The sequence below is a fragment of the Somniosus microcephalus genome, chromosome 6 (assembly GCF_052327205.1).
Source record: "Somniosus microcephalus isolate GS21.2 chromosome 6, FLI_Smic_1.0, whole genome shotgun sequence".
NCBI classification, from domain to species: domain Eukaryota; kingdom Metazoa; phylum Chordata; class Chondrichthyes; order Squaliformes; family Somniosidae; genus Somniosus; species Somniosus microcephalus.
In genome coordinates this window covers 172,618,098-172,689,812 of record NC_140992.1, presented here as the reverse complement: position 1 = coordinate 172,689,812, position 71,715 = coordinate 172,618,098, and the positions used below count along the sequence as shown (strand labels likewise).

General features: G+C 48.6%; 2 pseudogenes; both read left to right on the top strand.

Annotated features, from left to right (window-relative positions):
* Window positions 1-40,054: 40,054 nt before the first annotated feature.
* LOC147116206 (uncharacterized) lies at window positions 40,055-50,647 on the top strand (annotated as a pseudogene).
* A 4,221-nt stretch (window positions 50,648-54,868) lies between these two features.
* LOC147116205 (uncharacterized) lies at window positions 54,869-56,923 on the top strand (annotated as a pseudogene).
* The last annotated feature ends 14,792 nt before the right edge of the window (window positions 56,924-71,715 follow it).

Below are 71,715 nucleotides of genomic sequence, written 5' to 3'. Positions count from 1 at the left end.
CCCTTAAGGTATCTGCCAGTCCCGCTCCAAACTGGCAGTGTTTCGATAGTTTGCGCAGTTCTGTTAAATATTCGGCATTGCTTTCATCCTTATGCTGGTTCCGTTTGTGAAACTTGAATCTTTCTGCTATCAGCAACGGTGTGGGGTTTAAATGTTCCTGTAGTATCGTCACTATGTCTCCAAAACTCTTTTCCACTGGCTTCGCTGGGGTTACTAGATTTCGTAATAAGCCATACGTCTTTGCACCCATTAAATTTAACAATACCGGCGCTTTCTTGTCATCTGACACCTCATTTGCCTTGCAGTATACCTCTATTCGTTCGACATATGTAGTCCAATCTTCGACTTCATTGTCAAATGCGGTGATACTGCCACTCTTCGGCATTTTGGGTGCGGTTTAAAATGGCTTAAAATCGCATCTCCTGCGCTTTCCTTCCTCCACTGCTGCTGCCAACGCCGCTCTCGGCGGTCCTCGTGGCAATGGCGGCGCCCTGTAGGTTTCGCGCACTTCTTCTGCGCTGCTGCCAACGCTGCTCTCGGCAGTCCTCGTGGCAATGGCGGTGCCTCGTGGGTTTCTGCGCCTCTCTCTCCCTCTCCTCGACGCTGCTCAGCCCCTGAACACCGGCTGCGCCCTGTGCGCTCTGCCCTCTCTCTCTCTCTCCCGTCGACACTGCTCGGCCCTTTGCTGTGCCGCTCGGTCGGGCTCTAGCCCGCCGCTGTCTGGGAAGGGACTGCGCACTACCTGTTGCCAGCCTGTTTCGCTGGACCACCATGACTGGAAAGCCAAGCCTGGCTCTCAACAGCCTCCCCCGCGATTCTCGAGTCTCTGCTGGATGACTGGGCGGTTGCCCGTGGTCGACGCCCGTGTCTCTGGCCTTGACCTCCAATCTACTGGTCTCCAGGAATGAATCCCTGGGAGGTGATGCACAGTTGCAGGTAGGATCGAATTTGCCTCATCGCCAATGTTGTGTCCGTCAGTAGTAAGACACAAGACTGCACGAGAGCGGTACAACAGGTGTTTACTCAACGTGGCTCACTCTGGAACTGAACTGTACAGATTACTACTCAGTGCTATATACAGGTGTGGTCACTGCCGGTACTACAGTATACATGAGCTGTAAAAAATAGTTCCCTCCTTAAAGGTATATACATTACACCATGAACCAGAGCGAGTGAGAGAGACAGACCCTGGACCGGAGAGAGGGAGAGACAGACAGACAGACCCTGGACCAGAGAGAGAGAGAGACAGACCCTGGACCAGAGAGTGAGAGTGAGAGAGAGAGACAGACAGACACAGACCCTGAACTGGAGAAAGAGATAGATGCAGACCCTGGTCTGCAGAGAGAGACACAGACCCTGGATCAGGGAAAGAGAGACACAAACCCTGGACTGGAGAGAGAGAGAGAGAGAGAGGGAGACACAGCCTGGACTGGAGAGAGAGAGAGAGAGAGATTCAGACTCTGGAGTGGAGAGAGGGAGACAGACAGACAGACAGACTCTGGACCTGAGAGAGAGAGAGAGCGAGAGAGACAAAAAAACAGACCCTGGACTGGAGAGAGAGACACATACCCTGGATCAGAGAGAGAAAGACAGACACAAACCCTGGATTGGAGAGAGAGACACAGACCCTAGACTGGAGATAGAGAGAGAGTGAGAGAGAGAGATACAGACCCAGGATAGGAGAGAGAAAGACAGACACAAACCCTGGATTGGAGAGAGAGACACAGACCCTAGACTGGAGAGAAAGAGAGAGAGACAGACCCTGGACCAGAGAGAGAGAGAGAGAGAGTTCCCCGCACCAGATAGAGAGAGATAGACAGACAGACACAGACCCTGGACTGGAGAAAGAGACAAACGCAGACCCTTGACTGTGTCTGAGAGACACAGACCCTGGATTGGACAGAGAGAGAGAGACAGACCCTGGACCGGAGAGAGAGAGAGACAAATCCTTGACCAGAGAGAGAGAGAGAGAGACAGACCCTGGACCGGAGAGAGAGAGAGAGAGAGCGAGAGACAGGCCCTGGACTGGAGAGAGAGAGACAGACCCTGGACCAGAGAGAGAGAGAGTAGACAGTCAGACCCTGGACCAGAGAGAGAGACAGGCAGACAGACCGACACAGACCCTGAACTGGAGAAAGAGATAGACGCAGACCCTGGACTGCAGAGAGAGACACAGACGCTGGATCGGAAAGAGAGAGACACAGACCCTGGACTGGAGAGAGAGAGAGAGAGGGAGACACAGCCTAGACTGGAGAGAGAGAGAGAGAGAGAGAGATTCAGACTCTGGAGTGGAGAGAGAGAGTGAGAGACAAACAGACAGACCCTGGACCGGAGAGAGAGAGAGAGAGAGACAAACAAACAGACCCTGGACTGGAGAGAGAGACACATACCCTGGATCAGAGAGAGAAAGACAGACACAAACCCTGGATTGGAGAGAGAGACACAGACCCTAGACTGGAGATAGAGAGAGAGTGAGAGAGAGAGATACAGACCCAGGACAGGAGAGAGAAAGACAGACAAACCCTGTAATGATCAATAACATGTCATTCTATAGTGGACACTAGGTGGAGCCGTAGAGCTGTGTAGAGTTGTATATAGCTGTATGTGTAAGACTACACTACCCAGCTGTATATATATTAAGAGTACATTACCCATGAGGCACTAGGCTACCCACAAGGCAACAGTCAAGATGGAAGCCTCTACAGATACTGTACCTAGTCCACATGTGCTCAATAAAAGTGTCTAGCAAAAGCTAGCTGTGTTCATAATAAGAATGTCTATTTATTAATAAACATAAGATGGTACCAGGATACCAAGAGTTGTAAATATCTGCTAAAAAATTGTGAAAAGCGACTTGGAGAATTTGAAGCCACCAGAGCGTTTGAATCTCAAGGGAAATGTCGGCTACAATTGGCGGATTTTTAAACAACAATTCGAACTCTACATTGCTGCCATCGGATTCGGTACGAAGCCAGATGCAAGAAAAATAGCGTTGCTGCTTATGGTTGCAGGCCCACAGGCGATAGAGGTATTTAATACATTTGTATTTAATCCAGAGGAGAACAGAGAAAAATTAGAAGATGTGCTAAAAAAAATTGATGCACATTGCTCTCCCAAAAAGAATGAGACATATGAAAGATACATCTTCTGTTCTCAGACACAGCAACAAAATGAGACTTTTGATAGCTTTATAACTGATCTGAAACTGAAAGCACAGACATGTAATTTCTCTGAGCTGAAATCATCCATGATTCGTGACCAGATTGTATTTGGTATTCATGATAAAAAAAGTCAGGGAACGTCTGTTGAGAGAAACCAAACTAAATTTGGAAAATGCAGTGAAAATATGCCAAGCCAGTGAGCTAGCTCGAAAGCACATGAAGACTTTCAGTGAAATCAATAATGATGTGATTGTAATGAGTGATAATGCTGCTGTCGGTGCTGTGTCCTATAAGGGGAAGAAACATGGGCAGAACAGAAATGAAAAGCAATCGGAGGATGAAATTTTTTATTGTAAACGCTGTGGTTACAAACACCAGTTAAGACAATGCCCAGCATTTGAAAAAATGTGCACAAAGTGTAATGGAAAGAATCACTTTGCCAAACAATGCTTTTCAAAAGTAAAAACAATGAAAAGGCAACAAGTTAATGTGATTGAGGACACTGATATGTGAGACATTTTTTGTAGGAATGGTGTCATGTGACGATATCAAAAAGGATACAGAAAATGTGCAGCCCTCAGAAATGGACAATGCTGAACATAAAGTCAATGCAGTAAAAGTGGACAAATGGATGATCCCACTGCAGATAAATGGAGCATTAGTTACATTGAAACTGGACACTGGGGCAAAAGCAAACTTAATCAGTATGAGTGACATAAAAAATATGAAAGAAAAGCCCAAAATACAGAAAAAGTCAGTACTACTGAAGGACTATAATGGACAGAAAATAGATAGCTTAGGTGTATGCAGACTTAAAGTGACAGTCAAAGACAAAGTGCATCATCTCATGTTTTCTGTTGTGGCTGAAAGACTTCATTCGATACTAGGTGACAAAGCTTGTGAAGACTTAGAACTGGTCAAGAGAGTCTACCATATAAACTGTGCCATAAGCAGACCAGATGACTCAGGTGATGAAGCAGAGAGCCCATCAAGGATGAAAAGGCCAAAGGGTATCCATGTCTTCAAAAAGCCTAGTTTCTCCAAGAAGAAAGAAAAAGACTTTAAGGTCAAAGAGAAGCCAAAGGAAGAAAAGCACAAAGAGGAAAAACACAAGGAGAAAAAGTCCAAAGATATAACTGCAGCAGATGTTGTTAAGCAGTGGAAAGAGAAAAAGAAAAAGAAGAAGCCTGCACCAGAGCAGGAAGCAGTTCCGGTGGATACTCCTTCTTCCCTCAAGCCAATCATTGGTGTTCCATTAGCCGAGGCTGCTGAGAGGACTATGCTGTATGATGGGATCCAGCTGCCAGCAGTTTTTCGAGAGTGCATTGACTACATTGAGAGTTATGGCATGAAGAGTGAAGGAAACACTGAAACCCTCTCCAAGCAAAGATCGCAAGGAGACCTCGATCTATACAAGAGCAGATTGATGACAATGCTGCAACTGCATCTTGTCATTCACCACCAGAACAATCTCATGAAGATGCATCAGACTTACCCGTGTTGAGAAGATCCACACGTGAAGTAAAAGAGCCTGATAGACTTAATCTTTGAGTACAATGTAAAGCTTTGAAAATGTGTTGACTGTTTTGAAAATGTTTATGTTTATAGAGCACTAACAAAAGTGTTACTGATATTATCTTTATTGTTTTCTTGAAAGTTGATTGATATTGATTTTGTTAAACCTCAAAGAAAGGGGGATGTAATGATCAATAACATGTCATACTATAGTGGACACTAGGTGGAGCCGTAGAGCTGTGTAGAGCTGTATATAGCTGTATGTATAAGACTACACTACCCAGCTGTATATGTATTAAGACTACATTACCCATGAGGCACCAGGCTACCCACAAGGCAACAGTCAAGATGGAAGCCTCTACAGATACTGTACCTAGTCCACATGTGCTCAATAAAAGTGTCTAGCAAAAGCTAGCTGTGTTCATAATAAGAATGTCTATTTATTAATGAACATAAGAAACCCTGGATTGGAGAGAGAGACACAGACCCTGGAGCGAAGAGAGAGAGAATGACCCTGGACCAGAGAGAGAGAGTAGACAGACAGACCCTGGACCAGAGAGAGAGGCAGACAGACAGACTGACACAGACCCTGAACTGGAGAAAGAGATAGACGCAGACCCTGGACTGCAGAAAGAGACACAGACGCTGGATCGGAGAGAGAGAGACACAGACCCTGGACTGGAGAGAGAGAGAGAGAGAGAGAGGGAGACACAGCCTAGACTGGAGAGAGAGAGAGAGAGAGATTCAGACTCTGGAGTGGAGAGAGAGAGAGAGACAGACAGACAGACCCTGGACCGAAGAGAGAGAGAGAGAGAGAGAGAGACAAACAAACAGACCCTGGACTGGAGAGAGAGACACATACCCTGGATCAGAGAGAGAAAGACAGACACAAACCCTGGATTGGAGAGAGAGGCACAGACCCTAGACTGGAGATAGAGAGAGAGTGAGAGAGAGAGATACAGACCCAGGACAGGAGAGAGAAAGACAGACACAAACCCTGGATTGGAGAGAGAGACACAGACCCTAGACTGGAGAGATGGAGAGAGTGAGAGAGAGAGATACAGACCCTGGGCAGGAGAGAGAGAGAGAGAGACAGACCCTGGACCAGAGAGAGAGAGAGACACCCTGGACTGGAGAGAGAGAGAGAGTGAGAGAGAGAGATAAAGACCCAGGACAGGAGAGAGAAAGACAGGCTCAAACCCTGGATTGGAGAGAGAGAGAGAGGGAGACACAGCCTGGACTGGAGAGAGAGAGAGAGAGATTCAGACTCTGGTGTGGAGAGAGAGGGAGAGACAGACAGACAGACCCTGAACTGAAGAGAGAGAGAGAGAGAGACAAACAAACAGACCCTGGACTGGAGAGAGAGACACATACCCTGGATCAGAGAGAGAAAGACAGACACAAACCCTGGATTGGAGAGAGAGAGACACAGACCCTAGACTGGAGATAGTGAGAGAGTGAGAGAGAGAGATACAGAGTCAGGACAGGAGAGAGAAAGACAGACACAAACCCTGGATTGGAGAGAGAGACACAGACACTGGACTGGAGATAGAGAGAGAGTGAGAGAGATACAGACCCTGGGCTGGAGAGAGAGAGAGAGACAAACCCTGGACCAGAGCGAGAGAAAGAGACCCTGGACTGCAGAGAGAGAGAGAGACAGACTATAGTAATCTGGGATGTAATGTTTAAGTTATCCACCAGATGGAGTCAAAGATTAAGGGATCACATTCACCAGTGTTTAAGGTAATGGGTCATGTATTCAATGTCCTGGTACACCAGTTATTAAGGTAATGTGGCATTGCATTATGGGTATGACTCAGAGGTGAATCCTCCATTTTGCCATCGTGCAGTAAAAAATTGTGTGCTTTGCCTGCAGCCTGTAAGAGATATGTTTCTCTGCTACACCATGTAATAAACAGTTGGGTTTTGTTCCTTATATCTCGCTTCTCTCAGTTTCTGACCTTACTACTCGGATATCACATATTGGCGACGAGGATCAACAGATCACATTGTGACGGAGAAAAAATAAATAAAAGAGCACTGAATAGAGGATCATGGCTGCTACGGTAGGAAAGATCTCTGCTTTTGATGCTCAGACACAGACCTGGGATGAGTACTGTGAGTTGCTGACGCATTTCTTTGAAGCAAATTATATAAATGATGTAGGAAAAAGGAGAGCTATTTTGCTCACTTCCGTGGGAAGTCAGACGTATAGTTTAATGAGAAACTTATGCAGTCCTGAAAAGGCTGGAGTCTTTACATTTGCTAACTTAGTGGCCTTGCTGAAGAACCATTTCAATCCCAGACCGAGTGAGATTGTACAGCATTTCAAATTTAATTAATGGAACAGGAAACCGGGAGAGACTGTATTGGATTATGTAGCAGTGTTGCGGAAATTGGCACACGATTGCAATTACGGGAACAACCTGAAAGACATGCTGAGAGATAGGCTAGTTTGCGGGATAATGGATGATCGAATGCAGAGGAGATTATTGTCCGAGACTGGGCTTACATATGAAAAAGCGTTGGAACTTGCTCTAGCCATAGAGACAGTGAACCGAGATGTAAAAGAAATACAACGTTCGGACTGGGCTACTACAAAGCCAGTTGCAGGCCAAGTTAAATATGCGTCAGAAACCACAACGTGAGCATGTAAAGGCATGTTATAGATGCAATGGCAGTCACCTGGTGAGGGAATGCAGGTTTCTGGAGGAAAAGTGCCACAAGTGTGGGAAAAAAGGACATATAAAACGTGCATGCAGGGCAAAAGCAACTGTGGCGGAATATAAACCAAAAGGGGGAGGAAAGCAAAACCTAGGAAGAGAAGTGAAAAAACAGGGAGCACATCACATCAGTGGAGAAGCTGAGAAAGAAGACGACATGTTCATAATGCATAGTATGGTAGAGAACATTCCAAAAGTGGATCCTATCACTTTGCAACTGACAATAAATGACTCTAAGGTCAACTTTGAAGTGGATACAGGATGCAGCGTAACCATAATGAACAGGGAGGAGTACTCAAAATTGTGGAACCGTGCAAAAGTTACAGAGTTAAAGTCTTGCTCTATGCAGCTTAAAACATATACTGGTGAACGAGTGGTGACATAGGGTACAGCTACTGTAACTGTGCAACACAGGGACACCGTGGAACAGCTACCTGTAGTTGTAGTAGCGGGTTGTGGACCAAACTTGTTAGGTCGGGGCTGGATACAAGAACTTAAAGTAAATTGGGGAGCAATTAATCAAATAGAGGGAGGCAAACAGTTGTCTTTGCAAGAAGTGTTGACTGAACATGAGAACGTGTTCAAGGAAGAACTTGGCACATTTAATGGCCCCCCAGCTAAGATTTATGTAGACAAGGAGGCACTGCCAAGGTTTTTTAAACAACGACTTGTGCCGTATGCCATGAAACCAAAGGTACAGGTTGAGCTTGAGCATCTTTTGAGAGAGAACATTTTGGAACCCGTGAAATGTTCAGAATGGCCAGCTCCCATTGTACCTGTTTTAAAACCGGACAATTCGGTAAGACTCAGTGGAGGTTATAAATTGACAGTAAATAGGGTGTCTAAACTAGCACAGTATCCTATTCCCAAAACAAAGGATCTCTTTGCAAACCTGGCTGGAGGGAGGAAATTCACCATATGCACCGATCATAAACCTCTTCTATCTCTTTTTAATGAAATGAAAGCAGTACCACAGATGGTGTCACCCCGGATCCAGAGGTGGGCAGTGATGTTGAGGGCATATGAGTATGTCATCGTTTACAAGGCGGGCAAGTACCATGGGAACGCAGATGCCTTGAGCCGTCTTCCACTGCCAGGTACACCTATCCATGCAGCTCCAGAGGACAGAGTTTTGATGTTGGAGGACACGGACACGGCAATTGTGACCGCTGAACAAGTAAGGACTTGGACCGGTAAAGATCCAGTACTGTCTAGAGTCCGAGAATATGTGATGAGGGGTTGGCCATAGCATCCGGAAGGGACAGATTTCACACCTTACAGTGTCAGGAAGACAGAGCTGGGTGTGCAGGATGGTTGCATGTTGTGGGGAGCACGAGTGATTATTCCACAGCCAGCACGACAGTCTATCCTAGGGCAACTACATCAGTGTCATCCTGGAGTTTCGCGTATGAAAGCCTTGACAAGGAGTTACTTGTGGTGGCCAAAGCTAGATGAGGAGATAGAAAATCTAGCCAAGACATGCAGCACTTGTCAAGTACACAGGAAGGCACCAGCAGCGGCTCCTCTCCACCCCTGGGAGTGGCTGGATAAACCATGGAGAAGATTACATGTAGATTATGCGGGTCCATGCATGGGAAAGATGTTCCTCATAATCATTGATGCACATTCCAAATGGATGGATGTGTATCCTGTAAATTCTGCTTCAGCTACTGTTACTATAGACTGCCTGCATAGGAGTTTTAGTAATCAAGGGCTACCGGAGATCGTAGTAAGTGACAATGCCACGTGTTTTGTGAGTACAGAAACAAAAGAGTTCATGAGAAACAATGGCATAGTGCACGTGACCTCAGCTCCATATCATCCGACTTCAAATGGACTTGCGGAGAGAGCCGTACAAACATTTAAGGAGATGATGAAAAAAAGTGTGGAAGGGAGTTTGGCAGCCAAGGTGTCACGATTTCTGTTCAGCTACAGAATAACACCTCAATCTACCACAGGACTCTCTCCTGCTGAGCTGTTGTTAGGACGTCGACTATGCTCCACTCTTGACCTGGTTCACCCAGATCTAAAAAGGAAGGTGGAAAACCGACAAATCAAACAAAAGGAGAACCATGACAGAAGGACAAAGAGCCGCAGTTTTGGGGAAGGAGATGCGGTCCTTACCAGGAATTTCAGTTATGGTCCAAAATGGATTCCTGGTGTCATAGACTCAATGACCGGTCCAGTATCATATACGGTCATGGTGGGAACTGGTCAGGTAGTACGCAGACATTTAGATCAGATACTGACCAGACCAGGGGAAATCGAAATGGAGGTTCCAGAGGAGATGTCGGAGGACAAGTTGGCCCCCAGTTATCCAAATGCATTGGTGGTACCACCATCACGAACAGAGCCAGTTCCACCTGGACCCCTTCGTCAAGAGGAAACCATCATAGCAGAGTCAGATACTCTGAGTACTGCTCAGGAGCAGCAGGTGGCTCTACCACAACCAAGCAGGGACTTGACTGTACGACGTTCACCAAGGGCTCACAAGCCACCAGAGAGATTGATAACGACCTGCTAGATTCGTTCATTATGGACTATCATTAAAGGAGTTTCCTTATGGGACTTTTTAAGAATGTTGTTAAGAAATTGATGTTCAACTTAAGAGGGGAGGGATATAGTAATCTGGGATGTAATGTTTAAGTTATCCACCAGATGGAGCCAAAGATTAAGGGATCACATTCACCAGTGTTTAAGGTAATGGGTCATGTACTCAATGTCCTGGTACACCAGTTATTAAGGTAAGGGAGACACAGCCTCGACTGGAGAGAGAGAGGGAGAGAGAGAGATTCAGACTCTGGAGTGGAGAGAGAGAGAGACAGAGAGACAGACAGACCCTGGACTAGAGAGAGAGAGGGAGACACACACACACAGACCCTTGACTGGAGAGAGAGAGACACAGACCCTGACTGGAGAGAGAGAGAGAGAAAGACAGAGACTCTGGGCTGGAGAGAGAGAGAGAGACAAACAGGCCCTGGAATGCAGAGAGAGAGAGAGACTCAGACCCTGGACTGGAGAGAGAGAGAGAGAGAGTGGGAGAGAGGGAGACAGAAAGACAGACAGACAGAGACCCTGGACTGGAGCGAGAGACACACAGACCCGGAACTGGAGAGAGAGACACAGACCCTGGACTGGAGAGAGACAGACCCTGGATTGAAGAGAGAGAGACAGACCCTGGAATGCAGAGAGAGACACAGACCCTGGATCGGGGAGAGAGGGACAGACCCTGGATTGAAGAGAGAGAGACAGACCCTGGACTGGAGAGAGAGACACAGGCCCTGGACTGGAGAGAGAGAGAGAGACAGACCCTGGATTGAAGAGAGAGAAAGACAGATCCTGGATCGGAGAGAAAGAGACACAGACACTGGACTGGAGAGAGAGACAGACCCTGGACTGGAGAGAGAGAGAGACAGTCCCTGGACTGGAGAAAGAGACAGACGTAGACCCTGGACTGCAGAGAAAGGGACACAGACCCTGGACCGGAGAGAGAAAGACAGACACAAACCCTGGATTGGAGAGAGAAACACAGACCCTGGACTGGAGAGAGAAAGAGACAGACTCTGGACCAGAGAGAGAGAGAGAGAGAGAGAGAGAGAGAGAGACCCTGGACTGGAGAGAGAGAGAGAGAGAGAGACAGACCCTGAACCAGAGAGAGAGAGAGACACACAGACAGACCCTGGACAGGAGAGAGACAGACAGACAGACCTTGGACAGGAGAGAGAGAGAGAGAGAGAGAGACAGACAGACAGACCCTGGACCAGAGGGAGAGAGAGAGAGAGAGACAGACAGACCCTGGACCGGAGAGAGAGAGAGAGAGAGAGAGAGAGAGAGAGACAGACCCTGGACCAGAGAGAGAGAGAGAGAGACCCTGCACCAGATAGAGAGAGATAGACAGACAGACACAGACCCTGGACTGGAGAAAGAGACAGACGCAGACCCTGGACTGCATCTGAGAGACACAGACCCTGGATTGGACAGAGAGAGAGAGACAGGCCCTGGACCGGAGAGAGAGAGAGAGACAGACCCTGGACCGGAGAGAGAGAGAGACAGATCCTGGACCAGAGAGAGAGAGAGAGACAGACCCTGGACCGGAGAGAGAGAGAGACAGATCCTGGACCAGAGAGAGAGAGAGAGACAGACCCTGGACCGGAGAGAGAGACAGAGAGAGACAGACCCTGGACCGGAGAGAGAGAGACAGACCCTGGACCAGAGAGAGAGAATACCTGACCATGGTAAAAGATAGCAAATTGAGAAAAATCTTGACTATGTACAGATTAGTGAGCATAGCCTGGCCATCGAAAAAGGCAGACACAGGCAGACCTGGCTGCCAAGAGAGGACAGGATATGCTCTCACTGCAGTCAGGGAGTGGTGGAGACAGAGATGCACTTCATCACAACTTGTGGAAACTATCAGGACATAAGGGGGAATTTCTACCTAAAATTCATAAAAATATGACCTGAATTCAAAAATTTGAATGACGACCAAAAACTCCCATACCTATTAGGGGGACAGAGAAATTGCGTAACTTTAGCGGCAAACTATGTTACAGCTTGCCATAAGCAGAGGGACAACCATTAAACCTAAGAAAAGATTATATGCATATTATATGGGTGTATATTTATACATACAGGGATATATCTGTTTATACACTGCATGGCTAGATCTGCATTTATGTGTTCAACCATACATGTTTTTCGGTGCTTTGGCAACATAAGATGTACCTTGTCATCATGCCAATAAAGCAATTTGAATTGAATTGAATTGAGTAGACAGACAGACCCTGGACCAGAGAGAGAGACAGACAAACACTGGACCGGAGAGAGAGAGAGAGGGACAGGCAGACCCTAGACCAGAGAGAGACACAGACCCTGGATCGGAGAGAGAGAGACAGACCCTGGACTGGAGAGAGAGACACAGACCCTGGATCGGAGAGAGAGAGACAGACCCTGAACTGGAGAGAGACAAAGACAAAGACCCTGAACCAGACAGAGAGAGAGACAGACCCTGGACCGGAGAGAGAGAGACAGACAGACAGACCATGGACCCGAGAGAGAGGGAGACAGACCCTGGGCCGGAGAGAGAGAGAGACAGACCCTGGACCAGAGAGAGAGAGAGACAGACAGACCCTGGACCAGAGAGAGAGAGCGAGACAGACCCTGGACTGGAGAGAGAGAGAGAAAGAGAGAGACAGACAGACCCTGGACTGGAGAGAGAGAGAGAGAGAGAGAGAGACATACAGACAGACACAGACCCTGAACTGGAGAAAGAGATAGACGCAGACTCTGGACTGCAGAGAAAGACACAGACCCTGGATCGGAGAGAGAGACATAGACCCTGGACTGGAGAGAGAGGGAGACACAGCCTGGACTGGAGAGAAAGAGTGTGAGAGATTCAGACTCTGGAGTGGAGAGAGGGAGGAAGACAGAAAGACAGACAGGCAGACAGAGAGGGAGTGACACAGCCTGGACTGGAGAGAGAGAGATTCAGACTCTGGAGTAGAGAGAGAGACAGACAGACAGACAGACAGATATATATAAAAGGATCATGGTGCCTGTCTGTCTGTCTGTCTGTCTGTCCGGGGCATCACTCAAACATAACTACACATATGTTATATCAAAAGAAAGCTTATGATTAGGGGAGTCTCCTAGGCATATTTACTTTTTGGTCAGACAAAAATTGTTCGGACAGTATACAAAAAAACGTTAAAAAAACGGACAAAATCCGCTCATTAGTGGTTGACCAATCCTACCGTTCGTTAGTGTTGAGTGACATGATGGTTGACCAATTGGGAGGCATTTCATGTTTTTGTGGGTGGGGCCTAATCCTTCAAACTGCCAAGCGGGAGCTGAGCTGAGGTGAGTGGCGGCCATTAAAGACCGGCCGGGCCTGAAGCTAAAAAAATGGTAATGGAGGTGAGGAAATTGTTGATTCATTAGTATTGATTCAGGAATTTCTCTCTCTCTCTCTCTCCTTCCCCCCCTCTCTCTCTCTCTCTCTCCTTCCCCCCCTCTCTCTCTCTCGCTCTCTCTCTCCCGAAGCGGGAGCTCAGCTGAGGTGAGTCGCGGCCTGAGAGCCCGGCCGGGCCTGAAGCGCTAGGCCGCGCACGGTCACCGCGGCCTGCCACTATGTCCTTCCCCCCTCTCTCCCTCTCCTTCCCCCCTCTCTCTCTCTCTCTCTCTCCTTCCCCCCCCTCTCTCTCTCTCTCTCTCTCGCTCCTTCCCCCCCTCTGTCTCTCTCTCTCTCTCTCCCGAAGCGGGAGCTCAGCTGAGGTAAGTCGCGGCCCGAGAGCCCGGCCGGGCCTGAAGCGCTAGGCCGCGCACGGCCACCATGGCCGGGCTCAATTTTCCAAGCCCTTCCCCGGGTGGGAAATTAAATGGTGGCCGCCCTTCTTCACCCGCAAAATCTCCCTCCGGCTCTCACCTTTTAGCGGGGGAGAGGCTGCTTTAAATTAGGTCGTTCACTCAGTCGCGTCTCTCTTCATCTCTTTTGTTTTTCTTCTCACTGGCCGGCTGTGCGGGAAAACAGAGAGCCAGGTGGCCCGAGAGACAGCGAGCAGGGGAGCAGCGGCAAGGGCTCCGGCTCAGCGGATCGGGCGCTCATCAGGGGTCGGCCGCAACTCATCGACCGGCGGAGCGGGGGCTATCTCTCTCCTTCCCCCCCTCTCTCTCTCTCTCCTTCCCCCCCTCTCTCTCTCTCTCTCTCTCTCTCCCGACATGGGAGTACACCCTCGTGGCCATTAGGCGCCATTCCCTCCTTCCTCCCCACCCAGCGAAAAGCAAGCTGCGGCTAATCGTGACAGGTGAGGACGGTGTTTGTTGTTGACATTGGGTGGCGGTCCGGTGCGAGAGCTCAGCTCGGGTGACTCGGGCTGGCCCTCAAGCGCGAGCTCAGCTGGGGTGACTCAGGCCGGGCCTCAGGCACTATGCCACGCACGGGGACTCCGGGCCTCTCTCTCTCTCTGCTTCCCTCTCTCTCTCTCTCTCTCCTTCCCTCTCTCTCTCTCTCCTTCCCTCTCTCTCTCTCTCTCCTTCCCTCTGTCTCTCTCTCCTTCCCTCTCTCTCTCTGTCTCTCTCTCCTTCCCTCTCTCTCTCTCTCCTTCCCTCTCTCTCTCCTTCCCTCTCTCTCTCTCTCCTTCCCTCTCTCTCTGTCTCTCTCTCCTTCTCTCTCTCTCTCTCTTTCTCCTTCCCTCTCTCTCTCTCCTTCCCTCTCTGTCTCTCGCTCTCCTTCCCTCTCTGTCTCTGTCTCTCTCTCCTTCCCTCTCTCTCTGTCTCTCTCTCCTTCCCTCCCTCTCTGTCTCTCTCTCCTTCCCCCCCTCTTTCTCTCGCCTTCCCTCTCTCTCTCTGTCTCTCTCTCCTTCCCTCTCTCTCTCTCTCTCTCCTTCCCTCTCCCTCCCCTTCCCTCTCTCCTTCTCTCCCTCCCTCTCTCCTTCCCACTCTCTCTCTCTCCTTCCCACTCTGTCTCTCTCCTTCCCACCCTCTCTCTCTCCTTCCCTCTCTCTCTCCTTCCCCCCTCTCTCTCTCTCTCCTTCCCCCTCTCTCTTTCTCTCTCTCTCCTTCCCCCCTCTCTTTTTTTCTCTCTCTCTCTCCTTCCCTCTCTCTCTCTCCTTCCCTCTCTCTCCTTCCCTCTCTCTCTCTCCTTCCCTCTCTCTCTCTCCTTCCCCCCTCACTCTCTCCTTCCCCTTTCTCTCTCTCTCCCTCCCCCTCTCTCTTTCCCTCTCTTTCTCTTTCCCTCTCTCTCTCTCTCTCCTTCCCACACAGACAGACAGACAGACAAACTCATTTATATATATCCTTCCCCCCAGTCTCTGTCTCTCTCTTCCCCCCCAGTTTCACTCTCCCCCCCAGTCTCTCTCTCTCTCTCTCCCCCCGTCCCTCTCTCCCCCCAGTCTCTCTCTCCCCGTCTCTCTCTTCTCCCCCCAGTCTCTCTCTCTCTCCTTCCCCCTTTCTCTCTCTCTCCTTCCCCCTTTCTCTCTCTCTCCTTCCCCCTCTCTCTTTCCCTCTCGCTCTCTCTTTCCCCCTCTCTCTCTCTATCCTTCCCACACAGACAGGCAAACTCATTTATATATATAAAAATTATTTCTACCTTTTTCATAACAACATGCCCTCAAAAAACCCTCGGCACCGCTGGGCACTCCAGCTAGTAAAACAATAAAACACAGATAAAGGATAAGCCTCTGAACTGTAAGGTTTGCAAAATTTCGGCAGTCCCCCACCCAAAGATTATTTGATTAAAGAAAACCTGGTTGGAATGTACCTTAAAAACACAGGACATCAAAGATGGCTGTCCGGCCTCGTGGCAAAAGAGAAAAGACAGCCTGTCTGAATATCTCCCATCACTGGCTGACAATGGATTGAAAAAATACCAGCCTCTGAGTACTTGAAGCTGTCAATCAACTGCGGTTTAGGAAGTTTTCAATACGGAACAAAGGACTTTTTTTACAAGCCCTCAACAGTGTTGACTCAAGGGCTTAAGCACTTGAAGCTGTCAATCAATTGTGGTTGGAATGTAACCACAGGACAAAGGATTGTTTACACGAACACTTGAGTACTGTTTACCGAACACTTAAGGTTTGTTTGCGCAGCACTCGAGAAATCAGTGGGACATTTCAAACTGGTCAGCTCCATTCACAGACCAGTTAAATGAATGGGAAACACATTATAGCCACATTCAAACCCATTACGATCAATGGGGACAGATCAGTCCCTTTTGTGTAACCCGGATACGTCCAGATTTGGGCGCAAAGATAAGGGCTCCCAAATGGGGTATAAAGATAGCCCCTCAGGAAGCCATTCTCTCTGTCTCTACCGCCTCACCTCTGGTGCCCTGCCTACAAGAGGAACAGCTCAGCAGTCCACCCAAAGAAGTGGAATACCAGCAGTTACTTTTGAATTACTGGGGTGTCTCTACTTCGGGTGGTGAAGAATCCAAGGCAGACCGCAGGGGCACGGAGCAGGCGTTTACTGGTGAGCATAAACTTTCTGGCCCATTACAAGGCAACCTAGATAGGTATAAGGGGCGGGAACTAAAGGGGAATTTTGTTAAATTGTTATTTTGTTCAATTTTCCCTCGATGTGTCCGTCTTCTCTCCTCCCCGCTAAGTAAAAGTGTGCTGTATTCATCATTATTTTCACTGTATAGCAATTTATTCATTATTTCAATAAAACATTGGTTTTCTTTGCACCCAACCACTGGTCTCATTTTGTCTATATCGCTACTGAAATAAGTCCAGCGGTCAGAACAAAAGGGAAAGCGATTCGAAACCGCACGGGGATGGAGCAGCTCAGATACGCCTGACTGGCCAGACAATAAAACCAAAAACAAAACCCCTTACAGAACTATAAGTTCAAACGTATAGGGGGCCGCCGCTCTCTGGTAGGATACTGGCGGTCAACCTGGCTCTCCAGTTCATTGTCTCTCACAGGTGACATCAACACAGGTGTAGGTGGCTGAGGTGCCTGTGTACAGGTCTCCCTTGCTGATGAGATAGGGGCTGAAGCGGCTGCTTCCTCAGAAGGTGAGCCTCTCGGTGTAGAAGGCGGATGACCCACAGCGTCACCCAATGGCAGATAAACTGCTGTTGGTGGTTCAGTGGGTGTTGCTGCACTTCGTAGAAGCTGATCGGTGTGTCTCTTCCAGACAATGTCCTCGGGTGTCTGTACAGTGTAGGATACTGGACCAGTCTGTGCAATGACAGTAGCAGGAACCCACTTAGGTCCACCACTGTAGTTCCGTGCCAACACATGTTCACCTGGACTGAAGACTCTGTCTTTGGAGCGTTGTTCAAGTCGCTTGATCTGCTTGTCCTGCTGATACTGTACCACGTCTTTCACCTTTGGCGGTTTCAGCAGGTCAAAGTTGGTTCATAGCTCTCTTTTGAGCAGTAGAGTGGCAGATGATGCTTTTGTGGTCGCATGTGGTGTGTTCCTGTAACTCAACAGGAAACTATTTAGGTGCTGATGAAGAGTTCCCTGGCCTTGCGATGCCTTTAGAGAGTGTTTCATGGTCTGAACAAACCTCTCAGCTAGACCATTGGTCGCAGGGTGGTATGGTGCAGCCCTGATATGTTGTACGCCATTCACCTGCAGGAATGTAGCCATTTCTTGTGACACCCACTGTGGACCGTTGTCTGAGACAAGTTGCATCAGAGATCCAAATCAGCTGAACACCTCACCTAACTTCTCAATGGTCTTCTCAGCGGTAGTGGATCTCATTATAACAACCTCTGGCCACTTACTGTGCACATCAACAGCCACCAGGAACATTCTCCCCTCGAATGGACCTGCAAAGTCTACATGAATACGGTGCCATGCTTCCTCCGGAAAGTCCCAGGGGTGAAGAGGTGCAAACTGTGGCACATTATGAACTCTCTGACATGAGGAACAGGTTTTAGCTTTGTCCTCAATCTGCCCATCCATACCCGGCCACCAGAAGTAGCTCCTCGCTATTTCTTTCATACGAACCATTCCGCAGTGTCCCGAGTGTAGTTACTGTAACACTGGTTTCTGTAGCGATGGTGGAATAACCACTCTCCTCCCCCACAGCAAACATCCAGACTGCACCAACAGTTCGTTTCTCCTTAAGAGATATGGTTTCAGGTTTGGGTTATCGCTGTCAAGCTTGCCCCTGATGATAATGTTCAGCACTGCAGACAACACTGGGTCATTTCTGGTGTTTCGTCGGACCTATGTCGAAGTAACAGGCGCGTTCTCCACCTGCCTAAAATAGCAGATGTCCATGCTACGCGTCATAGGCTTGGTGACAGGCAGCGGCAACCTGGAAAGACCGTCGGTGTTGCCGTGCAGGTCAGACTTACGATATCTAATGTCAAATGTGTGTGCAGACAACAGCAGCGCCCACCTTTGCATTCTGCTCGCAGCAAGTGACGGAATCCCTGTATGTGGCCCGAAGATGGTCGTGAGAGGGTGGTGATCTGTTAGTAGGGTGAACTGTCTCCCGTACAAATATTGGTGAAACTTGCGAACGCCAAAAACGATGCTCAGTGCTTCTCGTTCTATTTGGGCATAGTTAGTTTCAACTCTGTTCAAAGTCCTAGATGCGAATGCTATCGGCTTCCCTTCTCCGTTTGGCATGATATGAGAAATGACTGCTCCCATACCATATGATGATGCATCACAAGCTAACTGTATTGGTAATGAAGGGTTAAAATGCGTCAAAGCCTCTGACTTCAGGAGCATGTCCTTTGCTGTCATGAACGCCTCCTGGCACTTGTTAGTCCATTCCCACTTCTTGTCATAACATAGCAACCAATGCAGTGGCCTTAGCATCAAGGCTAGGTTCGGTATGAACCGTCCATAGTAGTTCAGTAACCCTAAAAAAGAATGCAGCTGGCTGATATTGTCAGGTGCTGGGGCATCCACGATTGCCTTGGTCTTGGACGGTGCCTTGTGAAGGCCTGTGGCATCGATCACATGACCGAGGTACTCAACTGATGCATGAAAGAAATCGCATTTATCCCTGCGAACTCTGAGTCCGTAATCCCTCAGTCTCTGTAGCGTTGCGTCCAAGTTACGCAGATGGTCTTGGTCATCACACCCAGTAACTAAGATATCATCTAAGTAGCACTGGACTCCAGGCAATCCACTAAGGATCTGGTCCATAGCACATTGGAAAAGCGCTGGAGCTGATGTAATTCCGAAAGGAAGTCGACGATACCTAAATAGATCCTTGTGCATCACAATAGTCAGCATTTCTCGTGACTGTTCATCCACATGCATTTGCAGGTAGGCTTGACAGAGGTCGATTGTGCTAAACTTCAGGACCCCAGCAAGTCCCGCAAACAAATCATCAATATGGGGAAGCGGATATTGCTCCACTGACACTGACATTAACAGTTACTTTAAAATCTCCACATATTCTAACTCCACCCCTTTTCTTGAGCACTGGTACGATGGGCATTGCCCATTCACTCACGCGGACTGGTTCTAGTACTCCGCTTTCAACTAGGGCTTCTAAGTCAGCCTCGACTTTTGGTCTGATGGCATAAGGTACGGGTCGTGCCTTCATGAACTTGGGTTTGCTATCCTGCTTAATACGAAGCTTCACAGTAATATCTTTCATGCTACCCAGTTCTCCATTAAAGACTTCTGCATGTTTCTTTAAGATGGCGGGTAAGCCTGGATCATTGTGTGACATCATGTAGACTGATAACCAGTCTAATTTTATTCTCTCCATCCACGAACGTCCCAGCAGGGAGGGGTAGTCTCCTTTAACTACGTAGAGTGGTAACTTCCTAGTTTGTCCATTCAACTGAATTGTGACCTCAGTGATACCTCTCACAGTTACTCTTTCACTGGTATATGTCTTCAACGCTATGTTAGCTGGCTGAAGTGGAAGGTGCTTTAATGTCTTTTTGTAGACTGTCTCTGACATAAGAGATACTGCTGCCCCGGTATCGATCTGCATTCGCACAGGCTGCCCCTCTAGCAAGGGTGAGGCCCAGTAGCCATGCGAATCCCCAACTACAGTCAGCACGTTCTGTAATAGTTCCTCCTCTAAAGTGTCACTTGCCTCTGTTTTGTCCTGTTCTACAGGGCAGACGTGCTTCTTTGTCTTTTGTCTGAATGTTTTTTTTCTTCCTTCCGTCTTTGACGTTTTCTCTGTGTCCTTTTTATTTCTGCATGCACGCTGAATATGTCCCTTTTTACCACAGCTGTGGCAATCCATGTCCACACACCAGCATGCAGACGCAAGATGCCCCGTTTTGCCACAACGGAAGCATGGCCCTTGGCTCTCTGTTCTTACTTTGTGCACTTTTTCTGTTGCACCCAACTGTTGAGCTTCCTTAGCTGCCAATTCCATGGAAATACTGATTTCAATGGCCTTTTGTAGAGTCAGATTACTCTCCGTTAATAGTCTCTTCTGTATGGCTTCAGTTCTCATACCACAAACTAGCCTGTCTCTTATAATATCATTTAGCACGTCATTAAACTCACAGTGCTCTGATAGTCTTTTTAGTGCAGCTACAAACATGGTCACTGTTTCTCCTTCTTCCTGGTTACGCCTGTGGAACCTAAACCTCTCAGCTGTGACTAGGGGTTTGGGTGAAAAATGCCCTTTTAGTATCTCCACAATTTCGCTATATTGTTTAGTCCCTGGTTTATCTGGATGCACTAAAGTACGCAAAAGATTGAAAGTCTTTGGTCCCATCACACTTAACAATGTAGGTACTACTTTGTTCCCTCCAATGTCATTTGCTTGTGTGAAGTATTCAAATCGTTCTATGTATGAGCTCCATTGTTCAACATTCTCATCAAACGGTCCAATGTTACCGATAATTCCAGCCATTTTCCTTCTCTCAGGCTCCTAATTATCATTCAATAAGGATCCTTCCAATGTTGAACTCAACTAAAATCACTATCAGTTAAGTGCTTCAATTCACAGATTGTTTCACAGTTGAATAAACGTCCTTCCCGATTTACTCACTGCTTTTCCTCCCCTTCCTCAAGTCGTTAGTACCTTATACACCGTCTCGTCTTCCCGCCATTTCAAACTCCTTTATCCTCGAGCCAGCCTCACTTTAATTAACTGTCCACGGCAAAAATAACAGTTTTAAACACGTAAAACCCGACTATCTTCCGCACAGCAGAGCCACGTAAGTTCAGACGTCCTCGTCGCCACTTTTGTTAAATCTCAAGAGTTTAATAACCTTGCTTGTATAACAATTCAAAGAGTACGCAGGAGACAGAGTTCAGTTAACAGCCATCTTTCCAGAGAGTCTTCTCCACTTCATACACTCTATTTCCCATAGTGCATTGCACATCACAACTGCGGTAAGCTATGTGAGACAATTCAAATACAACATTCAAAATACACAACAGAGAGGGAGACACACACACAGACCCTTGACTGGAGAGAGAGACACACAGTCCCTTGACTGGAGAGAAAGACACACAGACCCTGACTGGAGAGAGCGAGAGAAAGACAGACAGAGACCCTGGACTGGAGAGAGAGAGAGAGAGAGAGACCCTGCACCAGAGAGAGAGACAGACAGACAGACACAGATCCTGGACTGGAGCAAGACGCAGACCCTGGACTTCAGAGACACAGACCCTGGATTGGAGAGAGAGAGAGACAGACCCTGGACCAGAGAGAGAGAGAGAGAGAGAGAGAGAGAGACAGACAGACACAGACCCTGGACTGGAGAAAGAGACAGATGCAGGCCCTGGACTGCAGAGAGAGACACAGACCCTGTATCTGTAGAAAGGGGGTTTTTGGTGTGGGGTTTATGTCTGGCCAGTCAGGCGTATCTGAGCTGCTCCAGGCCCCGTGCGGTTTTGAATCACTTCCCTTTCTGGTTCTGACCGCCGGACATATTTCAGTAGCGATATAGACAAAACAAGACTCGTGGTTGGGTGCAAAGAAGACCAACATTTATTGAAAATAAAGAATAAATTGCTATACAGTGAAAATAATGAATACAGCACACTTTCTTAGTACAGCACACCTTTACTTAACGGGGAGGAGAGAAGACGGGCACATTGAGAGAAAATTGACTAAAATAACAATTTAACAAAATTCCCCTTAATTCCCACCCCTTATACCTATCTAGGTTGCCTTGTAATGGGCCAGAAAGTTTATGCTCACCAGTGAATGCCTGCTCCATGCCCCTGTGGCCTGCCTTGGATTCTTCATCACCCCAAAGTAGAGATACCCCAGTAATTCAAAAGTAACTGCTGGTATTTCACTTCTTTGGGCGGGCTGCTGAGCTGTTCCTCTTGTAGGCAGGGCATCGGAGGCAAGGCAGTAGAGAGAGAGAATGGCTTCCTGAAGGGCTATCTTTATACCCCATTTGGGAGCCCTTATCTTCGCGCCCAAATCTGGACGTATTTGAGTTACACAAAAGGGACCAATCTGTCCCCATTGACTGTAATGGGTTTGAATGTGATTCCCATTCGTTTGACTGGTTTGTGAATAGAGCTGTTCAGTTTGAAATGTCCCACTGATCTCTCAAGTGCTGGGCAAACAAACCTTAAGTGTTTGGTAAACAGTACTTAAGTGTTTTGTAAACAATCCATTGTCCTGCGGGTACATTCCAACGGCAATTGATTGACAGCTTCAAGTGCTTAAGCCCTTGAGTCAACACTGTTGAGAGCTTGTAAACAAACAATCCTTTGTTCCATGTTGAACTTCCTAAACTGCCGTTGATTGACAGTTTAAGTACCTCAAGTACTTCAGCCAGTGATGGGAGATGTTCAGACAGGCTGTTTTTCTCCTTTGCCACGAGGCCTGACAGCCATCTTTGATGCCCTGGGTTTTTAAGGTACATTCCAACCAGGTTTTCTTTAATCAAATAATCTTCGGGGGCTGTCGAAATTTGCTGAAATTTTGCAAACCTTACAGTCCCCCCTGGGATACAAAAACTTGCTTGCAGTATCCTGTTTAAAGGTGAGCAAGAATTTCTGACCCCCACAAACAACCTTCCCTTATACTTATCTATATCTATCTCTGATCCCTTAACACCTCCATCCCCCTTCCTCATAGAACATCACAGTGCACGGTAGGCATCTATCGATAGAAAAACATGATTAGTTACAATTATTCAAGCATGGAGGGGTCCAATGCCCCTGCACCACTTGTGACATAGTTTTAACACGATACAACATCTTTAATGAGATTAACACCAAGCCAAAACACATTTGTTAAAAATACAAATGGAAGAAAACGAGCTCCCCTTTTTTTTTATAATGCAATTGCCTGACACTTTAATAAATGGCAGCATTCTTCAGCCATAAATGTATTTCAAACTACACCATCTGCAAACACAACAGTTCACAGGCATATGCAATTTGTTCAATTGACTCTAAACAAGTAGTACAACCTTACAGTTAGGAACTAAATTCACACATTATTTCCTTTGGAGTTGGGACCAGTACATAATACAAAATATAAAATAATTAACAAGCCTTTTGTAAACTCTTAATCTTAATCTGGATTTCCAATAACAGTTTAATTGCTGTGAACAATAATGTGCCAAATATTGTTACACATTCTACACGTCAATCAATGTGTTCTAGTGTGTGAAACTGAATAGAAAATTTTAATTACTTCTCACGGATAGCATCTGCCATCACCCATGATTAGTTACAATTCAGTCTTATTGACCTCCGAAAAGTCAAATTTACAGAATTCCTGAAACATTTTTTCTTGGGGTGACGGTTCGTATCCTCGGGCATTGGAGGGAGGCCTCCCCATACGTGAAACCGGTCTCACTAGAATACTGGGTTGCCTTGAATCCCAATCACCCTGGCCAGCTCCCCTCGTGGGCATCTGCCTCCTGCAGACCCCTCCCTTCGTGGGCTAGGGGTGCTCCCTTCCCCGAGCATCCAAAGACACGATGGTCCTCTGCATCTAACGAAACTCTGAAAAAGACTTTAAAAAAAATCTAGCCAGGTTCCCTGGCTCGGGGGAATGTGATCGGGTCCTGCGACCTCGGCTCACATAGACAGCACTCTGGAACTGTTCCATACTTAAAACTTATACTCTAATACTTAACACTACTGAATTGCAATATAAAATTTAAATTAACACATTCTAACTTAATCCTCTATACACATTACTTGAACAAAGCTATATACAAGCGCCGCCCGTCTCCGGGCAGCCAGCCTAATCCCTATTTGGACTGTTGCAGGCTACTGCCTGCAGCGAAGCTGGACTGGTCCCAACTTCTGGTCCCTCGCAGCTTATGGCTACTGGTTGGGGACTTCTGTCTTTTGGCTTCTCCCTGAATCGGGAGGCCGCCCGATTCCACTGGAAAATGGGTGACCATACTTTCTTGGGCTGGGGTACCCGAAGAGACCTCCTAGGGAGTGTCGCTGGTGGGGCTACCCTGGCGAGCGGACCCTTAGCTCGGGTCACAGTCCTTGCTGGCTGGGGACCTTCTCCCTCAGGTCCCTACCTTCCCAAACCTGGGCTGGGGACGGGCAATCCCTCACCACCGGCTGCCAGTGGCTGAGAGTCTTCCCCTTCAGGTCTAAAACCTGGTTCAGGCTCCTCCCCGGAGTCCCATAAGAGAGGGGGAATCGCTCGGGCCAAGTGCTGGGGAATTTCTCCCTTCACGCACACGACTGCGCCTGCGAGTGCAGTCTGTGTGAGTGTACACGCTGCAGGCTGAGGATTTCTAATCTCAGCTTCAATCCCAGCTGCCTGTTTCCTTGCCTCCGGCTTAAACAATTTGCATTAATTAATATAACTAGCAGCCTGCCAGTAACCCTGTTCTAAATTCTTTGTCCTCACCAGGGTGGCCTTAAAGGCAGAATCTTGGGCCTGGATCTGCTTTTGGTCCGGGGCCAAAACTATCCCCTGTGTGCCACCCTTGTCCCGGATTGCTGCTGCCGGACCCGCTCTACAGGGGTCCCAGAACTCTCCTTACCTGTCCCCCTGCATGGCTGCCTGGTTGTTCTTGTGGTTACCCTCCCACGTGGTATGGAGAGATCCTAAACCTATGGCCAAAGGTTTTGACCTTTCCCCAGCATGCTCGTACCCTGTGGGTCCCATTAAGCAAAATGGGACCTTGTTAGACCGGGGTGAATGGATCAGGTCTTCCGAGTGGACCACCGTGCTGGAAGCTCCAGTTTCCACTGAATATCTCCCCTGTACCGTCTTCACCCCCATCTTATCATAGGGCCTGCTCCCCTCAGCACTTTCGCGGGGACACAGGTCGACAGGCTGCACTGGCTCTAGTCATTGCTGGGAGTGGAATGGGGCAGACGGGGTCAAAGCACCGGTGGTGGCTGCTACTCTCCCCTGGCCAGTCAGAAGAGACCGTAGGGACTGTAAAAATGACTCAATCACAGCGGGAGGGATATCTGGCCCTGCCTTTTGGGCTGGGGCTGTGGGATCCTTTCCCTTGTTATCTTTCCAGGGATTCTTACAGTCTTTTCTCCAGTGACCATCTTTCCCACACCCATAACAATTTAACTTAGCCTGGGAGGGACGGTTCCCCTCCTGGTGCCACTCTTTCTTACTCTGGCTCCCAGGTTTAAACTCATGGACTTTTCCCTTGGGTTGGGGCATCTCGATACACCTCATGATTCTAAAGGCTACTGTGAGCCAGCGGATCACCGCTTGTTCGGTGGTCTGGGGGTTTCGGGGGTCAAACCAAGCTGCGACCTGGGCTTGGATCTGGAGCAGGCTGTTTGTCATAAGACAACGGAGCCAGTGAGTCAGTTGGACTGGGTTCAGTGCTGCCCGCCCAGGCATTCCCGGGCATGCGCTCCGGTAGACTGGCCACAGCCTGTCTGCGAACGCCTGTGAGGACTCCCCTGGGAGCTGCACTGTTCTTTCTACCCGGGCGAACGGACTACCATCATTGAGTCCCATGGCCTCCAATATCTCATTCCTCAGATCCTCATAATCCTTCTGCCCACTTTTGCACTCGCCAGATAGGGCCTGGAGGAGATCACCTCCCAGGGAAAACAACAGCATTTTTGCTTGCTCTGCGTCATCGCAGTCACTAACACAAGCTGCTTGTTCTATCTCCCTGAAGTGCAGTGAGGGGTCTCCCTTTTTAGTGAGCTTGGGGATGTGGCTAACCATGTCCCTGAGCTGGTGGGTGCCATACGGCACCACAAACTGATTCTGGATGGCCCCTGGGTCATCTTCATCAACGGGTGGACCGTACCTCCGTTGTCGGAGGGGGTACACTGGTCCCGATCCCGGCCTATCTAGTGGGGCCTGCTGTGCTTCCTCTACCACCTCATCCTCCACCCCCCCTCACTGCCAGAGCTCCTGAAAGCTCGGAGCTGTGGGTGGCGTTCATGGGACCTCTGATTCCCTGACCAACTTCGTTCTGGGTGTTGCCTGTGGGACGGTTCTATTTGGGTTGCCAGTAAAGTCCGACTGACCTGTCTTCGGGCTGATAGGACATATCATCCCCTTTGCCCTCTTTAAAGCCATATTCAAGCTTTCGATCTCTTCCCTACAGCGGCCATGATCTGCTCCCTCAAACCCTTGGTCGCAGGCCAGCTTATACATTGCCTTTACCTCCATAACCTTTTCCTCTTGCTCTCTTACTTCTTGTATGAGGCGGGTGTTCTCCTCCTGCACCCTCATCTCATTGCTCTTGACCTTTGCAACTAGGCACTTCAGGTACTCTAACTCATACCTTGTGTGGCTTTTGCCCTCACTAAACTGGTCCACCAGGCACTCTATCTTGGCCTGGTATTCTTCAATCCCCATTTCCTTATCCCAACTCTCTGCTTTAACTTCCCTAAGCCTGCGGGTACCTAACCACAGACATATCAGGGGTGTGATAAAAAGAAAACCAATAACTGCTGCTCTCTCCAGACCCAGACCACCATCTGCTACATCACATACTGTTGCCGACGGTCCTGCCGTGGTTGTCATTTTGTAGAAAGGGGGGTTTTGGTGTGGGGTTTATGTCTGGCCAGTCAGGCGTATCTGAACTGCTCCAGGCCCCGTGCAGTTTTGAATCGCTTCCCTTTCTGGTTCTGACCGCCGGACTTATTTCAGTAGCGATATAGACAAAATGAGACTCGTGGTTGGGTGCAAAGAAGACCAACGTTTATTGAAAGTAAAGAATAAATTGCTATACATTGAAAATAATGAATACAGCACACTTTCTTAATACAGCACACCTTTACTTAATACAGCACACCTTTACTTAATACAGCATACTTTTACTTAATACAGCACACCTTTACTTAATGGGGAGGAGAGAAGATGGACACATCAAGGGAAAATTGACTAAAATAACAATTTACCAAAATTCCCCTTAACTCCCACCCCTTATACCTATCTAGGTTGCCTTGTAATGGGCCAGAAAGTTTATGCTCACCAGTGAACGCCGACTCCATGCCCCTGCAGCCAGCCTTGGATTCTTCGCCACCCCAAAGTAGAGATACCCCAGTAATTCAAAAGTAACTGCTGGTATTCCACTTCTTTGGGCGGGCTGCTGAGCTGTTCCTCTTGTAGGCAGGGCATCGGAGGCAAGGCGGTAGAGAGAGAGAGAGAATGGCTTCCTGAGGGGCTATCTTTATACCCCATTTGGGAGCCCTTATCTTCATGCCCAAATCTGGATGTATTTGAGTTACACAAAAGGGACCAATCTGTCCCCATTGAATGTAATGGGTTTGAATGCATTTCCCATTCGTTTGACTGGTTTGTGAATAGAGCTGTTCAGTTTGAAATGTCCCACTGATCTCTCAAGTGCTGGGTAAACAAACCTTAAGTGTTCGGTAAACAGTACTTAAGTGTTTTGTAAACAATCCATTGTCCTGCGGTTACATTCCAAACGCAATTGATTGACAGCTTCAAGTGCTTAAGTCAACACTGTTGAGAGCTTGTAAACAAACAATCCTTTGTTCCATGTTGAACTTCCTAAACCGCAGTTGATTGACAGTTTAAGTACCTCAAGTACTTCAGCCAGGGATGGGAGATGTTCAGACAGGCTGTTTTTCTCCTTTGCCACGAGGCCTGACAGCCATCTTTGATGCCCTGGGTTTTTAAGGTACATTCCAACCAAGTTTTCTTTAATCAAATAATCTTCGGGGGCTGTCGAAATTTGCTGAAATTTTGCGAACCTTACATATCAGAGAGAGAGAGACACACACAGACCCTGGATGGAGATAGAGAGTGAGGGAGACACAGCCTGGACTGGAGAGAGAGAGAGAGAGATTCAGACTCTGGAGTGGAGAGAGAGACAGCCCCTGGACTGGAGAGAGAGAGACAGACAATGGGTTGGAGAGAGACACACACCCTGACTGTGGAGATAGATAGAGAGAGAGAGAGACAGACAGAGAGACAGACAGACAGAGACCCTGGACTGGAGAGAGAGAGAGAGAGAGAGAGAGAGAAAAACAAACAGACCTGAACTGCAGAGAAAGAGAGACACACACACAGACCCTGGACTGGAGAGAGAGAGAGGGAAACACAGCCTGGACTGGAGATGGAGAGAGAGAGAGAGACCCAGACCCTGGACTGGAGATAGAGATGCAAAACCTGGACTGGAGAGAGAAAGACAGACACAGACCCTGGACTGGAGAAAGAGAGAGGGTGAGAGAGAGCGAGACAGACCCTGGACCAGAGAGAGAGAGAGAGAGACCCTGGACTGGAGAGAGAGAGAGAGAGAGAGAGAGAGAGCGAGAGAGAGACAGACAGACTGTAAGGTTTGCAAAAGTTTGGAAAATTTCTGCAGCCCCCAAAGATTATTTGATTAAAGAAAAGCTGGTTGGAATGTACCTTAAAAACCCAGGGCATCAAAAATGGCTGTCAGGCCTCGTGGCAGAAGACAAAGACAGCCTGTCTGAACATCTCCCATCACTGGCTGAAGTACTTGAGGTATGTGATGTAGCAGATGGTGGTCTGAGTCTGGAGAGAGCAGCAGTTATTGGTTTTCTTTTTATCCCACTGATATGTTTGTGGTTAGGTGCCCGCAAGCTTGGGGAAGTTACCCGCAGGCTTAGGGAAGTTAAAGCAGAGAGTTGGGATAAGGAAATGGAGATTGAAGAATACCAGGCCAAGATAAATCGCCTAGTGGACCAGCTTAGTGAGGGCAAAAGCCATGTGAGGTACGAATTAGAGTAACTGAAGTGCCTAGTTGCAGAGGCCAAGAGCAATGAGATGAGGGTGCGGGAGGAGAACGCCCGCCTCATACAAGAAGTAAGAGAGCAGCAGGAAAAGGTTAGGGAGGTACAGGCAGCGTATAAGCTGGCCTGCGACCAAGGGTTTGAGGAAGCAGATCATGGCCCCTGTAGGGAAGAGATAGAAAGCTTGAATATGGCTTTAAAGAGGGCAAAGGGGATGATATGCCTTATCAGCCCGAAGACAGGTCAGTCGGACTTTACCGGCAATCCAAATAGAACCGTCCCACAGGCAACACCCAGAACAAGGTTGGTCAGGGAATCAGAGGTCTCACGACTGCCACCCACAGCTCCAAGCTTTCAGGAGCTCTGGCAGCAAAGAGGGTGGAGGATGAGGTGGTAGAGGAAGCACAGCAGGCCCCGCTAGATAGGCCGGGACCAGGACCAGTGTACCCCCTCCAACAATGGAGGTACGGTCCGCCCGTTGATGAAGATGATGCGGGGCCATCCAGAATCAGTTTGTGGTGCCGTATGGCACCCACCAGCTCAGGGACATGGTTAGCCACATCCCCAAGCTCACTAAAAAGGGAGACCCCTCACTGCACTTCAGGGAGATAGAACAAGCAGCTTGTGTTAATGACTGTGATGAAGCTGAGCAAGCAAAAATGCTGCTGTTTTCCCTGGGAGGTGATCTCCTCCAGGCTCTATCAGGCGAGTGCAAAAGGGGGCAGAAGGGTTATGAGGATCTGAGGAATGAGATATTGGAGGCCATGGGGCTCAATGATGGTAGTCCATTCGCCCGGGTAGAAAGAACGGTGCAGCACCCAGGGGAGTCCCCGCAGGCGTTCGCAGACAGGCTGTGGCCAGTCTACCAGAGCGCATGCCCGGGAATGCCAGGGCGGGCAGCACTGAACCCAGTCCAATTGACTCACTGGCTCCGTTGTCTTATGACAAACAGCCTACCCCAGATCCAAGCCCAGGTCGTGGCTTGGTTTGACCCTCGAAACCCCCAGACCACCGAACAAGCAGTGATCCGCCGGCTCACAGTAGCCTTTAGAAACACGAGGTGTATCGAGGTGCCCCAACCCAAGGGAACAGTCCATGAGGTTAAACCTGGGAGCTAGAGTAAGAAAGAGTGGCACCAGGAGGGGAACCGTCCCTCCCAGGCTAGGTTAAATTGTTATGGGTGCGGGAAAGACGGTCACTGGAGAAAAGACTGTAAGAATCCCTGGAAGGATAACAAGGGAAAGGACCCCACAGCCCCAGCCCAGAAGGCAGGGCCAGATATCCCTCCCGCTGTGGTTGAGTCATTTTTATAGTCCCTACGGTCTCTTCTGACTGGCCAGGGGAGAGTAGCAGCCACCACCTGTGCTTTGACCCCGTCTGCCCTATCGCACTCCCAGCAATGACTAGAGCCAGTGCAGCCTGTCGACCTGTGTCCCCACGAAAGGGCAGAGGGGAGCAGGCCCTATGATAAGATGGGGGTGAAGACGGTGCAGGGGAGATATTCGGTGGACACTGGAGCTTCCAGCACGGTGGTCCACTCGGAAGGCCTGACCAATTCACCCCGGTCTAACAAGCTCCCATTTAGCTTAATGGGACCCAGAGGGAATGAGCAGGCTGGGGAAAGGTCAAAACCCTTGGCCATAGGTTTAGGATCCCTCCATACTACATGGGAGGGTAACCACAAGACCAATGAGGTGGCCATGCAGGGGGACAGGGAAGGAGAGTTCTCGGACCCCTGTAGAGCAGGCCCAGTAGCAGCAATCCGGGCAAGGGAGGCACACAGGGGATAGCTTTGGCCCCAGACCAAAAGCAGGTCCAAGCCCAAGATTCCACCTTTAAGGCCGCCCTGGTAAGGGAAAATAATTTAGAACAGGGTTACTGGCAGGCTGCTAGTTATATTAACCAGAGCAAATTGTTTAAGCCGGAGGCAGGGAAAGAGGCAGCTGGGATTGAACCTGAGATTAGAAATCCTCAGCCTGCAGTGGGCACAAGCTCACAGGCTGCACAGGCAGGTGCTGTGGCTTGTGTTAGGGGAGGAGCCATTCCATCCTCTGTCCAGACCACTCCCCCTCTCTTGTGGGACTCCGGAGAGGTGCCTGAACCAGATTTTAGACCTGAAGGGGAAGACTCTCAGCCACCGGCAGCCGGTGGCAAGGGATTGCCTGTCCCCAGCCCAGGTTTGGGAAGGGAGGGACCCGAGGGAGAAGGTCTCCAGCCAGCAAAGACTGTGACCCGAGCAACGGGTCCGCTCGCCAGGGTAGCCCCACCAGTGACACTCCCTAGGAGGTCTCTTCAGGTACCCCAGCCCAAGAAAGTATGGTCACCCACTTTCCAGTGGAATAGGGTGGCCTCCCGAGTCAGGGAGAAGCCAAAAGACAGAAGTCCCCAACCAGTAGCCATAAGCTGCGAGGGACGAGAAGTTGGGACCAGTCCAGCTTCGCTGCAGGCAGTAGCCTGCAACAGTTCAAACAGGGATTAGGCTGGCCGCCCGGAGATGGGCGACGCTTGTATATTGCTTTGTTCAAGTAATGTGTATAGAGGATTAAGTTAGAATGTGTTAATTTTAATTTTATATTGCAATTCGTTAGTGTTAATTATTGAGTATAAGTTTTAAGTATGGTACCATTCCAGAGTGTTGTCTATGTGAGCCAAGGTCGCAGGACCCAATTATTGTTATGTTGGGAGACTCGTAAAAATCAACATTTAATTGTGCAGCACACACATCTGCTGCATATATGACAAATAAAATTGAATTGAATTGTGTGAATTTAGTTCCTAACTGTGAGATTGTACTACTTATTTAGAGTCAATTGAACAAATTGCATATGCCTGTGAATTGTTGTGTTCGTAGATTGTGCAAGTTTGAAATACATTTATGGCTGAAGAATGGTGCCATTTATTAAAGTGTCAGGCAATTGCATTATAATAAAAGGAAGCTCGTTTTCTTCTGTTTGTATTTTTAACAGATATGTTTTGGCTTGGTGGTAATCTCATTAAAGATGTTGTATTGTGTTAAAACTATGTCACAAGTGGTGCAGGGGCACTGGTCCCCTCCATGCTTGAATTATTGTAAATACTCAGTGGTGCAGGGGCATTGGACCCCCTCCATGTTTGAATTATTGTAACTAATCATGTTTTTCTATCGATAGATGCCTACCATGTACTGCAATTCTCTCTGGGTAGGGGAGATCGAGGTGTTGAGGGATCAGAGATAGATATAGATAAGTATAAGGGAAGGTTGTTTGTGGGGGTCAGAGGTTATTGCTCACCTTTAAACAGGATACTACAAGCAAGGTTTAGTAACCAAGGCGGGGACTGTAAGTTTGGAAAATTTCAGAAAATTTCTGCAGCCCCCGAAGATTATTTGATTAAAGAAAACCTGGTTGGAATGTACCTTAAAAACCCAGGGCATCAAAAATGGTTGTCAGGCCTCGTGGCAGAAGACAAAGACAGCCTGTCTGAACATCTCCCATCACTGGCTGAAGTACTTGAGGTATTTAAACTGTCAATCAACTGTGGTTTAGGAAGTTCAACATGGAACAAAAGAATTGTTTGTTTACACGAGCTCTCTACAATGTTGACGCAAGGGCTTAAGCACTTGAAGCCATCAATCAGTTGTGGTTGGGCGGTGACCACAGGACAATGGATTGTTTACAAAGCACTTGAGTGCTGTTGACTGAACACTTAAGGATTTGTTTGTCCAGCACTTGAGAAATCAGTGGGACATTTCAAACTGGTCACAAACCAGGCAAATGAATGGGAAACACATTCAAACCCATTACAGTCAATGGGGACAGATCAGTCCCTTTTGTATAGCCCAGATACATCCAGATTTGGGCGCGAAGATAACGGCTCCCAATGGGGTATAAAGATAGCCCCTCAGGAAGCCATTCTCTCTCTCTGCCGCCTTCCCTCCGATGCCCTGCCTACAAGAGGAACAGCTCAGCAGCCCGCCTAAAGAAGTGGAATACCAGCAGTTACTTTTGAATTACTGGGGTATCTCTACTTCGGGGCTGTGAAGAATCTAAGACAGACTGCAGGGGCATGGAGCAGGTGTTCACTGGTGAGCATAAGCTTTCTGGCCCATTACAAGGCAACCTAGATAGGTATAAGGGGTGGGAATTAAAGGGGAATTTTGTTAAATTGTAATTTTAGTCAATTTTCCCTCGACGTGTTCGTTTCTCCTCCCGTTAAGTAAAAGTGTGCTGTATTAAGTAAAAGTGTGCTGTATTAAGTAAAGGTGTGCTGTATTAAGTAAAAATGTGCTGTATTCATTATTTTCAATTTATTTTTTATTTCAATAAATACTGGTCTTCTTTGCACCCAACCACGAGTCTCATTTTTTCTATATCGCTACTGAAATAAGTCCGGCGGTCAGAACCAGAAAGGGGAGCGATTCAAAACTGCACGGGGCCTGGAGCAGCTCAGATACTTCTGACTGGCCAGAGACAAACTCCAGGGGCAACCAAAACCACACCCCACCTTCCCCCCCTTTTCTACAAGACAGACCCTGGACCAGAGAGAGAGAGAGATAGAGAGGCAGACAGAGAGACCTTGGACCAGAGAGAGAGAGGGAGACAGAACCTGGACCGGAGAGAGAGAGAGAGAGACAGACCCTGGACCAGAGAGAGAGAGAGAGAGAGAGAGACCCTGCACCAGACAGAGACAGGCAGGCAGACAGACACAGACCTGGACTGGAGAAAGATACAGATGCAGACCCTGGACTGCAGAGAGAGACACAGACCCTGGGTCGGAGAGAGAGACAGATAGACCCTGGACTGGGGAGAGAGAGAGATAGACAGAGAGACACGGCGGCACGGTGGCATAGTGGTTAGCACTGTTGCCTCACAGCGCCAGGGACCCGGGTTCGAATCCGGCCTCGGGTGACTGTCTGTGTGGAGTTTGCACATTCTCCCCGTGTTTGCGTGGGTTTCCTCCGGGTGCTCCGGTTTCCTCCCACAGTCCAAAGATGTGCAGGTTAGGTTGATTGGCTCTGATAAATTGACCCTTAGTGTTAGGGGGATTAAATACGTGGGGTTACGGGGATAGGGTGGGATATGTGTCGGTGCAGGCTCAATGGGCCGAAATGGCCTCTATCTGCACTGTGGGGTTTCTGTGATTCTGTGATTCTGTGACAGACCCTGGACTGGAGAGAGAGAGAGAGAAACAGACAGACACAGACCCTGGATCGGAGAGAGACAGACCTTGGACTGGAGAGAGAGAGAGAGAGAGAGAGAGAGACAGACCCTGGACTGGAGTGAGAGACAGACCCTGGACTGGAATGACAGACAGACAGACAGACCCTGCACAGGAAAGAGAGAGAGACAGACAGACAGACCCTGGACCAGAGAGTGAGAGAGAGACCCTGCACCAGATAGAGACAGACAGACAGACAGACACAGACCTTGGACTGGAGAAAGAGACAGACGCAGACCCTGGACTGCAGAGAGAGACACAGACCCTGGATCGGACAGAGAGAGAGGCAGATCCTGAACCGGAGAGAGAGAGAGAGGCAGACAGACCCTGGACAGGAGAGAGAGACAGACAGTGGACCAGAGAGAGAGACAGACAGACAGACCATGGACCAGAGAGAGACACAGACACTGGATCGGAGAGAGAGAGACAGACCCTGGACTGGAGAGAGACAAAGACACAGACCCCGAACCAGAGAGAGAGAGAGACAGACAGACCCTGGACCGGAGAGAGAGAGAGACCCTGCACCAGATAGAGAGAGACAGACAGACAGACACAGGCCTTGGATTGGAGAAAGAGACAGACGCAGACCCTGGACTGCAGTGAGAGGCACAGGCCCTGGATCGGACAGAGAGAGAGAGGCAGACCCTGAACCGGAGAGAGAGAGAGACAGACCCTGGACCAGAGAGAGAGAGAGAGAGAGAGAGACCCTGGACCGGAGAGAGAGACAGATCCTGGCCCAGAGAGTGAGACAGACCCTGGCCCAGAGAGAGAAAGAGACAGACACTGGACCGGAGAGAGAGAGTGAGACAGACAGACCATGGACCAGAGAGAGACACAGACCCTGGATTGGAGAGAGAGAGACAGGCCCTGGACTGGAGAGAGACAAAGACACAGACCCTGAACCAGAGAGAGAGAGAGAGAGAGAGAGACAGAGACCCTGGACCGGAGAGAGAGAGAAAGAGAGCGAGAGAGACAGATGTATTGATTTGTATGTGGGTTCAATGACGACACACTGATGAAAGAGAATATCTTTTAATCTAAAGTTTGTTCAGTGGTTAACAGCCTTACAGGAGACACCATGTTAGAGATCCATCGAAAACGAAACTAAAACTAAACTGCCTCTCTCACATGCCCTCTGCTGGTAAGGCATAAATAATCAAACAGGCAAATATGCTGGTAAGGCATAATAGTCAAACAGGCAAATGCCATCACTATTTGCTGATATCATTACATCTCCCTTTCTTAAAACAAAAGTATTATACTTTTATCTAACAACATGTTTTCTTTGTATTACTCTGCATTTTAACTGTAACACTTAATGAACTTACATTATCATTATCGTTATCAAGGTTTTTTAACCTTGTTTTGTGTGTTCACATGAAATATGTAAATACACTAGAACTTGAAGAGAGAATAAGATAACATTACTTCCTTCGATAACAAGAGTCCTTAAACTTGCTCAATGAGTCTCTCAGGAGGCTTCACGTGTCTTGAGGGTTTTCTGATTGATCGTCCTTGAATCTGAGTTGTTGCCTCAGATGATGATTTCTCAGCTGTGTGATCAGGTTGTTCAACAGTATCAGTCTTTTGACCTGCTGTGTGATCAGGTTGTTCAACAGTATCAGTCTTTTGACCTGCTGTGGCAGGTCTCATGAGAAGATCCCGACGATTTCTTCGCAGAACAGCACCCTCATCTGTCTGAATGGTGTATGATCTTGGTTGAACTTCACTCAGGACAGTTCCCTTCTGAGTCCATATGTTTGTTTTGTCTTTGAACCTTACTTGGTCACCAGTGTGGAGTTCAGGTAGGTTTTGTGTTCCTCTGTCATAGTAGTACTTTTGCTTTTCTTTCTGTTGTTCTTTGAACTTCCTCACTTTCTCCCCCTCTTTTGTTTTCAGGAGGTTCTCCGGGATGGGTAGGTTTGACCTTAGCAGATGTCCAATAAGGAGTTGGGCTGGTGACATACCACACTCGAGCGGCGTTGTGCGGTATACAAGCATGCTCTGATAGAAGTCAGTTCCACTGTCTTTTGCCTTGTACATCAGTCTTTTCACTGTCTGGACCGATTTTTCCACTAGTACATTGGACTATGGAAAGTGAGGACTTGACGTTGTGTGGACAAAGTCCCACTCTTTGGCAAAGTGTCGGAAACTTGCATTGTAAAACTGCGGTCCGTTGTCTGTGAAGACCTCGCTTGCCACGCCATGTCTGGAGAATATGGCTTTCATAAATGTTATCAGAGCATCTGCAGTGGTGGTGCACAGTCTACAAACCTTTGGATACAGGGAGTAATAGTCTGTGACTACAAGATAGTCCTTCCCTTGACATACAAAAAGGTCAGCGCCTACCTTCTGGTAAGGTCTGTCTGGCGCTGGGTGTGGCTTTAGTGGTTCTACCGGATTGCTTGCTCGATATTTCAGGCATATTGTGCAGTTTGACACCCCATTTGTCACATCTTGGTTGATTCGTGGCCAGTACATCACCTCTCGTGCTCTTTCCTTACACTTTTCGATTCCCAGATGTCCTCCATGGATCATTTTTAGCATCTCTTTTCTCGACTCTTTGGGATAACTAATTTACTTCCTTTGTAGATGATGTCTTCGACTACTGATAGTTCCGCCCTGCAGTTCCAGTACTCTGCCATGTCAGGTGAGCAGTCTTGCTTCATGATGGGCCATCCATCCAAGATGCTTTTCCTCAGTCGTCTCATTGTTTCATCTTTGTTTGTCTCAGTCTTTATGAGCTCCATTTTTGCATCTGCTATGGGCAGTGGACTTGTGATCATGTCCACGTAGGCGTTCACTTTTTCATCCATTTTGGTGTTTGCGGGCTCTCTTGGGTCTACAGCTCTGGACAACGTGTCTGCTGTATACATCAGCTTACCCGGGGTGTACGCAACTTTCAGTGTATAGCGTTGCAGCCTGATCATCATTCTTTGTATTCTAAGTGGACACCCATTTAGTGGCTTTTGGAACAATGCAATCAAGGGCTTATGGTCAGTCTCTACACTGATTGCTTGTCCTGACACAAACTGGTGAAATCTTTCACAGGCGTATGTGATGCTGAGCAGCTCCTTTTCTATTTGAGCATATCGTGTCTCCGCGTCTGTCATTGAGCGCGATGCATATGCAATAGGTTTCCAGCAGTCATATTTTTGCAGAAGAACGGCACCGAGCCCACTCTGTGATGCATCTGATGATATCTTGATGGATCTCGCTGGGTCATAAAACCTCAGAACTGGTTCCTCTGTGAGCAGTTTCTTTAGATCGCTCCATGACTTCTCATGCTCATGATTCCATTCCCATTCTAAGTTCTTTACAGTTAGTCGTCTCAGTGGCGCCATCTTTTCTGAGAGTTTGGATATGAATTTACCCATGTAGTTGATCATTCCATTAAACCTCTGCACTTCCTTTTTGCATTGTGGCTTTGGCATATTCTCAATGGCGGACACCTTTCTGGGATCTGGTCTGATGCCCTCACTGCTAAGGATATCTCCCACGAATGTCAGTTCTGTCACCCCGAGCTGGCATTTCTCTCTATTCAGCTTCAGGTTTGTTTTCCGTGTTGCTTCCAGCACTTTTTTCAGTCTCTCGTCATGCTCAGTTCTCATGGTTCCCCATACTATGATGTCATCCATTGATGTATCAACTCCCTCCAGGTGCTCATAGATCATATGGATAGTTTTGTGATACACTTCAGGAGCTGAGGCGATGCCAAATGGTAACCTTAGGAATCTGTATCTGCCAAATGGACCGTTGAACGTGCACAGTCTTGAACTTGCCTCGTCCAGTTTCATCTGCCAAAATCCTGATGATGCATCTAACTTGCTGAAATACTTTGCATTTGCAAACTGTGACATGATTTCCTCACATGTAGGAAGCTTGAAGTGCTCTCTCTTTCTTGCTCTGTTTAGATCTCTTGGATCCAGGCAAATTCTGAGCTTTCCATTCTTTTTGTCCACAACGATGAGGGAACTCACCCACTCAGTTGGCTCATCTATCTTCTGAATCACGATGAGGCTTTCCATCCTGTCCAACTCTGCCTTCAGTTGCTTTTGAAGAGCAAACTGAACTTTTCTGCATGGATGTATGACCGTTGGCATACTTTTATCTACTCTGATCGTGTGTTCTCCTGGAAGGCAGCCTAGACCCTGAAATAGGTCGTTGTACTCTTTCATGAGTTCATCATAGACTGTCTCTCCTTCGCTTTCCACAACGAGGACTCTCTTTACCAGGTTCAGTCTCTCACAGGCTATTAAACCTAGTATGGCCTGCACATCCTTTGGCACCACGATTAATGCTAGCGTGTGCTCTCTGTCCTTGTGTGTCACTTTGACAATGCATTTTCCTTTCACTGGTATATTAGTACCTGAGTATCCAGTCACTTTCACTTTTATTCCATGTATCTTTGGTCTGGGTCTAATTTTCTTAAAATCAGTCTCTGATATCACATTAACTTGTGCTCCAGTATCCAATTTAAATGGAATGTGTATGTCATTCACTTTTAGTGTCAACATCCAGTCTCTTTTTTCTTTTTTGTTTTCAGATACAACATCCACATAGAACTCCTCTATCTCGCTTTCATCTACTGCATGGACCTTGCTTTGTTGCGCTTGGTTCTTACAGCAACGGGCATAATGGCTGTTTTTGTTGCAACTATTGCATGTTTTACCATATGCAGGACACTTTTTTGGTGGATGCTGTGTACCGCATCGACTACATGACTTTCGATTGCCCCTTTCATTTTTGTTCGCTGGCCACGCCTCTTTTTTCACATTGGCGCTCTTTTTGTTAAACGGTTTGTGTCTGTTCTTTCTCACTGCATCCACGTTGCAGCTACCGTCACTGAACAGCTCCTTTGCCTGCGACTTCACAGTCTCTGTAGCCCTACACAGTGCTATGGCTTTACCCAGGTCTAGATTTTGCTCTCTTAGCAGTCTTTCCCTTAGAACATTATCTGGAATACCACACACCTTACTGAATTTCTAGGCCTATGTCTTTTAATCTAAAGTGTCCTCAAGCATGTTAACAGTTTTACAGGAGACACCACCTTAGAGATCCATCTAAAACGAAACTAAAACTAAACTCTCTCTCTCACATGCCCTCTGCTGGCCAGGCATAAATAATGAAACAGGCAAATATGCTGGGAAGGCATCATAATCAAACAGGCAAATACCATCACTATTTGCTGATATCATTACAACAGACACTGGATCGGAGAGAGAGAGACAGACCCTGGACTGGAGAGAGACAAAGACACACACCCTGAACCAGAGAGAGAGAGAGACAGACAGACTCTGGATCAGAGAGAGAGAGAGAGAGAGAGAGAGAGAGAGACCCTGCACCAGATAGAGAGAGACAGACAGACAGACACAGGCCTTGGATTGGAGAAAGAGACAGACGCAGACCCTGGACTGCAGTGAGAGGCACAGGCCCTGGATCGGACAGAGAGAGAGAGGCAGACGCTGAACCGGAGAGAGAGAGAGACAGACCCTGGACCAGAGAGAGAGAGAGAGAGTGAGAGAGAGACCCTGGACCGGAGAGAGAGGGAGAGAGAGACAGACCCTGGATTGGAGTGAGAGACAGACCCTGGACTGGAATGACAGACAGACAGACAGACCCTGCACAGGAAAGAGAGACAGACAGGCCCTGGGCCAGAGAGTGAGAGAGAGACCCTGCACCAGATAGAGACAGACAGACAGACAGACACAGACCTTGGACTGGAGAAAGAGAAAGACGCAGACCCTGGACTGCAGAGAGAGACACAGACCCTGGATCGGACAGAGAGATAGACAGACCCTGAACTGGAGAGAGAGAGAGAGGCAGACAGACCCTGGACAGGAGAGAGAGACAGACACTGGACCAGAGAGAAAGACAGACAGACAGACCATGGACCAGAGAGAGACACAGACACTGGATCGGAGAGAGAGAGACAGACCCTGGACTGGAGAGAGGCAAAGACAGAGACCCCGAACCAGAGAGAGAGAGAGACAGACAGATCCTGGACCGGAGAGAGAGAGAGAGAGAGAGAGACCCTGCACCAGATAGAGAGAGACAAACAGACAGACACAGGCCTTGGATTGGAGAAAGAGACAGACGCAGACCCTGGACTGCAGTGAGAGGCACAGGCCCTGGATCGAACAGAGAGAGAGAGGCAGACCCTGAACCAGAGAGAGAGAGAGACAGACCCTGGACCAGAGAGAGAGAGAGAGAGAGAGAGAGAGACCCTGGACCGGAGAGAGAGACAGATCCTGGCCCAGAGAGTGAGACAGACCCTGGCCCAGAGAGAGAAAGAGACAGACACTGGACCGGAGAGAGAGAGTGAGACAGACAGACCATGGACCAGAGAGAGACACAGACACTGGATTGGAGAGAGAGAGACAGGCCCTGGACTGGAGAGAGACAAAGACACAGACCCTGAACCAGAGAGAGAGAGAGAGAGAGAGGACTCTCTTTACCAGGTTCAGTCTCTCACAGGCTGTTAAACCTAGTATGGCCTGCACATCCTTTGGCACCACGATTAATGCTAGCGTGTGCTCTCTGTCCTTGTGTGTCACTTTGACAATCCATTTTCCTTTCACTGGTATATTAGTACCTGAGTATCCTGTCACTTTCACTTTTATTCCATGTATCTTTGGTCTGGGTCTAATTTTCTTAAAATCAGTCTCTGATATCACATTAACTTGTGCTCCAGTATCCAATTTAAATGGAATGTGTATGTCATTCACTTTTAGTGTCAACATCCAGTCCCTTTTTTCTTTTTTGTTTTCAGACACAACACCCACATAGAACTCCTCTATCGCGCTTTCATCTACTGCATGGACCTTGCTTTGTTGCGCTTGGTTCTTACAGCAACGGGCATAATGGTTGTTTTTGTTGCAACTATTGCATGTTTTACCATATGCTGGACACTTTTTTGGTGGATGTTGTGTACCGCATCGACTACATGACTTTCGATTGCCCCTTTCATTTTTGTTCGCTGGCCACGCCTCTTTTTTCACATTGGCGCTCTTTTTGTTAAACGGTTTGTGTCTGTTCTTTCTCACTGCATCCACGTTGCAGCTACCGTCACTGAACAGCTCCTTTGCCTGCGACTTCACAGTCTCTGTAGCCCTACACAGTGCTATGGCTTTACCCAGGTCTAGATTTTGCTCTCTTAGCAGTCTTTCCCTTAGACCATTATCTGGAATACCACACACCAGTCTGTCTTTTATCAGCGAGTCTGTCAGTCCCCCAAATTCACACGTTTTGCTTCTGTTTCTCGGTTCAGTCACATACTGATCAATAGTCTCTCCCGTTTTCTGTACACATGTGAAAAATCTGTGCCTCTCAAATGTTATGTTACATTTAGGTATGCAGTAGGCCTCAAACTTTTCCATTATTTTATCCAACTTCATTTTGTCTCCATCAGCAGCGAATGTGAAGTTATTATACACCTCCAGTGCTTCATCACCCACGACATGTAAGAACACCGACGCTTTCATTTTATCACTTGTCTCGTCAGCTCCGATTGCCACTCAATACAACTCCAAACGTTGTTTGAACCTCCTCCAATTTTCAGCCACATTACCTGTCAACTGAACTTCGCCGGTGGGTGTAATCCTACCATTTTTCACTTCGTTAGCTATTCTCCAAAGGTAAGTAACGATGTTCTCTTTTGTCTTGCTAATATGTGGAGAGCTGATTTCACTGGATAGCTTGCTTGCCACTATCTCGTCGAGTTGCTAACTTCAGATTTTTCCTCTTCATCTCTTTCAATCACTTCTTCTGACACCATGTATCGATTTGTATGTGGGTTCAATGACGATACATTGATGAAAGAGTATGTCTTTTAATCAAAAGTGTCTTCAAGCATGTTAACAGTTTTACAGGAGACACCATCTTAGAGATTCATCTAAAACAAAACTAAAACTAAACTCTCTCTCTCACATGCGCTCTGCTGGCCAGGCATAAATAATGAAACAGGCAAATATGCTGGTAAGGCATCATAATCAAACAGACAAATACCATTACTATTTGCTGATATCATTACAACAGACACTGGATCGGAGAGAGAGAGACAGACCCTGGACTGGAGAGAGACAAAGACACAGACCCTGAACCAGAGAGAGAGACAGACAGACAGACTCTGGACCAGAGAGAGAGAGAGAGAGAGAGAGAGAGAGAGACCCTGCACCAGATAGAGAGAGACAGACAGACAGACACAGGCCTTGGATTGGAGAAAGAGACAGATGCAGACCCTGGACTGCAGTGAGAAGCACAGGCCCTGGATCGGACAGAGAGAGAGAGGCAGACCCTGAACCGGAGAGAGAGAGAGACAGACCCTGGACCAGAGAGAGAGAGAGAGAGAGAGAGAGAGAGAGAGAGTGAGAGAGAGACCCTGGACCGGAGAGAGAGGGAGAGAGAGACAGACCCTGGACTGGAGTGAGAGACAGACCCTGGACTGGAATGACAGACAGACAGACAGACCCTGCACAGGAAAGAGAGACAGACAGGCCCTGGGCCAGAGAGTGAGAGAGAGACCCTGCGCCAGATAGAGGCAGACAGACAGACAGACACAGACCTTGGACTGGATAAAGAGAAAGACGCAGACCCTGGACTGCAGAGAGAGACACAGACCCTGGATCGGACAGAGAGAGAGACAGACCCTGAACCGGAGAGAGAGAGAGAGGCAGACAGACCCTGGACAGGAGAGAGAGACAGACACTGGACCAGAGAGAGAGACAGACAGACAGACCATGGACCAGAGAGAGACACAGACACTGGATCGGAGAGAGAGAGACAGGCCCTGGACTGGAGAGAGACAAAGACACAGACGCTGAACCAGAGAGAGAGAGAGACAGACAGACCCTGGACTGGAGAGAGAGAGAGAGAGAGAGAGACCCTGCACCAGATAGAGAGAGACAGACAGACAGACAAAGGCCTTGGATTGGAGAAAGAGACAGACGCAGACCCTGGACTGCAGTGAGAGGCACAGGCCCTGGATCGGACAGAGAGAGAGAGGCAGACCCTGAACCGGAGAGAGAGAGAGACAGACCCTGGACCGGAGAGAGTGAGTGAGACAGACAGACCATGGACCAGAGAGAGACACAGACCCTGGATTGGAGAGAGAGAGACAGGCCCTGGACTGGAGAGAGACAAAGACACAGACCCTGAACCAGAGAGAGAGAGAGAGAGAGAGAGAGACCCTGGACCGGAGAGAGAGAGAAAGAGAGCGAGAGAGACAGATGTATTGATTTGTATGTGGGTTCAATGACAACACATTGATGAAAGAGAATGGCCTAGAAATTGAGTTTTGGCTTAGCCAGGGCTTTAGCGCCGGAAGTTAGTGCCGGCGCTAAGTCTCCCTGCGCGCGCCAAAAATTCAGCAGGGCCGCGCCCAAACGGCTGCCGGCGCTACTGAAGGGTCTTTGCGGCGGTAAATCGGCGCTAACTGCCGTTTCGCGCCGCAATTCTGGTGCTGCGGCACCCGATGCGGTGCGACAGGCTTGGGAAGTGCAGGCCTCCTCCTTCCCTTAAGGAGGAGCTGCCTGCACCCGATCGCGGCCCGCGAAAATCTTTTAAAAAATGAGCCCGGCACCTCGGACAAGTGCCGGGCTTGCTTCTGTTCCGGGGGGGGTGGGGGGGAAGTCCGGGGAGGGAGCTGCGGCCAGGCGGCCGGTGGGAAAGCGGCCGGCCGCCGCGGGGCCTTTAATGCGCCGGCGCAAAGACTCGTAAGACTCTGTTGCCAGAGTCTTAGTTGCGGCTGTCACGGGCGAGGCGGCCGCAACTGAATTTCGGCGCTGGGGCCCGTCGGCATGGCAACCGGGACGCTGCGCACACCGATGACGTCATCGGTGCCGGCGCAGCGCTACCGGTCTACCGCGGCGTAAGGGCCCCAGGCAATTTCGGCGCCGGCGCCAAATGCAGCGCTAGGCCCTCTAGCGCCGCAAAATCGGCGCTAAGAGCACTCAATTTCTAGGCCAATGTCTTTTAATCTAAAGTTTGTTCAGTGGTTAACAGCCTTACAGGAGACACCATGTTAGAGATCCATCTAAAACGAAACTAAAACTAAACTGCCTCTCTCACATGCCCTCTGCTGGTAAGGCATAAATAATCAAACAGGCAAATATGCTGGTAAGGCATAATAATCAAACAGGCAAGTACCATCACTATTTGCTGATATCATTACATCTCCCTTTCTTAAAACAAAAGTATTTTACTTTTATCTAACAACATGTTTTCTTTGTATTACTCTGCATTTTAACTGTAACACTTAATGAACTTACATTATCATTATCATTATCAAGGTTTTTTAACCTTGTTTTGTGTGTTCACATGAAATATGTAAATACACTAGAACTTGAAGAGAGAATAATATAACATTACTTCCTTCGATAACAAGAGTCCTTAAACTTGCTCAATGAGTCTCTCAGGAGGCTTCACGTGTCTTGAGGATTTTCTGATTGATTGTCCTTGAATCTGAGTTGTTGCCTCAGATGATGATTTCTCAGCTGTGTGATCAGGTTGTTCAACAGTATCAGTCTTTTGACTTGCTGTGTGATCAGGTTGTTCAACAGTATCAGTCTTTTGACCTGCTGTGGCTGGTCCCATGAGAAGATCCCGATGATTTCTTCGCAGAACAGCACCCTCATCTGTCTGAATGGTGTATGACCTTGGTTGGACTTCACTCAGGACAGTTCCCTTCTGAGTCCATATGTTTGTTTTGTCTTTGAACCTTACTTGGTCACCAGTGTGGAGTTCAGGTAGGTTTTGTGTTCCTCTGTCATAGTAGTACTTTTGCATTTCTTTCTGTTGTTCTTTGAACTTCCTCACTTTCTCCCCCTCTTTTGTTTTCAGGAGGTTCTCCGAGATGGGTAGGTTTGACCTTAGCAGACGTCCCATAAGGAGTTGGGCTGCTGACGTACCACACTCGAGCGGCATTGTGCGGTATACAAGCATGCTCTGGTAGAAGTCAGTTCCACTGTCTTTTGCCTTGTACATCAGTCATTTCACTGTCTGGACCGATTTTTCCATTAGTCCATTGGACTGTGGAAAGTGAGGACTTGACGTTGTGTGGACAAAGTCCCACTCTTTGGCAAAATGTCAGAAACTTTCATTGTAAAACTGGGGTCCGTTGTCTTTGAAGATCTCGCTTGCCACGCCATGTCTGGAGAATATGGCTTTCATACATGTTATCACAGCATCTGCAGTGGTGGTGTACAGTCTACAAACCTCTGGATACAGGGAGTAATAGTCTGTGACTACAAGATAGTCCTTCCCTTGACATACGAATAGGTCAGCGCCTACCTTCTGGTAAGGTCTGTCTGGCGCTGGGTGTGGCTTTAGTGGTTCTACCAGATTGCTTGCTCGATATTTCAGGCATATTGTGCAGTTTGACACCTCATTTGTCACATCTTGGTTGATTCGTGGCCAGTACATCACCTCTCGTGCTCTTTTCTTACACTTTTCGATTCCCAGATGTCCTCCATGGATCGTTTTTAGCATCTCTTTTCTCAGACTCTTTGGGATAACTATTTTACTTCCTTTGTAGATGATGTCTTCGACCACTGATAGTTCCGCCCTGCAGTTCCAGTACTCTGCCATGTCAGGTGAGCAGTCTTGCTTCATGTTGGGCCATCCATCCAAGATGCTTTTCCTCAGTCGTCTCATTGTTTCCTCTTTGTTTGTCTCAGTCTTTATGAGCTCCATTTTTGCATCTGCTATGGGCAGTGCACTTGTGATCATGTCCACGTAGGCATTCACTTTTTCATCCATTTTGGTGTTTGCGGGCTCTCTTGGGTCAACAGCTCTGGACAACGTGTCTGCTGTATACATCAGCTTACTCGGTGTGTACGCAACATTCAGTGTATAGCGTTGCAGCCTGATCATCATTCTTTGTATTCTAAGCGGACACCCATTTAGTGGCTTTTGGAACAATGCAATCAAGGGCTTATGGTCAGTCTCTACTCTGATTGGTTGTCCTGCCACAAACTGGTGAAATCTTTCACAGGCGTATGTGATGCTGAGCAGCTCCTTTTCTATTTGAGCATATCGCATCTCTGCGTCTGTCATTGAGCATGATGCATATGCAATAGGTTGCCAGTAGTCATATTTTTGCAGAAGAATGGCACCGAGCCCACTCTGTGATGCATCTGATGATATCTTGATGGGTCTCGCTGGGTCATAAAACCTCAGAACTGGTTCCTCTGTGAGCATTTTCTTTAGATCGCTCCATGACTTCTCATGCTCATGATTCCATTCCCATTCTATGTTCTTTTCAGTTAGCCGTCTCAGTGGCGCCATCTTTTCTGAGAGGTTGGATATGAATTTACCCATGTCGTTGATCATTCCATTAAACCTCTGCATGTCCTATTTGCACTGTGGCTTTGGCACATTCTCAATGGCGGACACCTTTCTGGGATCTGGTCTGATGCCCTCACTGCTAAGGATATCTCCCAAGAATGTCAGTTCTGTCACCCCGAGCTGGCATTCCTCGCTATTCAGCTTCAGGTTTGTTTTCCTTGTTGCTTCCAGCACTTTTTTCAGTCTCTCGTCATGCTCAGTTCTCGTGGTTCCCCATACTATGATGTCATCCATTGATGTATCAACTCCCTCCAGGTGCTCATAGATCATATGGATAGTTTTGTGATACACTTCAGGAGCTGAGGCAATGCCAAATGGTAACCTTAGGAATCTGTATCTGCCAAATGGACTGTTGAACGTGCACAGTCTTGAACTTGCCTCGTCCAGTTTCATCTGCCAAAATCCTGATGAAGCACCTAACTTGCTGAAATACTTTGCATTTGCAAACTGTGACATTATTTCTTCACGTGTAGGAAGCTTGAAGTGCTCTCTCTTTATTGCTCTGTTTAGATCTCTTGGATCCAGGCAAATTCTGAGCTTTCCATTCTTTTTGTCCACAACGACAAGGGAACTCACCCACTCAGTTGGCTCATCTATCTTCTGAATCATGTTCAGGCTTTCCATCCTGTCCAACTCTGCCTTCAGTTGCTTTTGAAGAGCAAACGGAACTTTTCTGCATGGATGTATGACCGTTGGCACACTTTTATCTACTCTGATCGTGTGTTCTCCTGGAAGGCAGCCTAGACCCTGAAATAGGTCGTTGTACTCTTTCATGAGTTCATCATAGACTGTCTCTCCTTCGCTTTCCACAACGAGGACTCTCTTTAACAGGTTTAGTCTCTCACAGGCTATTAAACCTAGTATGGCCTGCACATCCTTTGGCACCACGATGTGCGTGTGCTCTCTGTCCTTGTGTGTCACTTTGACAATGCATTTTCCTTTCACTGGTATATTAGTACCTGAGTATCCTGTCACTTTCACTTTTATTCCATGTATCTTTGGTCTGGGACTAATTTTCTTAAAATCAGTCTCTGATATCACATTTACTTGTGCTCCAGTATCCAATTTAAATGGAATGTGTATGTCATTCACTTTTAGTGTCAACATCCAGTCTCTTTTTTCTTTTTTTTTTCAGACACAACAGCCACATAGAACTCCTCTATCTCGCTTTCATCTACTGTATGGACCTTGCCTTGTTGCGCTTGGTTCTTACAGCAACAGGATAATGGTTGTTTTTGTTGCAACTATTGCATTTTTTACCATATGCTGGAAACTTTTTTGGTGGATGCTGTGTAACTCATCGACTACATGACTTTCGATTGCCCCTTTCATTTTGTTCGCTGGCCACGCCTCTTTTTTCACATTGATGCTCTTTTTGTTAAACGGTTTGTGTCCGTTCTTTCTCACTGCATCCACGTTGCAGCTACTGTCACTGAACAGCTCCTTTGCCTGCGACTTCACAGTCTCTGTAGCCCTACACAGTGCTATGGCTTTTCCCAGGTCTAGATTTTGCTCTCTTAGCAGTCTTTCCCTTAGACCATTATCTGGAATACCACACACCAGTCTGTCTTTTATCAGCTAGTCTGTCAGTCCCCCAAATTCACACGTTTTGCTTCTGTTTCTCAGTTCAGTCACATACTGATCAATAGTCTCTCCCGTTTTCTGTACACATGTGAAAAATCTGTGCCTCTCAAACATCACGTTATGTTTCGGTATGCAGTAGGCCTCAAACTGTTCCATTATTTTATCCAGTTTCATTTTGTCTCCATCAGCAGCGAATGTGAAGTTATTATACACCTCCAGCGCTTCATCACCCACGACATGTAAGAACACCGACGCTTTCCTTTTATCACTTTTCTCGTCAGCTCCGATTGCCGCTAAATACAACTCCAAACGTTGTTTGAACCTCCTCCAATTTCCAGCCACATTACCTGTCAACTGAAGCTTCGCCGGTGGGTGTAATCCTTCCATTTTTCACTTCGTTAGCTATTCTCCAAAGGTAAGTAACGATGTTCTCTTTTGGCTTGCTAATATGTGGAGAGCTGGTTTAACTTCAGATTTTTCCTCTTCATCTCTTTCAATCACTTCTGACACCATGTATTGGTTTGTATGTGGGTTCAATGACGACACATTGATGAAAGAGAATGGCCTAGAAATTCAGTGGCCTTAGCGCCGATTTTGCGGCGCTAGAGGGCCTAGCGCTGCAATTGGCGCCGGCGCCTAAATTGCCTGGGGCCCTTCCGCCGCAGTAGACCGGTAGCGCTGCGCCGGCACCGATGACGTCATCGGTGTGCGCAGCGTCCCGGTTGCCATGGTAACCCGCCCGAACTGGGAAATTGACTTGCGGCCGCCTCGCCCGTGGCAGCCGCAAGCAACGTTCTGGCAGAGGTGCCTTGCACAAGTTTGCGCCGGCGCATTAAAGGCCCCGCGGTGGCCGGCCGCTTTCCCGCCACCCGCCTGGCCGCAGCTCCCTCCCCGGACATCCCCCCCCCCCCGGAACAGAAGCAAGCCCGGCACTTGTCCGAGGTGCCGGGCTCATTTTTAATAAGATTATCGCGGGCCGCGGCCGGTTGCAGGCAGGTCTTCCTTAAGGGAAGGAGGAGTCCTGCACTTCCCGAACCTGACGCACCACAGCGGGCGTCGCAGCGCCGGAATAGCGCCGAAATTCAGCGCATAGCGCCAGTTTTCAGGCGCTAACAGCTTTCAGCAGCGCCGGCAGCCGTTTGGGCGCAGAAGTAGTGAATTTTTGGCCCGACCAGCGCGACTTAGCTCCGGCACTAACTTCCGGCGCTAAAGCCGTTGCTGCGCCAAAACCCAATTTCTAGGCCAATGTCTTTTAATCTAAAGTTTGTTCAGTGGTTAACAGCCTTACAGGAGACACCATGTTAGAGATCCATCTAAAACGAAACTAAAACTAAACTGCCTCTCTCACATGCCCTCTGCTGGTAAGGCATAAATAATCAAACAGGCAAATATGCTGGTAAGGCATAATAATCAAACAGGCAAATACCATCACTATTTGCTGATATCATTACAACAGACAGACAGACCCTGGACCAGAGAGAGAGAGAGAGACAGACCCTGGACTGGGGAGAGAGAGAGAGAGAGACAGACAGACCCTGGACCAGAGAGAGAGAGAGACAGACAGACACTGGACCGGAGAGAGAGAGAGAGAGAGAGACAGACAGACCATGGACCAGAGAGAGAGAGAGAGACAGACCCTGGACTGGAGAGAGAGAGAGCGAGAGAGAGAGACAGACACTGGACCAGAGAGAGAGAGAGACAGACAGACAGACCATGGACCAGAGAGAGACACAGACCCTGGATTGGAGAGAGAGAGACAGACCCTGGACTGGAGAGAGACAAAGACACACACCCTGAACCAGAGAGAGAGAGAGAGAGACAGGCAGACCCTGAACCGGAGAGAGAGAGAGAGACCCTGCACCAGATAGAGAGAGACAGACAGACAGACACAGGCCTTGGATTGGAGAAATAGATAGACGCAGACCCTGGACTGCAGTGAGAGGCACAGGCCCTGGATCGGACAGAGAGAGAGAGGCAGACCCTGAACCGGAGGGAGAGAGAGACAGACCCTGGACCAGAGAGAGAGAGAGAGAGAGAGAGAGAGGGAGAGAGACCCTGGACCGGAGAGAGAGGGAGAGAGAGACAGACCCTGGACCGGAGAGAGAGAGAGACAGACCCTGGATCGGAGAGAGAGAGAGAAACAGAGACAGACCCTGGACCGGGGAGAGAGAGAGACAGACAGACAGACCCTGGACCAGAGAGTGAGAGAGAGAGAGAGACAGACAGACACAGACCCTGAACTGGAGAAAGAGATAGACGCAGACCCTTGACTGCAGAGAGAGACACAGACCCTTGTTCGGAGAGAGAGAGACACAGGCCCTGGACTGGAGAGAGAGAGAGAGAGGGAGACACAGCCTGGACTGGAGAGAGAGAGAGAGAGATTCAGACTCTGGAGTGGAGAGAGAGAGAGAGACAGACAGACAGACCAACCCTGGACCGGAGAGAGAGAGAGAGACAAACAAACAGACCCTGGACTGGAGAGAGAGACACATACCCTGGATCAGAGAAAGACAGACACAAACCCTGGATTGGAGAGAGAGACACAGACCCTAGACTGGAGATAGAGAGAGAGTGAGAGAGAGAGATCCAGACCCAGGACAGGAGAGAGAAAGACAGATACAAACTTTGGATAGGAGAGAGAGACACAGACACTGGACTGGAGATAGAGAGAGAGTGAGAGAGAGAGATACAAACCCTGGACTGGAGAGAGAGAGAGAGAGACAGACCCCGGACCAGAGAGAGAGAGAGAGACCCTGGACAGTGTTAAATCTGTGAGTTGTTCAAGTAATTAATACTCAGACTTAATCAGTAACAATAAAACAGGTCTTTACTGGTTGGAGGTAGGGACTACACGTAGGTCTTTACTTCATGCCCACAGGCGGGAACTGAGGGGAGATCAGTACCCACAGTACTATTTATACCCCTATGGCCAGGAGTGGTACTGCGTATCACTACGCCCAACAAGTAGTGCAGTCCTGTCCATAGGTTCAAAGTAGCACACATATTACATACACAACATTCCTCCCTTCCTAGCTTTACAGTCATCTCCCCATTTAACATAACGTAATAACATATATACATATATAACTTCAGGTTTACATAACAGAATAACATAGATACATAGATAACTTCATGTCAAAACAGATCACAGATTCAGTCTCTGCGGAAAACAGTTCACAGATTCAATCTCTGTGGTGGAGTCGGTTCACGTTGCTGGAGTGACTCATTCAATAGTCCTTCCATGGATTTAACAGTTTGAACTTCCGAACTGAATTGGCTCCGTTCGGAGGGACCACGTGTGTGATCTGGTAGAGGTAATAATGGTTCAGATGGGTCATCTTCTGTTTCGACTTTTCCTTTTCTGCTTCTTGGAGAGTCTCTGGGCTCCACTGTCAGCTGCCAGCTGCATGCGCAGTTCCTCCTTCTCTCCCTCCTTTTTCCATAGTGGAGCCACCTTCTCCCGATGTTCCGTAGACTTTCGGTGCTCCTCCATGATTTCTGTATGGTGGGAGTCGAAGTTACAAGTTGGGCAGGACAGGACATAGTAATATTCGGTGTCGTCCTGATCTAGGCCAGCGAGAGGGTCTTCTATTTCCTCCATACCCAGCTGGGCGTTAGCCAGCTTTTGTTCCAAGTCCAGACATCTTTCCTGAAGAGACTTCTTCATGCGTACCTCTTCATCCAGCTTTTTCTGGGCTTTCAGCAAGTCGTTTACTAATGACCTCATTTGAGATTTTACTGCTTCAACTTCTTTTGGAGATTGATTGATCGGACTATTCAATCCCTCTACCGGAGCAGCTGTTTCAGCGGTCTGTTGTTCTACGTTGACGTGAGTCAGCGTACTTTTGGCATCCAAGGGCTGCTCTGTTGCAGTCATCTCAGTCTGTGTTGCCACCTCAGCTCTTCCAATAACCTTTGAGAGCTCCGAACCCCTTTCGTTTGAATATTGAAGTTCGTGTTCAAGTTTTTCCCATTTCAGAGTCCTGTCCTTCAGCATATGCAGGAGTTGGCTGACCGTCAACTCCTCTGACATCAGACGTTTTGTGTGCTCCTGCTCCATTTTCTCCATCAGCTGCTTCTGTTGTCTTTCCAGATTCTCCAACTCTATATCAAAGAACTCTTTCGTTGCATTCAACTCTTGCTCACAACGGCGAAGCATTTGTTCTAATTGCTGTTGTAGTTTGAAATGGAGTTGAGTTCGAGCCCGGTGTCCCTCAGAAATGGGCACATCAGTAGACTTGCCAGACTCAGAATCCACAGTTAAACTATGTTGTTGTTGCTCAGTGGAATTCTGTGCTGAAACTTTGTCTTTTGCACCTGAGTTCGGCTTACCATCATCCGTTCCAGAGTCTGGGCCGACTATCTTCACCGAGTTCTCACTCGTTATTGTTTGTAGGAAATGCCAGTCCATATTCATTTTCCTAATCCACTCCCGTCCTAGTAGTGGAGAACCTCCTTCAGATATCACATATAAGTCCATTATTTGACTGTCTTCGCCCTTGTGGACCACTGCAACCTCTATTTTCCCGATGGGGTACACTCTTTGCCCCGTGTATGTTTCCAATATAATCCCCGTATACTGTAGGGGAATATGTTGGAATAACTTTCCGTAATCTTTCTTATTTATGACCGTCAATGCCGATCCAGTGTCCAATTCCAGTTTTACTTGGACTCCTTCTATCTGAAGAGTGACCCAAATTGTCTGGAGGTCTGCACCCTTACCAGCGTTGAGTACTCTTAAGCTAGCCAGTTCATTACTGCTAGCATCTGAATCAGACTCCTGTTCGGTCACCTTGTGTACCTTTGCGTATTTTCCTTGCGGTGACTTCTTGTTGCTGGTCTTCTTCGCTGACCTGCATACTCTAGCTATATGTCCAAGCCTACCACAAGTTCTACATTCTTGGTTTTTAAACCAACACTGGTTCTGATCATGCGTTGTCTTTCCACAACGATAACATTTGCCAGAACTCACACCCAATTTGTGTGCACTGAGCTCCGGTGACCGTAGCTGCATTACTGCCGTGCCTCTCGCTGCGGCTTTGTGTGCTGCTACCATAGTGACCGCCTTCTCAAGCGTCAGCTCATTCTCCTCGAGCAGTCGCTTTTGTGTATCCTGTTTAAATAAACCATACACAAATTTGTCTCGAAGTGCCTCTGTCAGTCCCGTTCCAAACTGGCAATATTTCGCTAATTTACGCAATTCCAACAAATATTCAGCATTGCTTTCATGCTGTAGCTGCCTTCTGTCGTAAAATTTAAATCGTTCCGCTAGCATCAGCGGCGTGGGGTTTAGATGATCTTTCAGGACAGTAACAATCTCATCGAACGTCTTATCCGCCGGTTCATCTGGTGACAACAGGTGTTTCAATTGCCCGTATGTCTTCGCACCCATTAAATCTAATAATGTTAGAGCTTTATCTTGGTCACGAATTTTATTGGCCTTACAATAATTTTTTACTCTTTCAACATATATGGCCCAATCTTCGAGGTCACTATCAAAGGTGCTAATATTCCCGTGTTTAGGCATTGTAGATTTGCAATTTCTCAGATTTTATTTTCTTCACTTGTTATCAAAGATGGCGGCTTCCCGCTCTTGCCGTCGTCCTCCGCCCACAAAATGGCGGTTTTCCCGTGCTTGGCGGTCTTCACCCGTCCCCCGACGCCGTCTCCCTTCAGCCCCCGAGTGCGGCCCTTATCTTCGCCGCGATCGCCCGAGTGCGGCCCTTATCAGCGGATGCGATCGCTGGATCGCGAAGCGGCTCTCGGCTCTTATCAGGAGATGCGATCGCTCTGTTGAAACGCCTCCCGCTCGAAGCGGCTCTCGCGCCCTATTCCTCCAGCTCCCCCAGCCCCGTTCGTGCGGCCAACGCGGTCGACTGCCTGTCGCGTCGCTGCCCGGCTCAGACAACGGCTTACCCACCACCAAGCTGGAGAAGAAGCTGACGGTCGCCGATGGAGGCTCCGAGGTCAGGATGTCTTCCAGTGGGGTGGAGAGGGTGGAAACCTCTCTGCAACATCCTGGCTGTGGACGAAGCTGCCGTGGAGTGACTGCCGCAGGGTCCGAATCAGACTCGTCGCCAGTGTTAAATCTGTGAGTTGTTCAAGTAATTAATACTCAGACTTAATCAGTAACAATAAAACAGGTCTTTACTGGTTGGAGGTAGGGACTACACGTAGGTCTTTACTTCATGCCCACAGGCGGGAACTGAGGGGAGATCAGTACCCACAGTACTATTTATACCCCTATGGCCAGGAGTGGTACTGCGTATCACTACGCCCAACAAGTAGTGCAGTCCTGTCCATAGGTTCAAAGTAGCACACATATTACATACACAACAGACAGGGGAGAGAGAGAGAGACAGACAGACCCTGGACTGGAGAGAGAGACAGACAGACAGACAGAGACCCTGGATTGGAGAGGGAGCGAGCGAGAGTGACAAACAGAACCTGGACTGGAGAGACACAGACCCTGGACTGGAGTGAGAGACACAGACCCTGGACTGGAGAGAGACACAGACCCTGGACTGGAGAGAAAGACACAGACACTGGACTGGAGAGAGACAGACCCTGGACTGGAGAGAAAGACACAGACACTGGACTGGAGAGAGACAGACCCTGGACTGGAGAGAGACACAGACCCTGGACTGGAGAGAGACACAGACCATGGACTGGAGAGAGACACAGGCCCTGGACTGGAGAGAGACAGACCCTGGACTGGAGAGAAAGACACAGACACAGGACTGGAGAGAGACACAGGCCCTGGACTGGAGAGAGACAGACCCTGGACTGGAGAGAAAGACACAGGCACTGGACTGGAGAGAGAGACACAGACCCTGGACTGGAGAGAAAGGCACAGACCCTGGACTGGAGAGAGACACAGACCCTGGACTGGAGAGACACCGACCCTGGACTGGAGTGAGAGACACAGGCCCTGGACTGGAGAGAAAGACAGACCCTGGACTGGAGAGAAAGAGAGACAGACCCTGGACTGGAGAGAGACACAGGCCCAGGACTAGAGAGAGACACAGACCCTGGACTGGAGAGAGACACAGGCCCAGGACTGGAGAGAGACACAGACCCTGGACTGGAGAGAAAGACACAGACCCTGGACTGGAGAGAGACACAGACCCAGGACTGGAGAGAGACACAGACCCTGGACTGGAGAGAGACACAGACCCTGGACTGGAGAGAAAGACACAGACCCTGGACTGGAGAGAGACACAGACCCAGGACTGGAGAGAGACACAGACCCTGGACTGGAGAGTGAGACACAGACCCTGGACTGGAGAGAGACACAGACCCAGGACTGGAGAGAGAGACACAGGCCCTGGACTGGAGAGAGACACAGACCCAGGACTGGAGAGAGACACAGACCCTGGACTGGAGAGTGAGACACAGACCCTGGACTGGAGAGAGACACAGACCCAGGACTGGAGAGAGAGACACAGACCCTGGACTGGAGAGAGACACAGGCCCTGGACTGGAGAGAGACACAGACCCAGGACTGGAGAGAGAGACACAGACCCTGGACTGGAGAGTGAGACACAGACCCTGGACTGGAGAGTGAGACACAGACCCTGGACTGGAGAGAGAGACACAGAACCTGGACTGCAGAGAAAGACACAGACCCTGGATCGGAGAGAGAGAGAGAGAGAGACAGACCCAGGACTGGAGAGAGAAAGAGAGACAGACCCTGGGCTGGAGAGAGAGAGAGAGAGAGAGAGGGAGACACAGCCTGGACTGGAGAGAGAGAGGAAGTGAGAGAGAGATTCAGACTCTGGACTGGAGAGAGAGAGATACAGTCCCTTGACTGGAGAGAGACACACACAGACCCTGGACTGGAGAGAGACAGACCCTGGACTGGAGAGAAAGACACAGACACTGGACTGGAGAGAGACAGACCCTGGACTGGAGAGAGACACAGACCCTGGACTGGAGAGAGACACAGACCATGGACTGGAGAGAGACACAGGCCCTGGACTGGAGAGAGACAGACCCTGGACTGGAGAGAAAGACACAGACACAGGACTGGAGAGAGACACAGGCCCTGGACTGGAGAGAGACAGACCCTGGACTGGAGAGAAAGACACAGACACTGGACTGGAGAGAGAGACACAGACCCTGGACTGGAGAGAAAGACACAGACCCTGGACTGGAGAGAGACACAGACCCTGGACTGGAGAGACACAGACCCTGGACTGGAGTGAGAGACACAGGCCCTGGACTGGAGAGAAAGACAGACCCTGGACTGGAGAGAAAGAGAGACAGACCCTGGACTGGAGAGAGACACAGGCCCAGGACTAGAGAGAGACACAGACCCTGGACTGGAGAGAGACACAGGCCCAGGACTGGAGAGAGACACAGACCCTGGACTGGAGAGAAAGACACAGACCCTGGACTGGAGAGAGACACAGACCCAGGACTGGAGAGAGACACAGACCCTGGACTGGAGAGAGACACAGACCCTGGACTGGAGAGAAAGACACAGACCCTGGACTGGAGAGAGACACAGACCCAGGACTGGAGAGAGACACAGACCCTGGACTGGAGAGTGAGACACAGACCCTGGACTGGAGAGAGACACAGACCCAGGACTGGAGAGAGAGACACAGGCCCTGGACTGGAGAGAGACACAGACCCAGGACTGGAGAGAGACACAGACCCTGGACTGGAGAGTGAGACACAGACCCTGGACTGGAGAGAGACACAGACCCAGGACTGGAGAGAGAGACACAGACCCTGGACTGGAGAGAGACACAGGCCCTGGACTGGAGAGAGACACAGACCCAGGACTGGAGAGAAAGACACAGACCCTGGACTGGAGAGTGAGACACAGACCCTGGTCTGGAGAGTGAGACACAGACCCTGGACTGGAGAGAGAGACACAGAACCTGGACTGCAGAGAAAGACACAGACCCTGGATCGGAGAGAGAGAGAGAGAGAGACAGACCCTGGACTGGAGAGAGAAAGAGAGACAGACCCTGGGCTGGAGAGAGAGAGAGAGAGAGAGAGGGAGACACAGCCTGGACTGGAGAGAGAGAGGAAGTGAGAGAGAGATTCAGACTCTGGACTGGAGAGAGAGAGATACAGTCCCTTGACTGGAGAGAGAGACACACAGACCCTGACTGGAGAGAGAGAGAGCGAGAGACAAACAGGCCCTGGAATGCAGAGAGAGAGAGACACACAGACCCTGACTGGAGAGAGAGAGAGCGAGAGACAAAATTGGGCTCTAACAGTAAATCTAAAGAAAACCAACATCATGATTTTTCAAAAAAGGCCCAGATGTCAGGAAAACAAATACCAGTTTACCCTCAGTGATATCACTATAGGACACACTATGAGCTACACCTACCTTGGTCTAACTATTACAGCATCAGGGAGCTTCAGCATAGCAGTGAATGCACTAAAAGAAAAAGCCCGAAGAGCCCTATATGCAATAAAAAGAAAATTCTACAACATCCAAATCCCAATCAAAATCTGGCTCAAAATATTTGACAGCATAATCCTGCCCATTGCACTGTACGGTAGTGAAGTATGGGGCCCGCTAAATCACCAAAGCTACACTAAATGGGAAAAACATACAATAGAAGCCCTACATGCAGAATTCTGCCGAAGCATCCTTCGCACCCAAAGGAAAACGCCAACAAATGCATGCAGAGCCGAACTAGGCAGATACCCACTGATAATAAACATCCAAAAACGAGCACTAAACTTCCTAAATCACCTCAAATCTAGCTCCCCAGACACCCTTCATTTCAAAGCCTTTCAGACCCAAGAGCTAAACCCAGAAAAGAGTCCCCTGAGTCAGCTGCTACGGAAACTAAGTACTCAGCCGGACCCTGACCAGCCCCAGACCAACACAGCCGTCCAAACACCAATCCGAGTGAACCAAATCATTAAAAAATGCAAAGAAACCTACCTGGAACATTGGAACAAAATAACCGAAAGCCAAAGCAGATTAGAATGTTACCGGGCCCTAAAAAGAGAATATAAACTGGCAGACTACCTCACGACCATCAGAGACACAAAACAGAGACAGACTCTCACCAGGTACAGACTAAGCGACCACCAACTGGAAATTGAAAAAGGCAGATACAAGAAATCCTGGCAGCCTAGAGAGAATAGAATATGCGATCAATGTCTGGCTGGCGAGGTTGAAACAGAAATGCATTTCCTCCTAAAATGCGAAAAATTCAACACATCAAGAAACATATTATTCAACAAGCTAAGCCAAACAACCCCAGATTTCAAGGAATTGGATGATCTGTCAAAATTGAGATTAGTCCTAGGAGAAGGAGACAGACCATACCTTGGGGCCAAATATGTAACAACATGTCACAACCTGAGGACTGTTTAAAATTAAGACTGTTTAAAATTAATATTGAACGTACCAAATGAAGTACAAAGACTGTTTAAAATTAATATTGTTTAAAAGTAATATTGTATGTACCCAACAAATGTCAAATCGATTGACACCTACAGAATGTTGGAAAACTGTACCTTTTTGCTATGTAAGCTTTGGCAATATGGTTCTCTGTAAACTTTCATGCCAATAAAGCATTTTAATTGGAATTGGAATTGGACAAACAGGCCCTGGAATGCAGAGAGAGAGAGACACACAGACCCTGGACTGGAGAGAGAGAGAGAGAGAGAGACAGACAGACAGACAGAGAGACAGACAGAGACCCTGGACTGGAGCGAGAGAGAGCGAGAGCGAGAAGAAACAGACCCTAGACTGCAGAGAGAGAGACACACACAGACCCTGGACTGGAGAGAAAGACACAGATCCTGGACTGGAGAGAGACACACAGGCCCTGGACTGGAGAGAGAGAGATAGACCCTGGATTGAAGAGAGAGAGACAGACCCTGGACTGGAGAGAGAGAGACACAGGCCCTTGACTGGAGAGAGAGAGATAGACCCTGGGTTGAAGAGAGAGAAAGACAGACCCTGGATCGGAGAGAGAGAGACACAGACGCTGGACTGGAGAGAGAGACAGACCCTGGACTGGAGAGAGAGAGAGACAGACCCTGGACTGGAGAAAGAGACAAATGCAGACCCTGGACTGCAGAGAGAGAGACAGACCCTGGACCGGAGAGAGAAAGACAGACACAAACCCTGGATTGGAGAGAGAGACACAGACCCTGGACTGGAGAGAGAGAGAGAGAGAGAGAGAGAGAGAGAGAGAGACACACACACAGACAGACCCTGGACAGGAGAGAGAGAGAGACAGACAGACAGACAGACCCTGGACAGGAAAGAGAGAGACAGAGAGAGAGAGACAGAGAGAGAGAGACAGAGAGAGATCTGTCAAAATTGAGATTAGTCCTAGGAGAAGGAGACAGACCATACCTTGGGGCTAAATATGTAACAACATGTCACAACCTGAGGACTGTTTAAAAGTAAGACTGTTTAAAATTAATATTGAACGTACCAAATGAAGTAGAAAGACTGTTTAAAATTAATATTGTTTAAAAGTAATATTGTATATACCCAACAAATGTCAAATCGATTGACACCTACAGAATGTTGGAAAACTGTACCTTTTTGCTATGTAAGCTTTGGCAATATGGTTCTCTGTAAACTTTCATGCCAATAAAGCATTTGAACTGAACTGAACTGAACTGAACTGAGAGAGAGACAGACAGACCCTGGACCAGAGGGAGAGAGAGAGAGAGACAGACAGACCCTGGACCGGAGAGAGAGAGACCCTGCACCAGATAGAGAGAGATAGACAGACAGACACAGACCCTGGACTGGAGAAAGAGACAGACGCAGACCCTGGACTGCGTCTGAGAGACATAGACCCTGGATCGGACAGAGAGTAAATCATCATTTAGCATTATAGAAAATAGTGTTTCCACACTCATCCCACAAAATAGGTCCATTTTATTTCGTTTTATTGAACTATATAAATGCGTTCTTTCCACATAAGCTGCTGGAATATCCAGGGCCTCCGCTCCTCAACTTTTGGGATGAAGAGTACAGACCCTGAATTCCTAAAAGCTATAAAAGACATTGATATAATTGTGTTAACAGAAACATGGTGCCAAAAGGACATGCCGACCCACTGTCCCCCAATGTACCATGAAATTATTGTGCCTTCAGTAAAGAACATTAAGACACGCAAGGGCAGAACCTCCGGGGGAATCCTGGTGTGGTATAAAGGAGAACTGAACAAACACATCTCACCGATAAAACAGGGAAAATCACACGTATGGCTAAAATTAGATAAAAATATAGGAATAGAAAAAAACGATGTTTACTTATGTGCGATCTACATACCTCCAATAGAATCGCCATATTTTGAAGAGGAGATATTTGACACTCTCCACATGGAAATCAGCCATTTCCAGGCCCAAGGAAAGGTGCTACTATGTGGGGACCTAAATGCAAGGACAGGATGTGAACCTGACTTCATAGACCCACAGGGCAACAACCATGTGTTTGGCCAGACCCCTCTATATGTCACACCAGCCATCGCAAACCGAAACAACCTCGATTGTGAAATAAATAAAAGCGGTAGGGAGGTAGTGCAACTCTGCCGAGCCTTAGGCCTGTACATAGTTAACGGTAGGTTCAGAGGGGACTCCTTAGGGAGACTCACATATTCCTCAACTCTTGGGTCTAGTGTGGTGGATTATACAATCACTGACCTGGACCCCTGCGATATCAACGCATTCACTGTCAGGCAGCAATCCCCCCTCTCAGACCATAACCAAATAAATGTGTACCTTAAACTTTCTGCCCAAACTACAGACACAAAAAAGGAACCCAGTAAGCTACATAAAATAAACCAGACATACAGATGGGCCCCAGACAGTGGAGATAAATTCATCACAGCACTAAATTCACCTGATCTCACAAGTAAAATTTCAAAATTTAAAGAAAATCTATATGAGATCACCAGAGATGGGGTAAACATGGCCATAGAGGATATAAATATGATCTTTCATGAGGCAGCTGTAAAAGCCGACCTCGTGAAACAGAAGAGGAAGAGTCACAAAAGACAAAATAAAAATAAGAAATGGTTTGACCACGAATGCAAAAATGCCAGAAAAGACCTGAGAAAAATATCAAACCAAAAGCATCGCCAACCAAACAATCCGGACCTACGTACTAGATACAATGAAACCCTCAAAAGATATAAACACACCATTAGGAACAAAACACAAAACTATACCCACAAAATACTCGAAGAAATTGAAAACTCCACCAACCCAAAACAATTCTGGGAAATGTGGAATAACCTGAGTACAACACAATTGCAAGCATTACCAATCCAAGATGGCGACATCTGGAGAACACATTTTGAAAACCTCTACAAAGACATCCCAATAAACGAAACAAACCCAAGTCAACATCAGGTCACAGAAAAACTCCACACATTAGAAGCAACAATCAAAGACAACCAAAACCCTCTAGACTCCCCAATCACATGGAAAGAAATGGCCACAAAAACAAAATCTCTCCACCTAAAGAAAGCCTGTGGCCCAGACAACATCAAAAATGAAATGCTCAAGTTCAGCAATATGGAGATGCAGGGTGCGGTACTCAAATTATTCAACATCATATTACGTTCAGGCTGTTTTCCCGATATCTGGTGCCAAGGACTAATCTCCCCCATATATAAAAGCGGAAACAAATCAGACCCAAATAACTACCGCGGCATCTGTGTCAACAGTTGTCTAGGGAAGTTATTCTGCAGTATTCTAAATAGTAGATTACTTGATTTTCTTAACAAACATAATATCCTCAGAAAAAACCAAATAGGCTTTCTTCCAAAACACCGCACCGCCGACCATATCTATACCCTTCACACCCTCATTGAAAAACATATACACCAAACAAAAAATGGGAAAATATTCGCCTGTTTCATCGACTTCAAGAAAGCCTTTGACTCTATATGGCACGAAGGGCTCTATTATAAACTTCTTCAATGTGGAATAGGGGGCAAAGTCTATGACCTTATTAAATCAATGTATCTGAAAAACAAATGCGGGGTCAAAATTGGAGACAAACGCACCGATTTCTTCACCCAGAGAAGAGGCGTCCGGCAGGGCTGCAATTTGAGCCCGACCCTGTTCAACATATACATAAATGAATTAGCAGACATGCTGGAGCAAAGCGAGTCACCAGGTCTCCGTCTCCTAGATGGAGAAGTGAAATCCCTGTTCTATGCGGACGACCTGGTTCTGCTGTCTCCCACAGAACAGGGATTACAGCAACAACTAGACCTACTCGACAAATACTGCCAAAATTGGGCTCTAACAGTAAATCTAAAGAAAACCAACATCATGATTTTTCAAAAAAGGCCCAGATGTCAGGAAAACAAATACCAGTTTACCCTCAGTGATATCACTATAGGACACACTATGAGCTACACCTACCTTGGTCTAACTATTACAGCATCAGGGAGCTTCAGCATAGCAGTGAATGCACTAAAAGAAAAAGCCCGAAGAGCCCTATATGCAATAAAAAGAAAATTCTACAACATCCAAATCCCAATCAAAATCTGGCTCAAAATATTTGACAGCATAATCCTGCCCATTGCACTGTACGGTAGTGAAGTATGGGGCCCGCTAAATCACCAAAGCTACACTAAATGGGAAAAACATACAATAGAAGCCCTACATGCAGAATTCTGCCGAAGCATCCTTCGCACCCAAAGGAAAACGCCAACAAATGCATGCAGAGCCGAACTAGGCAGATACCCACTGATAATAAACATCCAAAAACGAGCACTAAACTTCCTAAATCACCTCAAATCTAGCTCCCCAGACACCCTTCATTTCAAAGCCTTTCAGACCCAAGAGCTAAACCCAGAAAAGAGTCCCCTGAGTCAGCTGCTACGGAAACTAAGTACTCAGCCGGACCCTGACCAGCCCCAGACCAACACAGCCGCCCAAACACCAATCCGAGTGAACCAAATCATTAAAAAATGCAAAGAAACCTACCTGGAACATTGGAACAAAATAACCGAAAGCCAAAGCAGATTAGAATGTTACCGGGCCCTAAAAAGAGAATATAAACTGGCAGACTACCTCACGACCATCAGAGACACAAAACAGAGACAGACCCTCACCAGGTACAGACTAAGCGACCACCAACTGGAAATTGAAAAAGGCAGATACAAGAAATCCTGGCAGCCTAGAGAGAATAGAATATGCGATCAATGTCTGGCTGGCGAGGTTGAAACAGAAATGCATTTCCTCCTAAAATGCGAAAAATTCAACACATCAAGAAACATATTATTCAACAAGCTAAGCCAAACAACCCCAGATTTCAAGGAATTGGATGATCTGTCAAAATTGAGATTAGTCCTAGGAGAAGGAGACAGACCATACCTTGGGGCCAAATATGTAACAACATGTCACAACCTGAGGACTGTTTAAAATTAAGACTGTTTAAAATTAATATTGAACGTACCAAATGAAGTACAAAGACTGTTTAAAATTAATATTGTTTAAAAGTAATATTGTATGTACCCAACAAATGTCAAATCGATTGACACCTACAGAATGTTGGAAAACTGTACCTTTTTGCTATGTAAGCTTTGGCAATATGGTTCTCTGTAAACTTTCATGCCAATAAAGCATTTTAATTGGAATAATTGGAGAGAGAGACAGGCCCTGGACCGGAGAGAGAGAGAGACAGATCCTGGACCAGAGAGAGAGAGAGAGAGAGAGACAGACCCTGGACCAGAGAGAGAGAGAGAGAGAGAGACAGACCCTGGACCAGAGAGAGAGAGAGAGACAGACCCTGGCCCGGAGAGAGAGAGAGTAGACAGACAGACCCTGGACCAGAGAGAGAGACAGACACTGGACCGGAGAGAGAGAGAGAGGGACAGACAGACCATGGACCAGAGAGAGATACAGACCCTGGATCGGACAGAGAGATACAGACCCTGGACTGGAGAGAGAGACACAGACCCTGGATCAGAGAAAGAGAGACAGACCCTGGACTGGAGAGAGACAAAGACACAGACCCTGAACCAGAGAGAGAGAGAGGCAGACCCTGGACCAGAGAGAGAGAGAGACAGAGAGACAGACCCTGGACCAGAGAGAGAGAGAGACAGACACTGGTGTTATGTCTGACATTGGGGATAGGTACTCGATTGCCTTGGCCTGAGCACATGAAGTTTGATCGTGCTGTTATCGTTATATTATGTCTGACATTGGATATAGGTATTGATGTGCCTCAATAAATCCGAGACTCGATGTTAGCGAAACAAAACAAGGCTTTTATTGACTTAGAAGGTAACACACAGAGGAGAATGTATCTTCCATCCAGAGGTCTGCCGCACTGGATGTGCTGCAGGCTGGGCCAGCTTACATAGGAGCCAGGTATGGGCGGAGCCCTACACACAGTACAATACAATGGAAATGAAACTGAAACCAACCACAGTCACAGGCAGAGAAATACTGATGAGTGATGAATGGAATATTTCATCACATTCACCCCTTCTATAGATTTAGTCTGTTCGGGGGTTTGATAGTCCTCTGCGACCGATGTGGCTGTTGTGGTGCCGCGGGTGTCGGCTGGGTGTCCCCGGTGGCCTCCTGGGTCTCTGCCGGGGGTGCCGCCAGGGTTGTTGAAGGGGTAGTTGGTGGGGGTACCGTTGGTCGATGTTCTTCTGGGGGTGTTGAAAGAGTAGTGGGTGGGTAAGAGTTGCTGTGGTCGTTGTTGCTGCTGTTGTCGTGGTTGTTGTCGTTACCGGCTGGGGCGACGTCTTTTATGGACACGGTGTCCTCCCTTCCGTCGGCGTGCCGGACATACGCGTATTGGGGGTTGGCATGGAGTAGGTGCACTGACTCCACGAGAGGGTCCGTCTTGTGGCCCCTCACATGCCTTCGCACGAATACTGGACCTGGGGTGGAGAGCCATGACGGCATGGATACGCCTGAGGCAGATTTCCGGGGAAAGACAAACATTCGCTCGTGAGGCGTGGGATTAGTGGCAGTACACAATAGCGACCGTATCGAATGGAGCACATCTGGGAGGACTTCCTGCCAGCGGGAGATAGGGAGGCCTTTGGTCCTTAGAGCTAGAGTGACTGCTTTCCATACTGTCCCGTTCTCTCGCTCCACTTGACCGTTACCCCGGGGGTTGTAGCTGGTGGTACGGCTCGTGGCGATCCCCCTGGACAGCATGTACTGGCGTAGCTCTTCACTCATGAAGGACGCCCCCCTATCCGTATGGATGTAGCTCGGCATACCGAACAGGCAGAACAGGCTGTTGAGGCATTTAATGACCGTGGCGCTGGTCATGTCTGGGCAGGGGAAGGCGAATGGGAAACGAGAGTATTCGTGCACAATGTTCAGGAAGTAAACATTGCAGTCGACGGACGGGAGGGGGCCCTTGAAATCTAAGCTGAGCCGCTCAAAGGGCCGTGTAGCTTTGATTAAGTGGGCTCTATCTGGGCGGTAGAACCGAGGCTTGCACTCAGCGCAAGTGCGACAGTTCCTGGTCAGGGACCGAACTTCCTCAATCGAGTAGGGTAAGTTGCGGGACTTTATGAAGTGGAACAGCTGCATGACCCCTGCGTGGCAGAGGTCATTGTGGAGGGTCTGTAGCCGATCCCCGGTGGCGCTGGCACACATCCCTCGTGAGAGGGCGTCGGGGGATTCGTTAAGGGCCCCTGGCCGGTAAATGATGTCATAATCAAAGGTGGAGAGCTCGATCCGCCACCTAAGAATCTTATCATTTTTAATCTTCCCCCTCTGTTTATTATTGAACATAAACGCTACCGACCGCTGGTCGGTAAGTAGGGTGAAGCGTTTGCCGGCTAGGTAGTGGCGCCAGTGGCGCACTGCCTCCACGATGGCTTGGGCCTCCTTTTCTATGGAGGAGTGTCTGATCTCGGGCCCTTGGAGGGTCCTCGAGAAGAAAGCTACGGGCCGCCCCGCCTGGTTGAGGGTGGCCGCCAAGGCAAAGTCAGACACATCACTTTCCACTTGAAAGGGAGTGTTCTCATCCACTGCCTGTAGCGTGGCCCGCTCAATATCCTGCTTAATGCTTTTGAAGGCGGCATGGGCCTCAGCAGGGAGCGGAAAAGAGGATGCTTTCAAGAGGGGGCGGGCTTTGTCGGAGTAGTTGGGGACCCATTGGGAATAAAAAGAAAATAACCCCAGGCACCTTTTCAGGGCTTTGGGAGTGTGGGGCAGGGGCAGCTCCCGTAGGGGGCGCAATCGGTCGGGGTCTGGTCCGATTTCCCCATTCTCCACCACGCTGCCTAGTATGCAGAGGCGCGTGGTGTTGTAAACGCACTTGTCCTCGTTGTAGGTGAGGTTGAGTTTTTGTGCGGTTTTCAGGAACCTCTCGAGGTTCGAGTCGTGATCCTGCTGGTTGTGACCGCAGATGGTGACGTTGTCGAGGTAGGGGAAGGTTGCCTGCAAGTTGTGGTCATCGACCATGCGGTCCATCTCCCTCTGGAAGACCGAGACCCCATTCGTCACCCCAAAGGGGACTCTGAGGAATTGGTAGAGGCGTCCGTTCGCCTCGAAGGCGGTGTACGGGCGGTCCTCTGGTCTGATAGGGAGCTGGTGGTACGCTGACTTGAGGTCGATGGTGGAGAACACCCGGTATTGGGCGATTTGGTTCACCATTTCTGATATGCGGGGTAGCGGGTAGGCGTCTAGTTGGGTGTACCTGTTGATCGTTTGGCTATAGTCAATCACCATCCGTTTCTTCTCGCTACCCCTTACCACCACCACTTGGGCGCGCCACGGGCTATTGGTGCGTTCAATAATGCGATCTTTCAGGAGCCTGTCTACCTCGGTCGCGATAAACCGCCTGTCCTCCCAGCTGTACCTCCTGCTTTTGGTCACTATTGGCCGGCAGTTAGGGGTAAGGTTCGCGAATAGCGAAGGCGGCTTTACCTTCAGGGTAGCCAGACCGCACACTGTGAGGGGTGGCTGGGACCCACCGTAATTGAGCGTGATGCTTTGGTGGTAGCACTGGAAATCCAGGCCCAAGATCACGCTCGCACATAGATTCTTCATGATTAATACTTTAAAATTATCGTATACAGTTCCGTTAACGGACAATTGTACCGTGCAGTAACCCATAATGGTCGATGTCTGGGTTTTATCAGCCATAGAGATGGTACCCCGAGTAGGGACCACCTTTAGGGAGAGTTGTTGTACCAGTTCAGGGTGGATAAAACTCTCCGTGCTTCCACTGTCAATTAAACATTTAACCCTGCACCCGTTTACCTCGATGTCCACCATTGATTTGGATAGCGGGTGCGGCCTGGTCTGGTCCACTGTGACCGATGCCACTGTAGGGCCCTGATCGAGACAAGATGGCGTCCACGCTGTCTGCTCACAAGATGGCGGACCCCACGAGGTCGGGCAAGATGGCGTCCAAGATGGTCGCTCCCACGGCGCACACGCGGCGGTGGCGGGTTTTCCGGCGGGGTTCCCTCTGCACACCTTCCCGAAGTGCCCCTTCTTACCGCACTTAAAGCAGGTGGTGCCTTTCACCGGGCACAGGTTTCTGGTGTGCTTCGGCTCCCCGCAGAAGTAGCAGTTGGGTCCCCGACGCGTCGCGGCTGTCGTAGGGCTTCTGGGGGGAGAGCGGGGCCCCGACGGTGTCGGGCTGCCGGGCGGGGAAGATGCCTTCCAAGATGGCGGCGCCCTTGGTGCACACGTGGCGGCGTGGACGGCGCGGGCTGAAGAGTAGGCGTCCGAGTTTCTCTGGGCCACATCCAGGGATCGTGCTGTGTCCGCAGCCTTTTTCAGGTCCAATCCCGTTGTTTTCCAGCAGTCTCTGCCGGATGTAAGTGGAGCTGAGGCCTGTGATAAAGGCATCACGAACAAGCTCATCAGTGTACACTGCGGCTTTTACATCTTGGCACTTGCAGTCTTTGCCAAGCATTTTCAGGGTGCCTAGGAACTCCTCCACCGATTCCCCAGGTGGCTGTGCGCGAGTAGCGAGCAGATGCCTAGCATACACCTCATTCGTAGGCTGCTGGTAATGCGCCTTTAAGATGTCGCAGGCGGCTGGGTACGTGTCGGTGTCTTGGATGAGGGGGTAAACCTGGTGGCTTACCCAATTCCGCAGAATTCCGAGTTTCATACTCGCAGCGTCCGTAGCGTCTTTGACGGCTGCGGAATTGTCCAGGAAGAATTCCATACACATAAACCAGTGTCCGAAGTGTGCCGATGCGTCCGAAGCATGCTGGTCCAAATCCAAACGTTCGGGTTTCAAAAGTTGATCCATTGTGTTGAAAATTATGTCAATAAAATTGATGTGCCTCAATAAATCCGAGACTCGATGTTAGCGAAACAAAACAAGGCTTTTATTGACTTAGAAGGTAACACACAGAGGAGAATGTATCTTCCATCCAGAGGTCTGCCGTACTGGATGTGCTGCAGGCTGGGCCAGCTTACATAGGAGCCAGGTATGGGCGGAGCCCTACACACAGTACAATACAATGGAAATGAAACTGAAACCAACCACAGTCACAGGCAGAGAAATACTGATGAGTGATGAATGGAATATTTCATCACAGGTATTCGATTGCTTTTGCCTGTAAGAGTGTGGTTGCATCAGCCATTAAAAGCGACATGAGTTGAGTTCTACATACGGCCTCTGGATTATCTTTGCAAACGCAACAACTGGACCGGAGAGAGAGAGAGAGACAGACAGACCATGGACCAGAGAGAGAGAGAGACAGACCCTGGACCGGAGAGAGAGAGAGAGAGAGACAGACCCTGGACCAGAGACAGAGAGACAGACAGACCCTGGACCAGAGAGAGAGAGAGACAGACCCTGGACCGGAGAGGGGGAGAGAGAGAGAGAGAGTACATACAGACAGACACAGACCCTGAACTGGAGAAAGAGATAGACGCAAACCCTGGACTGCAGAGAGAGACACAGACCCTGGATCGGAGAGAGAGACACAGACCCTGGACTGGAGAGAGAGCGGGAGACATAGCCTGGACTGGAGAGAGAGAGAGAGAGATTCAGACTATGGAGTGGAGAGAGAGAGAAAGACAGACAGACAGAGAGAGAGGGAGTGACACAGCCTGGACTGGAGAGAGAGATTCAGGCTCTGGAGTAGAGAGAGAGACAGACAGACAGACAGAGAGAGAGAGAGGGAGAGAGAGAGACAAACAAACAGACCCTGGACTGGAGAAAGAGACACATACCCTGGATCGGAGAAAGACAGACACAAACCCTGGATTGGAGAGAGAAACACAGACACTGGACTGGAGATAGAGAGAGAGACACAGCCTGGACTGGAGAGAGAGAGAGAGGCACACACACAGACCCTTGACTGGAGAGAGAGAGACACAGTCCCTTGACTGGAGAGAGAGACATGCAGACCCTGGCTGGAGAGAGAGAGAGAAAGACAGACAGAGACCCTGGACTGGAGAGAGAGCGAGAGAGAGAGAGAGACAAACAGGCCCTGGAATGCAGAGAGAAAGAGAGACAGACAGACAGACAGACAGAGACCCTGGACTGGAGTGAGAGAGAGAGAGAGAAAGAAACAGACCCTAGACTGCAGAGAGAGAGACACACACAGGCCCTGGACTGGAGAGGGAGACACAGACCCTGGGTCAGAGAGAGAGACAAAGACCCTGCATCGGAGAGAGAGAGACAGACCCTGGGCTGGAGAGAAAGACACAGACCCTGGGTCGGAGAGAGAGAGAGACAGACCCTGGACTGGAGAGAGAGACTCAGACCCTGGACTGGATACAGAGAGAGAGAGAAAGGGAGAGAGAGAGATTCAGACTCTGGAGTGGAGAGAGAGAGAAAGAGAGACAGACAGACCCTGGACTGGAGAGAGAGAGACACACACAGACAATGGACTGGTGAGAGAGACACAGTCACTGACTGGAAAGAGAGACACAGACCCTGGACTGCAGAGAGAGAGAGACTGACCCTGGGCTGCAGAGAGAGAGAGAGAGACAGACCCTGGACTGCAGAGAGAGTGAGGCTGCCCCTGGACTGCAGAGAGAGAGAGAGAGACAGACCCTGGACTGGAGAGAGAGAGACACAGACCCTGGATTGGAGAGATCTACTCAGACCCTTGACTGGAGAGTGGGAGAGGCACAGACCCTGGGTTGGAGAGTGTTGTGTCAGTACCTTTCTACCTAGACACAATTAGAACTCAGAACCCAGAGATTCAAACATGAAGTGCTTTATTCAGGAAGGAAAGGGAAGTTCTGGAGAGTTCCGAACAAAGAGAGCTAAACTTAACCAAGAGAACACCCAACCATTTATCTGCTGTGACAGCGCCACCACAGGTGGGAGGAGAACACACAATACATAACATATTCCTCCCCTCTTAAATGAAAGGTCCACATTATTCCTCAACAGGTAAGTTACTTTAAATACACTCAACTAACCAAGGGCAGAGGTAGACTGCCTCAAACACTGAATTTAACCTGGGGTTTATTCTGCCCCAGTCTTGTGGGTAAGTCACTAAGCCTACAGATCCAAGCGTCTTGGAGGCCGCCGCATTCTGACAGGATACCGGCGGTCATCGCTGGCTTCCACAGCAGTAGGCATTGACGCAGGCCTGGATGGAGAAGGTGCCTGTTGATGTGCCAAATAACTGCCTGAATCCATGAGGTTAAAGCTTAAAACTAAAGGCTTTTATTAAGTAAGAGCATGGCATCAAGTTAACACAGGGCAACCTTCATTCATCACCGACCCAGCCCTTGGTAGAACATTCCAGAAGAGGGGCGGGGCTAGGGAGGAGCATTAGTGGTTACACCGGTGGAACATTCCAGACATTAACAAGTAGACCAACAACAACAATACAAATGCCAGAACACAGAGTAATTTCATCACATTCACCCCCTGCTATACATTCAGTCTGTCAGGAGGTCTGATAATCCTCTGGGAACGACGTAACTCTCGCTGAGGCTCCTCCCAGAGTACTAACTCTGGTTCATTCGAATTCCCAGAATCATCAGTATGTTCCATGCTGAGGGTTTGTGTCTCTGAAGGTCCAATACCACGATTGAAAACTCTACTCTCAGAGTCGAACTCTTTTCGAACTCCAGCAGGTGCAAGATCTTTAATAGAGACCGTATCCTCTCGCCCATCTGGATATTGAATACTAGCTGGAGTGCCCGGCGGTGCCGAGGGTTTTTTGAGGGCATGTTGTTATGAAAAAAGTAGAAATAATTTTTATATATATATATAAAAGAGTTTGTCTGTCTGTCTGTCTGTGTGGGAAGGAGAGAGAGAGAGAGGGGAAAGAGAGAGAGAGAGAGAGACTGGGCGGGGGGGGGGGGGGAGAGACCGGGGGATCGAGAGAGAGACTGGGGGGAAGAAGAGAGAGATGGGGGGAGAGACTGGGGGGGAGAGAGTGACTGGGGGGAAGAGAGAGAGAGAGAGACTGGGGGGAGAAGAGAGAGACGGGGAGAGAGAGAGAGAGACTGGGGGGAAGAGAGAGAGAGAGACTGGGAGAAGAGAGAGATGGGGAGAGAGAGACTGGGGGGAGAGAGGGACTGGGGAAGAGAGAGAGAGACTGGGGGGAGAGAGAGAGAGACTGGGGGGAAGGGAGAGAGAGAGAGACTGGGGGGAAGAGAGTGAGAGAGACTGCTGGATCTGGTTCGGATTAGCCTGGAGGAAGAAGGCGAGCTCTCCCTCCCTCTCC